We start from the raw sequence: 67,401 nt of genomic DNA on the forward strand, positions 1-67,401 counted from the left end.
TTGACTTCTGTATTTTTTCAAATGAATTCCCCTGTACATTAATACCTTTTACATATGTTCCAATTTTATCATTCTCTGCAAAACAAGCCCCCAATAACTCCAAATATGGCATTAGTTAAAAAAAAAATCCAGTAATTAAATGTATCTCCCCTTATTAATCACTTAGTATGTAAATTCTATTTGACCCTTCCATATTTTGTTTCCGACTTTGTTTTATTTGACTGTTAATGAATAAATTATTCCAATCACCGCAAGTGTAAAGGTCATATCAGTTCATCAGGTAAATTTACATTGTATCAATAATTTGTTACTTGTCTCTTTAACCCGTTCAGGACAAGTCCTGAGTATACTCGGGCAAGTGTCTATGGGAAATGAGTGTTGTAGCAAAATCAGTCCGTCCTCAATGGGTTAAGTACGTAGCAGACTCCACAATAAGAATGTTTGCTGTAATTACATTGTTTCTCAATGAAGCATGGCACTTTGAACATTTTATGGGGTAGTACTCTCCCTCTTTCTCTACCAAAGAAAAAACTAAATGAATAAATGAATAAATAAATAACAGTCAAATATTATTACCCAAGTCATGCACCACTGCACAATTTCAGGATCATACCTGTTCAGACATTATCCCTACCATGCCAAAGCTTGGTTTTAATAGAAATGATACACAATTGTTCACTATTTTAACACCTTAAGAAAAATCTACATTTACAGGAACCCCCCCCCCCCCACCACAAAAAAAAAAAAGAATGAAGAACATTCACACATACAGTTCACATATTTTCCAAATTTTTTGAGATACTGCCCACATATCTTGTGGTACGGACGTACACAAGAAATTAAAAAAAACACACTGCACTCATCATACACACATGCAGAGAATATCAAATCACAAACTCACTAAATACCACTTTGCTTCACATCAACATACTGTACAATATTCAAGATCTTCCATACTCATAAATGATTTTGTACACCACAAAAATAAGCAAAAACAGAAGAATTAACATGTTGTTCGACAATGTCTAGAAAGCTACTACACATGAGGGTTATCCTACTCCAATAACTGGGCAAGAAGAAAACCCTTTTTTTCCCCTCCAAGAAAGGTTATTTAAGCAACGCTGCAAACTGCCAACAGGTACTGGTCCGACAGTCCCTAACCAGTAAAAATCACTGTTCGACTAGTAACTTTTGGACCAGTGAAAAATGAAAAAATGGGTACCTACTACTCTACGCACGTAGTCCGACAGACAAGTTGGACCAGTAGAAAAATGGGTTAGTACAAGATTGATTGCAAGAAGACATTTTGTGTTAATCTACCACATTAAATGGCCAAAGCCTAGCTCCTCTGGTACAGTATGACTAAATCAGAGACAAATATGGACTTTGCCTTCTAAGAGTAAATCATGTGGAACAAAACAATGTGGGCACTAGTAGTAGAAGTAAATATTCATCGCCAGCACAAGGTTGTTTTGGCAGTTCATTGTATTGTGAGTAAGCAAGCATTATAGCTGCTCCTTGCCATGTGTTCAGCACCATGCACCACACCTTCTCTTCTTGTTCAGTCTTGCTGACCAGACTTATCATTTGTCTTATTTTGCTTCTTCTTTTTAGGTTTTCTATTCTCTTCATACTCAATGAATAGCACCCGTGAAGAAAGTACTTGGCACATTTGCATGCCAAACTAAACATCCATCCTACGCTATGTGTTTTGAAGACAACTGGGTACTTACACTATGTTCTATTTTTGAAAAGGTGGGGCTGGGTAGAGGAGGGAGGAAGGACAATTTCATTAGCGGGTAAACTTAGTTCATTTGATCCAGCATGTAAAACGACGTTCGGGACTACGCACATCTGCTACACGAAAATATGAACAATTATTTTCTGCATATTAATTTCATAACCAAGTCTTACCGATATTTCCGCAAAAAGCTCGGGGCCAAACAGGGTTTGCGATGTTAATTCTTAAATTCACAAATACGTGGACAGTAGCCTATATTATTCAGTTCTGTTCCTGCAAACGGGTCGACGAGCATCAAAAGACATGACATAATATGACGTGTAATCTTCAATGTCAGCTCAGCAAGCGTACGTACGTAAAAGTACCAGCATAAAAACAAATAATAGCCTTATGCAAGTCGCTAGCTACAAAAAATATATCCGTCCATGGTCGTCCGTGATGAGGCGGGGGTTTGAGTCACTCATGACTGTCTCGTATAGCAATCGAAAGATGGCGCAATTCATTTCGCACCAAAGAGATTCTAAACTTTCAAACTCCCTCCCTGACAATGCCTAAATACATCTACGATTTACTCCATTGGGATACTTTATACTGCAGACCTGTGCTGGTCATGTGTGTATGGACTCCTAATTGAGAAAATGTGATTGATTCATAATGGGAAATGAAATGCTCTACAACATGACAGTAACATCGACACTATTAGTATATTTCAATTATGCTAACGATGATTCATGAAATCAAAAGTGTGCAGAACAGCACACACTAACAGTGAATAAACAACAACAAATTAACAACAAATATCTCTTCAATAACTTCCACACTAAGTCAGGGATCTTTCCCGTTTTATTTATTGTTTTTATTCTATTTTTATTTTGTTGCTTGTACAATGCTACAATCAGTGTATACCAAAACTATTACTTCGTCAGCTGAGAATGAGAAGGGCGTTAAAAAAGTTAAGCTGTCGATTTATCTGTACTATGTACATGATGTGAAATTATGAAAATCGTCTGGAATGCCCCTTTAAATGAAACTAAAGCCTTAATTGATGTGAATTGAGTAAAAGTAGCAATACAAGTAACACTGATTAGTGAAAGTTTGAGGAAATCCAAGAATTGATTCAAAAGTTATGAATTTTTAGTTTCAGTGCTCTTACTGCTGGATAAGAAGACTTCTGCATTTACATGATCCGATGTCATTATGGACAACAATTATAGAGAAAATTATATAGAAACATATTAATTTCACTTTTCTAGCATAATAAAAGAGCACTTGACTTGTCTCTTTCAGAAATCAGGAGAGATAATATTACCCTCAACATATGCCAGTAACAAGTGCATATGAAATGTATGCTTTTCATGAAAAATTGAATTTTGTGGAATACATGTACTTTGTCCAAATTGATGTCATGAATTCATGACATCAATTTATATTAATCAATAATATCATCTCTCCTGATTTCTGAAAAAGACAAGTCAAGTATTCTTTTATTATGCTAGAAAAGTGAAAATATGTTTCTATATAATTTTTTTCTGTATTGTTGTCCATAATGACATCTTATATCATATAATGAAGTAGTCTTCTTATCCAGCAATAATGGTACTGGAATTTCTAACTTTTGAACGGATCGTCCAATTTTCCTCGAACTTTCACTGATGTGATCTACTACTGTAAAAGTGGATGTTATCGCGCAACTAATTTTTCTCGCTTGACCGGGTATAAGAAGAGTTTCGCATGTTTTTAATTCCGCGGAATCAAGACATCAACTACTTGACCATATGGCACGCAAACATATTCACATGCTTTTATTTTTGCCCTAGCTTCTGGTTGCGCGAAATGCGCAAAAATTTCAACACCACAAAATTTTCCACTTTTACAGTAAATGATGCTTGGGCTTTGGTTTCCCCTTAAGAACTGTTTAAGTATGTCTGTTTTTTAAGGCCTACATGTATTTTGATGAAAATGCTGTTGAGCTGTCATAATGACTTCATTTGTACAAGCAGAGAAATAAAATGAACTGAAAATGAAACATATACTTGCTTATAAACAGGAAGTTTTAATTGCCTCAGGCAAGTGAGCACAAGATTTTATGGCCAGCCTTTCTCTCTCTCTCTCTCTCTGTGCCATATCTAAAACATAGACTCTCATGGTATGTATGTCACAAATCTATCTTTCCATCTTGATGTCTTATACCCCTCTCTCTGTTATCCATGCATGTAGTCTGGTCATCCAGACCACCCGTTTCCTTCCTCGTTCCCTCTATCTTTCCTGTCAATGCGAGATATTCAGAAGCCACTCTATGAAATGTTAAAGAACGTACAATTCTAAGGGAAATCAAAAGTTTATTTGATGAAAATTGGTTTTGAAATGACCGAGATATTAAAAAAATAAGTAAAACAAAGAGATCCTAATAAAAGTTGTGGCCTGTCAATTTTATGAGGATCGCTTTTTAGGATATCTCAGGTGTCTATGGGAAATGCGTGTTGTAGAAAATCAAATCGTCCTCAATGGGTTAATGACCTTACTCAATAAACTTCGAAAACAGCATTTATTATTTTTTGCATTCAAACTCTTCAACTATTTAGCATTTTGTTTCTGTTTTTGGTATGTAATTCACACAAAAACTCATACACACGGGTCAATCTTTCTTTCTCTCAATTTTTCTCTCTCCCTCCTCCTCATCCTCCTCCATTCTCTCTCTCTCTCGTTCTCTTGTATTGTAGTCAAAAGTGCATACCTCTTTTCTGTTGAGCAAAGTAAGAGTAATAGACATCAGTTAATATTTCCAAGTTTATTTACACAAACAGCTCAGTTCAAAAGGGCAGGATAATACAAGAACAATTGAGGTCTTTCTTGTACAAAGCAATGCATAACATCTCTAAGTTACACTAATTTAAGAGCATACACTCAGTAAAAGTATTCTATCAATTTCTTGTAGCTGTACAAGATTCCTCTGTAGAGCTATCTGTTCTTTCTTTTTATGGACAAAGAGGTTCCTAGTTATCATGCACTATTTTTCAGGTTTGCAATGCAGTTGAGTCACACTGCAATGCCACAGACACAAGAGCTGAAGTTTATTACAGAAGTTTGCATCAATCTGCTTACATTTCACACACCTAGAACTTCACAAAAGAACATTAGTTTTCACATGTCTAAATTAATCAACATGATTCCTTCATGGTTCATACAATTTACACCATGTACTTTAGGTTATTCAATAAATTGTATCATGTTCTTAGGTTTAATACTTACTTTAATTATAGTTATGAAAGGCCGCACAGTGGACTCCTAATACAACAAAGTCCTCAGGACCAGCACTTTTCTTCTGTTTTATCAAAATTTCATTATAACCCAACAAATAAACAATATACATTTGTAGATACATAAAGTGGATAACATTGTGGCCTGAATTTTTACTTTGTTGTATCCGGAATTTCGTTATAACAGGAGTGCACTGTATTGCAAATTCTATCCTTTAAGAAGAATTGAGCATAGGATTGTTATCAGTTGCCTGTATCATGTTGGCCTGATATTTGCACACTGCTAAGGGCTCTGTATTCCACATCATAACTAATCTGAGAGAAATTACTTCAAATCAATATCATACAATACAACATTATCATTATTAAGACACATATGGAAAACTTGCGCGCATTTGCTCCGGAGCGAGAGCACCGGTGCTTATAACACGTGAAAAGACGCGTCATATCCCCCTCCTTTGGGACAAAAATAGCTCTGCACAAAAAACATGGCTATGAGTTCAAAACCCTCGCCCTCCAAATGAAACTAGAATGTACCCTCTTTCTACTCAGTGTATTTCCCTAAAAAATAGGTTTGGGGAAATTAGGGCACTTTTCCCCTGAAATTCTGCTTCAAATCACCAAATCTTGAGTTTGTCTATGGCGGATTACCCAAAATAAGCCATAATTTTCAGACATGCCCATATAAATCACAGGCTGTACCACGGAAGCTTAGTGAAATTGTTTACCCTCGCACTTCAAAATGAAGTAGAATGTTTGGGCTCTTCAGTGATGTATAACTTGCTTTGATTGGTCAGAGAGAAATTAGGGCACTTTTCTTGTCAAATCAAAGAATGTTTTATAAAACTGCTTGTGACTTTGCTAAAGCGTGCGAGCTTTTGTGCTGTCCATTGTACACAATTCCCCTAATGCTTACGGACAACGAACGAGTGTGCGTAAACAGACAATTGTGTTTGTGCTGTGAAACGAAGGCGGGAGAGTTCAAGTTACACTTTTGTATTCACAATTTTCGCTGGATATCATGCCTTTTGAATCGTCTTTCGTCCACATTATAACAGATTAGTCTTTATTAATATTCTGACAATCCTGCAGAGTGTATTACCACTTCTTTCAGAGCTAAATATTGCCAAATTCAAGGATCATCATGCGTATTTTGCTCTGCAGAGATGACTTGAGGTTGCAACAAGCCGTGCTTGAACAGACCATGGTTCAGTCCCATTAAATCAACAGGGGTGAATGAACCCATTATGTAGATACTGTACGCGTTGGTGTGTGTGCTCGTGAATGATCAACTTGTGTGGTGAAATGGAAATGCCGTTGTAGGAACTCTAGATTCCCGGTACTAAAAATACTAATATTATTTCATTATTAGCTGTCAGATGGAAAAAGAATGGCTTCCATGTTCATGCATTCTGTCCCTCCAGTAAGCACACGCACGGTTCTCCCGATTCCCGTACAATGGACGAGTCCGCTCCTTCCCATATTATGCTCGAGTGCACTCGGCTGTTGGCTCTCGGCGACTACGTGCACTCTGGTCTGTCAACCCTAAATGCGCGAAATCGTGCGAAAGTTTTCCATATGTATGATAAACTACAGTATCTATCCTGAAGTTGGCAGATCACACATTAATTAAAAAAGGAACAATAGCTATGTAAACTTCACTTGTGATAAATTCAGAACGGGATGTGAGTTTGATTTCTGACTTCAGCACAAAGCAAGCACTCTTGCAACAAGATTAGAATTCTATTCCCTTTTGGGGGGTCCAAATTCTATGAGGTATTAACGGAGGGAAAGTTATGAATCAATCAAACACAAAATTCCATATACAATGTATTGACAAACAGCTATCGACCTAAAACGACAAACCTGTCTCAGCGTCCTTAGAATACTATTCACAAAATAGACATAATGGATACACACTGCTCAATGAACATAGTAGATGCTGAAATGTCTTTACTGATGAAATGACAGCTGCTAACCCTTTGAGGACAGACTGATTTTGCTACAACACTCATTTTCCATAGACACCTGCCCGAGTATACTCAGGACTCATCCTCAGCATATTAAAAGCCTAAAAATTTCCTAGATGCAACTAAAACTCCATGTGATTGACTGTAATGAAGAATTCCAGTACCCCCAGTGCTAATAGTGTTGATGTTTCACTTTAATAACTCACGTAAAATCATCTTGGAGTGTGGCTTATAGCAGTTAAAAAAAAAAAAAACAGACACTGTGGTAACTACAAACATATACTGATATATTGTCATGCACATGTTGTGGCAGAGCGCCACCTTGGTTGAAAGGCTCTTGGTAAACAGGACACCTTAGTTATATAACATTGTTATCTGCATCTCAAGTTTCAAGTATGATTTTGTGGAGTGAATGAAGACAGAACCACTCAGCAATTACAGACACTAAAATGCCTCCTCCACATGTATGCACTATGCCCAGTATTCTTTAAAAACCAAAAACAAAAACATGTTTCTTGGGATCCAGTATCTACATTTTATGAATAATTACTAAATAAAAGCAATGAATGATAAATCTCTGGACTTGGGCCAGAGATAAACCTGGAGAGTCGTCATAACAACCCAAACTTCACCTTGCTTGGAGGGTTGTCATAACAACCCAAACTTCACCTTGCCCCTGGAGGCTGCTGGTATCAAATGTTTCCTAAGTAATTCAAACAAGTCTCTCTTGAGCTCAGGAATGTCCACGAATCTCCTCAGCTTGGCATCCCTCCAGTTCCAGTCTAGAATCACATACTTGGTGTCATCCAGGGTCACTGCTCCCGACTCCAGCAGACAGGAGACTCTGTGTGGTGTCCCCACGGCAAACTGAACTCGGTGACTGGCCAGGAACTTCTCCTGCTCAGCAATCTAAGTTTGGAAAAGTTAGATATCATAAATCTCGCCTCAAGAGAAGTAGTCTACAGTGAGTACACATCTTTCCTCTTTCATTCTATCCTTATAAATGAAGTATATAATGTGAACACAAAATGGGGTTGGCTTTCCAAGGAGTTTGGATAATTCATGCAGCTTAATAAACATACAAAATAGCTCATCTCCCTCACCATATCAAATAAGAGGGACTAAAATAATCCATTGACTTGTGCAGCTAATACTATTTTTTTTTCATACACAATTATGTGCAATGACATTTGAACAATGTTTCAAACCATTTGTCAGTCAAGGAATGATACTCTCATTAGCTACAAGAAGCATGGAACTTAATCAACACTGTACAGCGCACTCCTGTTCTAGATAACAAAGTCCTTGGGATCAGCAATTTTCTGTTGTTATAACAAAAGTATATAAAGATAGATGGTAACTTTGGAACCTGAATTTTAACTTTGTTGTGACAAAAATTTTAATATAACCATGCTCGTTATAACAGGAGTGCACTGTAATTTATGAATCAAATCTCTCTATGTATTGTAAAATCATTCTCATTTTAAATACATCAAATGCTACAAATTATTGTCAAAGAATTTTATTCTCTAGGTAAATTTGATCCTGCCATCTACAAATAATCAACAAACACAGAAAAGCTCAGTCACCTTGATATGTTTGGCAAATAACTTTGCAGTGACACACTTTCCTCGAAAGCTGGCAGCATCTCGCATGAGATCTACTGCCCTCTTTCCACTGGACGTCAGAAGGAGCAGGACACAGCTTTTGTTGGGCTTCTTGGACTCTTGCTCCTTCTTGACCACAGCTGACCAGTCGGGTATAGTTCCGTTCAGATAGTCACTCACTGATTCATTACCCTTGTTTACATCCAGGAAACAGTGTTCTGCAGAAAGGACAAAGACTCAGTCTTATTTTTCTTGTGAGAAACAGGAGTATTGACAATAAAACAAACATATCGGACAATTACACAAAGAACTAGACTAATGACAAAGTGCAGACAGCATTGTGATGTAACAAGGTAAAATTGTAATTTGTTATTTCCGTTTTTTGTAAAAACTTCTACACCACCTAAGTACAGGGTTCCAAGTTAATTATTCAAATATTCTTGTAAAGCTTAAATGTTGGTGCTTTCTGTGATTATGCATGCACTTTAACCATTTGATTATTCTTATGATCAATTCAAATAAATCAAACCCCTGCAAATGCCAAATCAACCTTCTTAATTGACAGACTTAAAGTTAGTTGAATAGCACTTGTATACAGTTATTTTTTTAATATACTGATTTAAAATAATTTCATATGAAGCAAAGCATTAGACAGAACCAGCCTTGCATGCCATATGGAATAGGTTATGACTTGAACACTAGTAAAGAACAAAACAAAGCAAAACAAAAACAAAACAAACGAAAATGCGAGAGAGAGGAAAAGCAACAACAACAAGGAAAAGTAGAAATTACGCGGTGCGTAATATATGTCCCCGCCGGAAGTAGCATTTAGTAGCAAAATGTACAATATAGGTAAAAAGATGAAGGTCAAAGGTCACAGAAGTCAAAGGTCAAAATTCTATGTAGAAGTTTTGAAGCCCTCACCTAGTGCCATCACATAAAGCAAACGGAATCGAAATCGGGTTAGAAACGGCGAAGGAGTAGCATTTTGTAGCCAATGTACAATATACATTGTAGGTAAAAAAATCAAGGTCAAAGGTCAAAGAAGTCAAAGGTCAAAATTCTGTGTAGAAGTTTTGAAGCCCTCACCTAGTGCCATCACTTAAAGCAAACGGAATTGAAATCGGGTTACAAATGGCAAAGGAGTAGCATTTTGTAGCAAAATGTACAATATAGGTCAAAAATCAAGGTCAAAGGTCAAAGAAGTCAAAGGTCAAAATTCTGTGTAGAAGTTTTGAAGCCCTCACCTAGTGCCATCACATAAAGCAAACGGAATCAAAATCGGGTTAGAAATGGCGAAGGAGTAGCATTTTGTAGGCAATGTACAATATAGGTCAAAAATCAAGGTCAAAGGTCAAAGAAGTCAAAGGTCAAAATTCTGTGTAGAAGTTTTGAAGCCCTCACCTAGTGCCATCACTTAAAGCACACGGAATTGAAATCGGGTTACAAATGGCGAAGGAGTAGCATTTTGTAGCAAAATGTACAATATAGGTCAAAAATCAAGGTCAAAGGTCAAAGAAGTCAAAGGTCAAAATTCTGCGTAGAAGTTTTGAAGCCCTCACCTAGTGCCATCATATAAAGCAAACGGAATCAAAATCGGGTTAGAAATGGCGAAGGAGTAGCATTTTGAAGCAAAATGTACAATATAGGTCAAAGGTCAAGGTCAAAGGTCACAATTGAAATTCTGTATAGAAGTTTCAAAGCTCCCATGTAGTGCTATCATATAAAGCAAACAGAATCAAAATCGGGTTAGAAATGGCGAAGGAGTAGCATTTTGAACATTTTGATCACACACGGACACACACACGGACGGACGGACGGACACACGGACGGACACACACACGTACGGAGCCCGTTTCATAGTCCCCTGCTCGAACTCGTTCGGCGGGGACAAAAAGACACGTTAGTCTAGAAGCAGAAAAGGCACTGACTCTGTAATATTGAAGTGAACTCTCTCTTCATCAAAATTAAAATGGTAAAAGTACCTTCTAGTATCAGTTCCTCCATTTCAATGGCTGAGAGTTTATTGTGGAAGTATGTTGCCATAGCAACACAAATATCATCACCAGTTCCTGGTTTGTCATCAGTCGAGGCAAGATGTTCACTTAAAGTTTTCTAACACAATGAAAACAAAAAAGGAGAAAGAGACAACATAACTTATATGATTCAACACTAAGATACTGAAATGAATTTGTACCTACTGTATATGTACATAGCCACACATCATATGCAGTCCAAACATCATGAACAATGAAAAAATGGGAGATTGAAATGGTTCACTCATGTACTAGACCATCACAAACACTGCATATGCGGTGTACATGTATTTTGCATTGTTTTTATCTTCATGGATTTTGAGAGCTGACAATCATATGCAAAAATGTAAGAACTCCTGAAAATATTAGTACAGTGCATGCACTCTCTCTATGACAAATATAGTTGAAACGAAATTTTCGATAGAACAAAGAAATTCAGGTTCCAAAATCATCACCTACATTATCTATTTGTACTTTAGTTGTATGGCTATAAAAAAATTTTTGGTATAATGAAGAAAACCTGCAGGTCCCAAGGAGTTTGCTATAATGGGAGTCACTTTTATTGTCTTCTGTACCACAAATAAGCTGTTAACTGTATATCATCTCCAAGATTTGAAATAATTAGATTTTCTTCTGAAATGGTCAGTACTTATTTCTCAGTCAATTCAATGTGATTCTCAATCACGAATCAAATCACTCAGAAAATTGGCTCACAGGTCTAAATGTGTGAAATATAATACAGTGGACTCCCTTTATAACAAAGTCCTCGGGACCAGCGAATTTCTTTCAATACATCGAAATTTCATTATAACCGAACAAATAAATAATAAAGAACAAAGAGCAGACGATTTTGCGGCCTGAATTTTTACATCGCTGTAACCGGAATTTTGTTATAACCGTGTTTGTTATAACGGAAGTGCACTGTACTCATGCAAATATATCATCTTTGGTAGTGTGAAGTAATGTAACTGCTTCTGACTGTTGTCACTTTCTTTTATGAAGCAGACTCCCCAGGAGGTCTGAGGTTCATGAGTAGATCAGTGATTTCCTTTGTCTTTTGTTATTTTTAAACACTGTTAAAAAAATATAGACATATAAATAGAAAGAGATAAGCAATCAAAATCACAACCTTCTTTTTCTTTTTCCGCTTCTTAGCTTTGCCCACATCCTGCTCCCCTCCTTCTGACTTCCTCTTGTTGCTAGGCAACGCTCCTCCTTTGGTAGCATTTCTTGTTTGCTGGTCTTTGGTTCTTGGCACTAATAATTGAGAGAGAGAAAGAGAGAGAGAATGGAAGAAGTTAATCAAACTCAAAGACATTTCAAGAGGAGAAAATATTTCTTTCCATAGATCTTTGATGGTTGTTTCTTTATAGGGGCCTTGCACTTAATAACACTTTTTGCCTAGTTTTAAATACTTTACAGTGGAAACTATCAAGCAAATCATTATTTGTGTATGCGCGCGTGCATGTGCGTGCTGGGTCAATTCTTACTTTTGTTTGTAGTTTCCATGATGAGAGTAATTTCTACCGAATCTAACATCTCCTAGATTGTTCTGCCTGGCCTGGATTACATACGATCTTTGAGTATCTCTCTAAAGATCTAATGTTTACAAGAAGATGATTTATTTATCTAGTTCAATGTCATGAGTAAATTTACCGTACTTGTCTGGTAAGTTATTCCATAATGATTTCACTGCATTAGAAAAAGAATATCCTATTTCATTTTACAAGTACCGTCCAGTGAGTGTGTCAGTCTTTCAAATTGCTAAGAATTTCCCATTATGCTTCTACGGGTATCATGATGAATACAGCATGGGGATGTGCACGTAGACAGTGTATCCGTGTATCTGCAATTCAGGAGTAGCTACCTACAGTGCAGTGCAGTGCACTGCCACTGCTAACTATACACAGCACAGCCCAGTCGCTGTATAAATACAGCGTCTGGTCGGGCTATCAATAGATAGATCCCCATTAAATACAACAATAGAATAGAATAGAATAGCTATGCCACTGCTAGTTGATAGCGTGGCCGTGGACAACTCTCAAGCCCCAATACCAACAGCTAATGCAAGGTAAGGGACTACAACAGCTACTTCCGTCGTCAGGACGCCAAAATCAAAGGTTATGTATCTATTCATCAAAAGTAGAAAACATACCTGCTGCATCTTCCTGGGCTTCCTCTGGCTCCCTTTCATTTGGATCCAACCACCACTCATCGCCAAGGTCATCTGCCATGATTTTCAGAGATATTATTCCCGTAATGTGTGATCACACGGAATTACGAGCAACGCCAGCACATGTGTATTGCGTAATCATGCCGCGTGGTAGTACGATGGTGGCGGCGCGTGGCTAGTATGGAAGCGTGGAGAGGTCCCCCTGCGAGGGAAGGGAGGTGCAGAGGGCGATCTTTCACCTCCCTGCAGGTGAAGGGAAATCGAGAGCCATGTTCGAGATTAAAGCACCTACACTCTTCTACTTCTCTCTGTCCTTCCTTCTTTCTTTCCTTTCCTTTTTTGACATTTCTCTTTCTCTACTACTTACCATTTTTTTATCATTTCCCTTTAGGGACTGTATTATTTTGGTTGAGACCTAATTTCAGGTTTCTAACATTTTTTGGTGAGATAATGAGAAACCTCTAATGAAATATGAAGGAGCATGTATTTTTGAGGAATTCAACACTTATTTGATAGAAATTGATTTTGAAATGGCTGAGATATCCAAAACAGAGGGATTCTAGTAAAGTGTGGGACCCACCTTTTATTACGATCGCTTTGTTTTACTTTGTTTTTGGATGTTTCAGTCATTCCAAACCCGATTTTCATCAAATAAACTTTGAATTCCTCTTAACATGGTATGCTCTGTACTATTTCAATTTTTTTCTTGGTATCTCGCCAAAAATTTAAAGCCCAATTTTCATCTCCACCAATACTGTGCCATCCCTTTAATTTTTTGTCTCTTTCTTCATCTACCTTTCCATAGTCACTCTACATCTTATTCGGGGATTCTCTCTTTATCTATTTCTATTACAGGGTATATTCAACTTTTGTTCCTTACCTTTCTTTTTGTTGCTGTCATGTTGTTGTAATGGACAGTGTAATTCTTTCTTTCCATTATGTTCACACTGTGTTGTCAAATTGCAAAGGGTGATATACGCAGTACATCTCATTTGGTAGATATCCATCACACTTTATAATTAGCTTGATCATCAGTCATAAACATTCACATAAACACTGTCTACATCCTCAAACTGACAAAGTCAATGTTCAAGGGAGGCCTAAATCAAACAAGAGTTTTGCCATCAGCTTGAGGAAAGAGATTTGAACCACATCACATGCAGTGAAAAATTAGACTGGGTATATTAAGAGCGTTCAATCACAAGGATTGATTTCTTACTACAAACACGAAAAATCTTCTAAGGTGGTTGGAACTTGCAAGTTTCCTTTTATAAGAACATCACTTTCCATGTAACATTTGAAAGAATTGAGTGAGCTAATCGAGTATTTTGCATATTGTGGAAACAGACTAAAAAAAAAAAAAAACTCACCACACAATTCATGCTTCATTTGGACTTTATTCATGTTTGTTACATCTTTGCATGTACATATGTATAATTCGTAAGATGAAAAATACAGCATCCTCCTCCACTGGAAATGTATGACATACATGTACAACTTTGGACAACACAAGCGACAACAGAATGGAAACTCAAAATCACAAAAGCTTTACACTGACTTCTCAGTGAACTTTGTTGATAAGGGATCCGTTTCATGAAGTCATCACATAAAAGTCTTTACATAAATCTCAGAATGGTCAAAGTCACTCTTATGTAGCTGTATGAAACTTTCAAATCCATTTCATGAAGTCTCTCATAAGTGTGTCTTATGAATCAAGAGTCTCTCATAAGACTTTCATGGAACGGACCCCTGGATGAAATTCTGCGGAAGGAAGAAAAAAGGAGCATGATATTCATCAGAAGTGAGGGAAATTAATTTTTGCTTCAATGCAGGAAATAGCATTTCCATGTATGTACATAACACCTCATTACATAAGTTTGCATTTGAGAACTTTTGAGTAAAAATCAGGGAGATGATATAAAACACATAACTTGCACCACCTCACCGACATGTGATTTCCTCGAGCCAGTTTGGGAAATTGTAAGCTTTGACTTAAAGTAATTGACAGGTCCTCTTGAAAATTACTGTCTACAGACAGAGAACATCATAATATGCAATCAAGTTAAGACAAAGAAAATAAAATGAAAAACAATCGTACAAAGTCATGAAGTTCAACATGCCTAATCTTTAGAGTCCAAAATTTATAGGAAAATTTATAGGAAAATGTACCAAAAAATTTAAAATCATAACATCATTACTGTTTTCAATATAGACTCAAAATACACTCTGGCTACAGTCTGTGAAGAATGTTTACACACTCAAATCCTCATAACAGGTTAGATTGAAATATAGCATTACATTACACACCAGAATTTAAATAGCATGTCTTGAAAGTTTCCATTAAAACAGGAAGCTCGTAAAATATCATGCGGGAAAAAAAAGGTTGCCACATTCTTCAGAAGCATACCATCAGCACATATACATTGTGTAAATCCAGCTTGATATAAAGGGCCTTCTTTTTCGATACATGTGCCTGTAAATGTAGGTAAGGATTATCTCTGTCTACATACGACCTTTAATAGCTGACCTACACATTTCAGGAACACGAGCCAGTACATAGAGACTGAGGTATACACAAAAGGCCAGACCATGTACTTTATGAATAGTTTCTCTATGTATTTGTGCAGTTTTATGCATAGGAAATCTTTCATGCCACCAATCAACTCTAAATCTTACTCAATTTTCCTAATTCTGTCAAATGATGTCATGTCACATGACCTTCCAAAAAATTCTATCTGTGTGGCAAGCACACACGGTAAATGCAATTGTAGCGACTTTTATACAGCAGAAAAGTTCTTTTTTAATTTTTTAAAAGAAACTGAATCTGTTTGATGAATGATCTAATGCAGGAATAATTAAGGAGAAATTGAATTCTCTGCAACTACTCAGTTTATTCATTCAGCCCAAACCAGGGTCTGCACAATGAAATCTCGCTTCCAGCAAAGAGGCACAAATTAACCTAAGTTTGTTGATTGACAGGTGTATGAAGTGTACAGCACACTTTGAACTGGTATGACTGGTTAGAACAAGAATGATAGATTATACCATCCTCATTTCTTTGTGCTACTCATTGCAATTTAACATTCACATGATTTCCTTCACAAACAGCGGAAAAAAAAAAACTTTCATGTCTAGAAATGTAGTATGAAGCGAATTATGAATGCACATATATCACTGTATTACTATTGCAATCATTACAATTATCATTATCCTTTTATTCATTCTATTCTATTATCATCATATTTTCATTTCATTATTGTTGTCATCATAGTTTATTCCAAACCAACTTTCCTATCAGTATTATTCATTTGTGCATGATACTATGAGGACAAGTTCACATGAGTTTAAACACAAGTATTTCAACATAATCATCCAGTAGTCTCATATCTAAACAGCAGCTGTCGAAGCAATATCATTCATTGTCAACAAACTGCTGCCACAAAAAGAAAGCAGCATTTCCATTGTAAGAGAAAATTTGTAACCTCAATGCCAAACACATTGTTTTTTCTACAATTTGTATTGCTTTTTATACTAAGTTCAAATATAAGCAATATAATTCCTTTGACTGTGATTTTTATCTCCAAATCTCATTAACACATTTTCAAAACCGAATGGCTTGGCAGCTTTCTATATTCTTCATTGTTTTGTAATATGTTTACCTGCTTAGCCTATGTACAAAGTTTTGCAATAATCTTACTGAATTACACATATAAAAACTTAAACTTCAATGACTTTAAAAAACATTTGTGCCACAGACTTGCTAATTTGTAACTGAGCAGTTTAAACATCAAACATCGTTTCAGATTCTCCAATGAACATATTTGTGCCATGATGATTGCCGTTTTGAATACTGTAATATGTTTCTGTTAAATGCATGCACCAGGTTAAACTGACTTCTTGTCTCAACACTTGTCAGCTTGTCAAGAAACCCTAAAATCTGGAAGAATGTTGCGGTGTGCACAATATAAACAGCTTTAAAATAAGACTCCTACTGACTCGCAGCCTGTAACTCAACACAGAAGTATCCTCATAAAATGTCACTCGAGTAGACATTGCCAAAAAAATAATAATAAAAATAATCTGATGCGTGTCCTGAGAATATATTGGAAAAACAGCCAGGCACACAATTCAAACTGACTTGCTGATACATGTAAGAGAGCAATGATTGGTTGAACTAAGACTGAGCAATTAAAGGTTCACCTCAACTGATTCAATGCACAGATCAGTTTTGCATTTCCCATCAGGCTGTCTGTCCCGACTGTATGAGGCACACGTAAGTTTCTGTAGAGTTAGAATTGCAGCTAATTACTATTGTCCATTTTACGAAAAATAAATCAAAAAGAGCATATGATTTATCATTATGCCTTAATATAGACTCCAATTATTCACATGATTTGTCTTCAATCAGTGTTGTAAGTCATAAAAGTACAGCCAACCATGCCCCAAGTCGAACTCTCACAACTTGAAAAATTGGCTAAATCACAGAAATATTCATTCTAGGATGTAGTGTAGTGTAAGTCTAAATTCAATCAAGTCAAAGATTTTCTTTTGTGGTCCCTTTGAATTTGACTTGGACAAAGTTGACTGTATTGCACCATTTTGATCAGCCACATTTCTCTGGTGCATACACTCTTCTTCAGGGGTGTCAAGGACTATTACACAGTCATCCTTCTGACCATTTCATATCAATAGCAGCAAACTAAATACATTACCCAGAAATGAAATTGTACTCATATCGTTTTATCTGACAGGAAGTCTGAAGTAAGACGTAAATGCAAAATATTATAAACTTCCTCTGAAATTGTGGTTTCACTTCCTAAAATATTGTCACAAACAAGCTACCTTTAATCCAGGCAAATCTAAATTTCGATCTGTCTACTGGGTAATGGAACAGAACATGATTACATTATCGTATTGACAGACATGTCATGAAGGAAACTCACTTTTTTTCTTCATGTTACACAAAAAATACTTCATCCACATCTCACCATACTTAAGAACTTACATGATATCCCCACTTTTACCTTGTCTGCAAAAATTAATCCCACTTCTAATCTTGCACACTGTATAATCTCAAACAGAAAGAATGGATGTCACTGACTGTGATAAACCAAGAAGTTATATTGACAGGTAGGATAACAAAAAAATCCCACAAACTATCAGCATTGTTACAATTTTTTAAGTATAGCACATGCTTCATGAAGTGACCAAAGAAACATTAAAAGTTCATTTCTTCTGACTGTGCCACTATCTCAGTGGCTTGGAGATTCTAATTTACCCTGTTGAATGAAGATTGATTTGCATGTGCCAGCCTCTATATAGGACTTACTGTCAGACTGGAAGTGATCCACATGTGCAGTATTCCCAAATCTGTTTCATATTCATCAAAGAATGCTTACCACCTTTCACATACCATGCAATAGCACAAATCAAAACTTTAGCTCATGTTGGCACATTAAACAATACACACAAACATTTCTTTTTCTTTGTATTTTTTCATTGCTTGCTTACTTTAAGCTTGGAATTGTTTTCCTTCACAAAATATAGTCTTTAAACCTGGCGCAATGATGGTCATACAACTTATTTCAACGCCCTGATCTGTTGTGTTCTGTGTTAAAATAACATCTAGAACTTGAAATGACTAATGTTTATCTGGCTTTCTGAAAGGTCAACAGCGCTTGTGTTTCCTCTCTTCTGAGACGTCTCCAAAATTTATGTACACCAAATCTCAACTTAAGACAAAACCCTCACATCTCAATAAAATACAAATTTAAGCTTATTTACCATTGCACTTTGCAAAGAAAGTGACATTGTCCCTAGAAACATTTCTTTTGTTTATCAATCAAAGTGACCAACTTCGGGATATCTTAGCCCCTGGAAGATTACGGTATACGCCATGTACTCAGTGAATGTACTTTTTTGCTAATTGCAACTTCCTTACAATTTTGCAGTGGTTAAATTCACAAACAAGGATTACATTAATAACTGGAGAAATTAATGTGTGTTTTTGTGAAATTCGAGAATAGCACCCAACTTGCAAAATTCACGAAAAATATGTTATATACAGTAACAGGCATGAGTCAGAATTTCAAAAATGATGCCACGTGCCAATCATATCTTTTTCTTTCACAAAAAGTGCAGCCTGCTGGTGGCATAACATCACACTTTATAAGTGTGGTGTCAAGGGCTTAGCTGTACAGCAGAAGTTAGATACTTCACATATTTTACTGAGTTCCAGCTTTTAGAATACACTGTCATCTGAGTTACCATTCTATTGAGACCTTTCAACCTTTAGCCAGGAAGAGGATTTCTACTCCACACACGTCATGCATTCAGTCATCTTCATAGAAACTGATTTATTTGGAATTCCAATGACTAAAGCATTGGTAATATGTTTAACTTCTTCCACATCCATTTACAAATGGATATCAAGGCAAGTTACTGCAGCACTGCTTTTAGGCCAGATTTTTCCTAGCAACGAGGATGGTCACACGCACAAAATTATCAAGTACCACTGCAGTTGCTTCGTCCAATTCCATGCAGTTTAAGCACAGCATTCACCAATGACATCTAGTATTGCCTTTTACAGTGGAAATCTACGTACATAAAAGAGAACTATGTACAGTAGTGACAGAGGCTGTACTGGTATTCAAATATACGTCTTGTTCAATAAATCACAAATCTCAAAAATGTCAGATCTTGGTAAAATAAAGAAAAATGTGATTTGCTCCCAGGTAGACAATTCAATAACCTTAGATATAGGTCAGAAAATAATCTGTCTATAAACAAAAATCTGGCTTGGCTCCAGGAAGACAAGACCCAGGTACAGAACTTTCAGCTGTACAACAACAGGTTGGTATGGCACAGAGGTACTTCTGCAACAGAAATTTCAATATCACAGTTCCACAGTTTGTGACTTTTTTTTTCTAATGTTGAGAAGAATGACATCCAAAAGAAAGCATCCAGGCTGAGCAAGAATGTACAATGGATGCCTGACGCTAAAAACTATTCACACTTTTAACAGAACAAATCTAAATTTTGTTAAAAATAGGTATTTGCAAGGCAAACCATAATTAGTCATTGTATTGAGTTCATATTTTAAGGAGAGGAGAAAAACCAACATGACTTTAATAGATGAGGCTCATTGAACACTTGCTATAATTATAAATGCCAGCCAGAGTGTGATTCCACAAAGCTGTCTGATATTATAGATACCAGTGCATATATAGTGTATTTATGTGGGTTGGATGGTCTCAAGAATGCATCAAAACGTTGATTAGAATGAGTAGCTATATTTTACTGCGAAGCACGTCACAGTGTCTCATAAAAGTGAATGAGATGCATGACAGATTTATTATTTGACCACTCCAAACATGATTTACACTATCATCATTCTGAATACCCTGCCATAACAAGCCAGTGGAGCTGGAGTGGTAATATCATAAGCCTAGACATTGTGAACATGCAGGTATTCACCAAACTTGGGTAGCATTTCATATTTTGATGAGAACAGCCCCAGCTCAGTTAAGGCTATTCTAATTACATAGGAGTAGATATACTGTACAGATTCATAAGGAAAACATCAAAACTGATCAATACACACATACAGACACATAAACAGACAGACATACATACAGACAGACAGCAGCACCCACACAGGTGTCGATTTGAAGGACACAGTACCATCAGTGGGTTTCCACAGTTTCCTGAATAACGCTGACAATGTGAAAAAAAGAGTTCTGATGCTCAGAGAGCAGGGGCACTCGGAGCAGCCTTGTCGTCACGCTGCTGCCTAGGTGCTGGGGAGGATATGAAGGCTCATTAGGAGTACTATGCATAGCGGCTGGCTTCCATCCATTGAGGGCGGGTACAGTGTAATGACTGGCTCCATAGTTCAGAATTTCAACATCACATGTGCCGAATGTCATCAAAGCCTGTCTTGGTTGTAGGAGTAGGGGGAGGGCGTGGAGTTGTTTGAAGGAGCAGATGAGGGGTAATTTCTGCCACCAGGAGGGTCGAGGCTTGTGGTACAATGTAGGAGGAACGTCACATTCAGAGTGTTGAGTGGGCTGGTTTACAGTTCTTATGGGAGAGCAAGTTAATAGTACTCTCTACAAGCCAGTCTACCCAGCCTCAGCTCTCTTCTAAAAATGTGATTTCTGGGTTGTATTCCTCCTGCAAAATAAACAGAAAAACGGGGAAAATGAGTGAATAACCTGAAAAATATCATGGAGAACACACTTTAAGAAGATAGTTCTGAATGTTTCTTTATCTTTTTAATATTTTTTTTCTTTGTGGAAGATTGTTTAGTATCATGCGCAATATTCAGTAAATCAAAAGTTTATTTGACATCATAATTTCTCTTTACATTTGCTTTTTCTCCTGATTTCCTTTCTCTCTTTTGTTTTTGTTTTTGTTTTGTTTTTTGGTGGTAGGAAGATATTACAGTCTTTATGCAATTAGAAATGCATTTCCTATGTTGTCACAATTGCTGAATATGGAACTACTGAAAAGAGCGATTCAAAAGAGTACAGTATACTCCTCTTATAACAAACACAGCTATAAAGAAACTCTTGTCACAATGAAGTAGAAATTCAGTTCCTAAAATTGCTGTCTGCATATTCTATATACTTTATTGTTTGGATATAATGAAATTTCGATGTAACGAAAGAAAACAGCTAGCCCTGAGGACTTCATTATTCTAATAATGAGAGTCATCTATAGTTCATAATTCTCGGTATCGCCAATGACGTAAAAAGTACCCGGATGTTGATTTAAGCGTCATTTATTGTGCATTATGGGATAGTCCGGTAGCAAAGTCACTTCCGTTCGTACGCACGTGATACGTGACTAATGCTATTTACACACACAACCGACTGCATTCTATGTGTACTTCCTGTTTTCTCGACTTGAATTTCAGCTTTAATATGATTTGAAATTTCTCCATTCTTAAGAAATTGCTGTTAATACGACTATTGGTTGTTGCTGCGAAGCTGCCATGTGTTGTTCGCACGACAAAAAATGAAAAAATTCTACAGAAATAGGACCCTTGGCATGCGAGACGTGACGTGGCCGCGTGGGTGAAGTTTGCGGGTGACTCCACAGCGCAGTACGTGCGCGCAACTTACTAGTACAGTTGAACCTCTCGTATCCGGACAAGTAGGGACCGGGGCTCATCCGGATAAGGGATTTGGCCGGATACGGGAGACTCAATGCTTTATACGCACGATATACATACACATGTACTGATGTAGCCCATTGTAGTACCACATGTAGTAATGTGTATACTGCAACCTTTTCATTGTTGCACTCAGAACAGACCCCAAAATAGAGGTTCATGTTTGCAAGAATGAAATCATTTTCTTTTATAAATTCTTGGGATGATTTACCTAAATAATTATTAAGAAATGTATCAAGTATATGTAATTCATTGTGTTTGTGTAGGAGATCTCAAGGAGATGGGAATCCCCCTTTCCTCCCGTAATTATTTTTAAAAAAATCACGGCGAGATTGCGTCCGTATAATAGAGAGATCCGGATAAAGGGAGGCCGGATAAGAGAGGTTCAATTGTAGTAGTATTACGTACTTGCTTGGAAGAAATTGCATCGGAGACAGGATAAGTTCGAGATCACGGTTCGTTCCCGATTGTGTTCGCGACACTTCGACAGAGAACAAATGAAAAAAATATGGGCATTCCATTTCGGTATCCAGGTGGGTGAATATTTTCCAGCATATTTTCAGCGTATGCAGTCCATCTGATCAGTGATGTGCATATCGATTGCATGATCAAGCAGTACGATGTACCGGTATGTGTTAGCTATATGCGTGCGGTGGTGCATGCTAATGCAAGGCCAGCCGGCCTGGCCTAGGGCAATGCATGCGCTGGGCTACAGTGTAGGAGTATGACAGGCTTGGCCACTCGCTGGCTCGGGCGGTACAGCCGCCTATATACTGTACTAGTATCCATGGTCGGCACGGCGCTATATGTAAGGTACATGTACGCGCACGCTAGCGTTGTGCAAAATATGCCCCGTGCCGGAAGTGCCCTTGCCCACGAAGTGCACTTAATCTTGACGAAAAAGCCACATCTGGGTACTTTTTACGTCATTGGCGATAGCGAGAATTGAACACTCCACAGACTCAGCCACATTTGACACCATTCAACACAAAAAGATCATAAGGATTTAGTCAATAAGCATTGGTACCCTTCTTCATGAAGTCTGTGCACTCAGACAGGATTCCCTACTGTAAAAGTGGAAACTTTCCCACGAGCAAACTTTTGTGCTCACTCAGTGAAAACAATTTTGCATGTTTTTAATTCTGTGGAATCACAATGTATACTAAAATAGTATTATGCACAACAATTGGTATGACTTTATTTCCATGGTAGTTTCATAAAATGCACAGAAATTTCCACACAATAAAAATTTCTACTCTTGCAGTATTCCATTTCTTGAAGCAACTTTTCAGTGCGCTGTTCTCTGTCCATTCTGTAGAATAATCTTCCCTCAAAAATAACAAGCTGCTCTAATCCTTGGTATGGAGAGGATTAAAGGAGTGGCTACTCACATTTGATGCCATGTAGAGGTGGTGTTCCCACACACTTCCTAGACTCTCAGGGTTCTGTAGATATTGGTCTTCCTTCAGCTCATAGATTTCATACGCACACTTCATCTGCAGCACAAAATAATTTGAACATCAAGAAAATTATTGCCCCTTTTTTACCAAACTTTGAGACATTCATTTATAGGGACTACAAGTGATATGATTGGATTACTGGAATACTAACTTATTGATTACACTGTAAGTTACAGTCTCAATTCTCTCCCACAATATCCCTATTTTGCATTTTAAACACAAAATCTTATCAAGCATAAAATCTATTTCAAACCTGCTCCAAAGCACCCAACTGAAAATCACAACTTCTGGTGACACTGTTGACCTTACATATCACATGAACTTTATCAACTACAGCTTAATCATCTTCATAAATTCAAGTGACTGCATAAATGCTATAAAATAACTGCTAAAAAGAAAATAAAAATTCTCAGTCACCCCTTACTTCGATGTTACCTTTCAGAGAACACGACATCATTCATGCCTTCTAGAGGTACATAAAGTGTAAAGAAAGTTGTACACACCATATACCAAACAAACAAAAATAGAAAACATTATCATGAAAGCCAGACTAGATACAAGCCTTTAAGACTACAAGATGCCTAAACAAAACCATACTAGTGGCATAACTGTACATTGACACCTGAATAGTAGCCGGTCTTTGATCCACTAGGGTAAAAACTTCTAATAAACAGCTGTAACATAACGCGAATGTACTGGTCTTAGTATCTGTCACAACAAGCGGTCACTCTGGTCACTCTGATGACCGATGACCTAACTGATCTTGAACACTCCATCCTGATCATAACACTGTCTCTGTGACTCACACCCTACTCACCTGCTTGGCGCACTTCTTGGGGGGCATCCTGCCAACGTTTGTGGCTAGACCAGGGCAGAGGACACTGGATATAGGTAGCAGACCAGTCTTACTTGTGTTGGCATTGTGCTTTTGTACTGGAAATAAAACAAAGAGAATTCACAAATTTATGTTTAATTCAATGTACTTAACTCTATATATTGTACATACAACTGTCTTTAATACATGTATGAAAATATAAACACAGGTTATGGCAATATCTGCTACAAACTAATGTGCTCAATGTTAATGATTAATCACATGAAGTCATGCAGTATTCTGAAGGTCAAATATGTGTAAATATATAATTATATCAAATACTACTTTTCCCAAATTGTATTACTACACATGTCTAGTGTAGGAGATAGAAATACTGTCTTGAGACAAAAAAAAGAAGCCTTTTCAGCCCTTGGAATACATGTACTGTAATACTGTTAACGAGGATGGCATCCCTGCAAAGTACACAAAGGCATTAAGCATCGTAGGTTCATAGCAAGCAAACTGCGATGCTTAAAGGTGGCCTCACACTATGTGGTTTTTTTCTTGCGACTGCTTGCGGTTTTTTTCTTGCGACTGCTTGCGGTTTCGAGAAGTCGCACGCGGTTCTCGACCGCATGCGACTTCTCGCGACTTGGAGGCGTCCGCAAGCCTTGCGACCTCTTTGCGGCTGCTGTCAAATTTTGAACATGTTCAAAACCTTGCGATCATCTGCAGTTGCCTCTGCGAACCCTTGCGACCGGCTGAAATTCCCCAAGCCTTGCGGTCGTTGCGCTCACACTATGCGACTCGATGATTGCAATCTGGCAACCGCAACAGATCGCAAGCACTGCGATCGAAAAAAAACGCATAGTGTGAGGCCACCTTATCCCTTCGCATGCAGATTGGCACAGGAACGCCAACGTCCTGTTCACTGTCCAAAGTCCCTGGCACAAAAAGGGTTAACTCACCTGCTATGATGACAGCTCTGAAGGCAAGGTAAGCATTGACACTATCTGAGACATCCATGGGTACCCTCATGGTAGGGGCTGATATCAGGTACTTGATGGGTGTACCCTGGTTGTACTCCTCCCACGATGTCTTGCCAGCGTTGCCCCAGAACTGTTGGCAAGTCGGTGTGATGATTGCATCTCCCTGTAGGAAACAAACCACAATCATCTCATTGAGCAAAGGGGTTTAAAGATAATAAAAAGTTTTGGTACCTCAAAAGTGTCCTTGAATTTCCTTGTCTTAGTTTGTGTTTCAGGTTAAAGTACCTTTCATATAACTAACACTGTGAGACTTACTCGCCCCAAAGTGCTCTCATGTCTTAGTAATCATGCAATTAACTGCGATCAGCAGCCCCATACGCATAGCGACCAGCAGTCCCATACGCATAGCGTAATCGGGCTTCGCATTGTAGCATTCAGGATCATGACAGATTTAGTATCGCAGGGTAAATGTCAACTTAAAATCCCATAAATTCTTCAATTTAGAGACTTACCAATTAAGTTGACGTATTGAAAACAGGCTTCGGGCAACGTTTGGTTCTGCCTATAGTCCCTTTCTGTTCGAATTGATGTCTGAATGTGACTCGGTCGACAGGACCTGTAGGAGAGCTACATACACAGTACACTGAATACTAGTATACAGCCAGTGCATGCGAACACATCACATAGTGCACACAAATTTCAAATCCATGAACGGATGAGATGTTTGTGTGCGCATGCGCTGGCAATGGTATCCAGTGTATAGCTCTCCCAAGGTCCTCTCGACCGAGTCACATTCAGTCATCAATTCGAACAGAAAGGGACTATTGGCAGAACCAAACGTTGTTCGAAGCCTGTTTTCAATACTTCAACTTAATTGGTAAGTCTTCAAATCGAAGAAATTTTTGGATTTTAAGTTGACATTTACCCGCGATACTAATTCTGTCATGATCCTGAATGCTACAATGCGAAGCCCCATTACGCTATGCGTATGGGGCTGCTGGTCGCAGTTAGCTATGCGTACAATGGGCTGCACGCTGCTGGTCGCAGTCAGAGGTTTCGTACAATATTTATCGACGCTGTACAGCGTCGGCTCTGGTACGAAACCATTATTGCATGATTACTAAGACATGAGAGCACTTTGGGGCGAGTAATTCTCACAGACAACGTACTTTAACCTGAAACACAAACCAAGACAAGGAAATTCAGGGAAGCTTTTGAGGTACCAAAACTTTTTATTATCTTTAAATTACAGGGCTTATGTGACATTTCCATGACATGCATTCTTTGGACTGTAGTATGTAAAATATAGTATTCATTTTGTTGGTTCCTTTTTTCCTCATTAAGTCAAGATGTATGCCATTTGGACAGTAGTCTGCACAGGCAGATTAATCGGCAAAGCAATGTTTACATGCAAGAAGCCATGTGTGTATGAGAAATGTTGCAACAATTCACTCTATTGTGTATCGATCAAGGATAATTGAAAAGCCAGATATAAAACAAAGAACAAGAAAAGAAAGCTCTGTGTACTGGTAATAAAGTCTTCTGGTAGGGTTGTGAGTGAAGAGTGAAAATGTCAAACAGAGGGCCTCACATCAATTACTTCCTTTCCCATCCCTCCAGTACAAACTTAAGTTTAAATAATAACAATGATAATAAGTACAAACTTACCACTAAAAGCTCTCCATCCTTCTCGGTCATTATAATCTCCTGTAATCTACTCATACTGGTTGCATTGGAAGAATAAAAGAAAGAAAGTCAAAAGTGGAAACAAGAATATCAAGGTGTTGCCTGACCGTAAACTAAAATCAGTTAGGTGTGTGGTAGTTAACTATGCCATATTCTTTTTTGTAAAGAGTCTTGTTTAAATGAAATGTCATTATTAGAAAGTGTTGAGCAAGATATAATCTTGTTCTAAAATTGAGTTTGGATGAAAACTCTTAAACCATGCGCATGGCATATTTTAAAGTTTGAAAATTAACACTACTTTCCCACAGTGTGCAAACATTTTTGGAAAATATAAATGCACAGAAACCACTCATCTGTGGAAATATAAACAGGTAGAGTTTACTGATATTGGTCCAGTGCAGAGACAAAAACAAATTGTGAGGGTTTCCATTTTACAGTATGGGTAAAACCTTGGTGTCTGTATGCTTGACTGCATATTTTCCTGAACAATATTATTTCCAAAAGGTCATGAGGCTCCGACCTCTATTTGTGGCCTTTTCACACTTGCTGTCAAACTTTTTACACACATGGAAGTCAGTTCAAGAATACTCAGACAGCTTCAGTTTAATAATTTTCCCAATGAGCAACTGCACAATATACAAAAAAGGCATTGATATTTAATGAAAAGCACATAATGATGCATAAAATGCAAAATGAGATCTGAACCAATCACAGTTTTACACTCACAGTTGCCAGCCAAAATGTCTTGAGTAGGCCAAGTCGATACCACCATCCATGTATCCAAAACTGTTGGCTGGAGAGACCTTGGGAGAAGAATATAACAAGATGGATAGACAATGACAGCTTCTATTTGAGCAATAGTAGTGTGGGGCTCAGTGTACACTGATGATATACAAATAGTGAATGGTCACAAGTGCAATGATACCAGATTTGGCACGAGGTATCAAAAAGATGAGGCACTCTACTCAATGAAGCAAAGCCAAATTGAATAGTGTGCATCATTTTTCACTGAGTGCAATACATTGTATCTTGTTCCATGGCGAGAGTCAAGACCATACACTATTGTGCTAGTACATGTATGTACAACACAGCGGATGTTAAAGGTGTGGTCCACACTGATTCAGGAATGTAGTACAGAAATGGCAATCATTTTCTGAAAGACAAATGCTTGTTCAGTGTCTTGTGGCACAGTTGTACATGAATGCGATTAGTTGTCAGTAGAATGAGTGACTCAGTGCATGCTAGCAATGGATGGATTGCGCGCGGCAATGGTATTGAACATCAGAGGCGTGCAATGGTGCAAAAACCACGAGTTGATTATGAGCCGTAGAGAGTAAATGAATTACAGTGGGTGATGTCAGTGTGCAATATACGAAATTGCTTCACAAAAATTGTAGGCCAACTGTGACCACATGCAATGTTTCTTTCAAGTGCATGTCATGCGATGAGCAATAAACAGATCAGATAGCTAGCTAGAACACATCCCCCTCCCTGAACATACATATGTATCAACTACTGTACATTGTATGAAGATCTAATGAGCTAATGGAAGAACAGAGTAGGCTTTATCATATGCTGAACGCATGTGCACATATCACTTGTAACGGTACTACTATCCAAATTGCACAGCACTCACACTAATTAAATAAGCACATTCATCCTTTGTTTGTGTGTATTGCCCCTGCACAATAACACACACAGCAGACATATTACCAGCAATAATACTGTAGGTGCCTACTCTACATCATCCAACTGTGTATACTGGACGCAATTTTGTTTTGTTTTGTTTTGTTTGTTTTGTTTTTGTTTTTTGTTTTTTTTGAGGGGGGAGGGTCTTTTCATTGAATGCACAAAAATACACAAAAACAGAAAATCACAATTAGATTGCAAGGTGGCCAAGGTTATGAATGAGCAAATATTGGTTCTTTCTGCCAAGTGACTTAGATAAATTTGTCCAAGCATAGCGAAGTACCGGTAAATAACTCATCATCTGTTGGTTTATTTATCTTCTCAAATTCTGATATCAATTTTCAATAGTGATGTTGCACGACTTAGATTCATTTTTGTATTTTTTAAGAATAAATTCTATGACTTCAAATAATTGTGCCATAATGGAAGCACATACAATGTAGTAACTTGCATTTCTCTGCCAAACATCACATTAACGCAAACTTTACATTGTATGATCGTTACAACAACAAAAAAATAGTGGAATACAATTGTAATATGAGAAGTGAAGCTTTCTTTTATTTTCTAGACTTCTACAGGCATAGTAATTATCCATTCTACAGGCACTCTAATACAGCCTTGGTTTGAAGGACCCTTATGTATTACATAAAGCACAACAACACTCATGGTCATTTCTATTAATTTCTTCACAGCATAATGTTCATTGCTACTGCACTGTCAATTTACAATGCATTACTGCTCGGATATGAAACACGCACATTTTCATCATCCACTATTTGCATTCATATTGGAAATTCTATTTCATTGTGATTCTTACACTAGGTCTGTGATATGAGTCACTTCATTAAATCTTTTGATGCCACATATTTTGTCATCTTGCAAAGCTATTTCATTGACTTTCTTGGCCTCACATATATAGTAAATCCACAAGTACTTGTAGCATGGGTTGTTTTTATTCAAGTAGGTCTGAAAACATGCTAATTTTGGGTATCAGGTGACAGAGTTATCATTTTTCTATCTTACATGTTGTCTGGTAGCATGACCATAGTGATGATTATCTTTTTTTTTTTTTGTCCATCACTGGTTTTCTTGATGTTGACACATGAGGTGCATACATGTCATTTTTCAGTGGTTTCAGTTGCTGCCGTGGAGATTCAATCCCGCTTCTGTTCCATGAATAATAAAGGGTGACAACATGCACATGCATAGACCCATAACTTAAAGAACAACAACAGCAACAACAACAACGAAATTCTAAGTGGCACTCCCACATACAGACTGATACAGGTGTATCTATAAAATCATTATTTTGGTGGATTAGGATCTAGTTTCGATTAATGATCAGTATAAAATACTATAGTTTCGAATCTATCATTTCAGAGTTTGACTATAAAAATTAGGCCTACAACTTTGTGTTTATTTTGTGATGCAGGGTCACCTTTCACAATTCCCCTTGGAACTGGCCATGATGTGACACTATAACAAGCCACTGAAGTATAACACTGCAGCAGCGGTGCAAAAAGGCCACTGTGACTTTAAAGGGATTCCCCAATCCCTATTTAATGAGGATTAAAAGGTTTGCTTTATCCAAAGACAGTGACAGTTAGCCTTTCTGCAGGACATTTGACTCTTCAAATATCATAGTACATCACAAATGATAAAAACAGAAAATAACAGAAAACTCAAAAAGTTCTGATACTGCATCCAAATGGGCATGGTTTATAAGATTACAAACAATATGTGTGAGGTAATGTTCAATTATTCCTTATTGGCCAAACTTTCAGTGTGCAACCGGTGTTTGTCGATTATGATATGAACAGCATCATATACTTGAACCCTGTAAGGGCTATCGAATGTGATCAATAACATATGAGGAGAAGACATAAATAACATTGCAGGATTGACATGCCTGATAGTTCTTAGAACACAGAGCCCATAAAGACTTCTTCATGGACAAAACAATAATTTATTCTAAAAGGTATCAATGTGACATGGTACTTACTATTGCATCAGCAGCTGGGGCATTCTTGAAAATATCACCCTCTGAGACCTACAAACAAAAGAAAAAGATATGTAATTAATGTTTAGAATATACTCAGTACTGTGCTTAAAGTCACATCCGTGGTATGATTGTATACATATCATAATTTTGAATAGTAAACTCCCACATGATGTATCTCTTCATTTGAAAAATTGTTTCCTTGCTCAAGTTTTAGAGCCCAACACCCACTTGAAGCTATTCCTATTACATGGCTATTAAAGCATCTTTCATCTCATCAATGAAACAAAATACATACACCATTGATATACCGATACATGTACAACTTTGTACTTGCAAAACCCTCAGAAAGAGACAACAGTTTTCCCTTTGTTTCTCTTACCTTACCACTAAGCAGAGGGCAGAATAATTTCATACCAAAATCTATTAAAGCAAACATGGTTTCCCTGCATATGTGTACACAATCAAAAATGTAGTACAAGATTAAATTCATGTAAGATTGTTCTGTCCTATCCAAACAAATGATGTTTTTATCCAAACATCACAATGCCTAGTCAACATCACTGAAGACACATTAGATCATAATTTCCCCCTTTACCCACCCTTCCATTCCCATTCAGGACTCATTTATGAGTATCTATTGCAACATGTACTTCAGTGGATGTGAATACATTGAAAAAAAAATCATGTGGCCTATACTGCGGCATGAATGTATTTTCTTAATTGCCCTGTGAAACTGAGAAAGGCATAGTAATGGAGGTTTCGTCAATCTTGTAAACAAGGTCAGTGCAATTGAGACATCAATAATGGTCTCAAAGAGTTTTCGTAAGGGCACAGAACTTTTAATGAATGTATCAAGTGCAAATTAATGCAAACAGTACTAGGGATTGTCTTCACTTCTATGAAGAGGATAGTAAAAAAAAGATAAAATGTTCATTTGGTTAAAAATGCTTTGACAAAACAGATGATGAAATTTGCAAACTAGTACTTAAATTACATTGTATAATAGTAGTACAGAAGTACAAATCATGATGAAAATGATAATGAAAGTAACACTAATTAATTTGATAATATAGCTTAAATGATATATTTTTACACATGATATAAAAATATCTTTATCATTGCCACCTCATCACATTTATCAAAATCACAAAATAATTGTAAGATCAATGCAAAACATTTTAATACAAATCAACCATTCAATACATTTGTTCAGCGCATCTTCTACGTAGGTTACACATGCAAACATCCTCTAACCTTTAACACATTACACTGTAACACTAGTAATCCTGAGCATCAATACCCTTGAAGGCATACGTGCAGAGTTACAGAAACAAGTAGTTGGAGTCAAGGATCTCACCTACCTGGCTGTACTAGGGTTTATCCGTCTAAACCTTATCAAAATTTTTCATGACTACATTTCCTTTCATTTTTTCCCTCTAAGAATGATGACAACAAAACCACATCCTGCATGACAGCCCACTAACACATGATCTTGTGGTATCTTATACCACCTTAATGATATCAAATAAATAGCAAAACAAACATGAGAGGAGTGATATCAATGGATCACAAGGTCTATGCATGGAGACTATGGAAGGAGAGGGGAGGGGAGAAAGGGAGGGGCTATGTCACTGTTTGTACCCTCCTGAGGCATCTAGGCAGTTTGATTTACCGGTAGCTACATGTACCCCTGTGTCAGGATCTAGCTGCTACGTCTGGCTGCCCACAGAATGCAACTCTGTCTATTGGTGAGGCATTATGGTTGACTCATTGTCACACACAAGCCCACTGGTCTACACTGACTCATATGTAGACACACATTTGAAAGTAATACAAAACACAGACACATTGAAGGATCTGTTCCATGTACTTTAGATCTTAACATAACTCCTTCCCTTAATATCATACAACCAGAAGACATACAGCCTATGATATTACACTTTATATTAGCAAATCACAATCTATTCACATATTTATTGTGCACTAAATCTGGGCATTGAAATTGTTAGTTGATTTTTCAATTGTTTGGCAACATTGGTTGTTTCTCTCTGCATGACAAACTCAACACTGTTAGCAGTTCAGGATATTTCTGCTTTAAAGTGCTTCACAGGACCTCTGAATCATTTCAACTTTGCTTTGCCAAATGCTAATCAACAAATACATATGAAAAAATGTGAGGATTTAGGTACATGTCCAATGCACACATGTATGCATATTTTCTTCTGCAGAATTGAATCAGTCAACATTTGAACAGTGCACAGAGTGAGTGGGGTGAGCATTTTACTGGAAAAATTCTGAACATTATAATTTGCAAGAAACACACACTCATGCAGCTAAATATCAATGGATGGAAACTGAACATTTCATGGAATATTGCATCATAACATCTTATTCTGACAGAAACTACCGTCCATCATTCCTAAATAGGAGGTGAAAGACCTTACCTCTACATGGTCACATCCTTTGAAAACTTCTTTCCAAGCTTGTACCAAGTCTTTGTTAATGTCCCGCAGTTTGAACATCACACCAGCAGGAGCAGCTAATATGGGAAGAGAAATTCAGGCGATTTGAATTCATATGAAAAACGAAACAATTCCTCAAAGAAACTACTTTACCACAGTTTCGTATTGGACTACACCTCTATCATACGGAGTTGATATCACATGAAGTGCGTATAGAGAACACTCAATAACAGATACAACGTCCGAACGTGTAGTTATAAAAACAGAGAGTACATTTTGTATAATGTTTACATGAATAACGCTTAACTATAATAGTATCATGCATGTTGGATATTTAAAACAGTATTACAGCCCACTGCAATTCTAATGTAGCCTGTGACCTTTAAATACAGACTCTGCAGAAAGTCATGACTGTTTGACATTAAAAAAAAAAAATGTGACAAATTGATTGATCAATCATTTTCTTTGTCACACATACTCAATCTGCATCATGAACACCAAGTGAAAAAAGGAGGAACTAGCCAGGGATTTGAACATGTGTCACCTCCTGCTTACCAGGCAGCTGCACTACCACTGAGCAAAAGCCAGTTCATCGCAGTGACGTAATGATGTTTGAAAAAAAGTAATACCAACATAATTTTAAACCTCTTCTCTAATTCATTTTTTCTTGGTCTTATTCATAACAAATTAGCCTAGATTACTAAAGGTGAGCTATAAGAGTGGAGGGAATATGTTCTGCAGAGAGTGCATCACAGGATCTGTGCGGGGGGGGGGGGGGGGGGGGGGGGGGGGGATAAATACTGTGATTTCATGATTCACTGTAGTATTGAAGCCTAGCCCAGCTGTTGATGTCACTGACTGATTGTTGTCTAGTGTAGTAGATGTAAATGTTCCTGCATACATTTATATTGTACCTTGTTTACAACTCCAAGACACACAAAAAGGTCGAACTAAGACATTCACAATAGAAAGTAAAACTTGATATCATCATCTCCAAAATGCATCAGACATTTATACTTGTGTAGATCCCTATGATTCTCCCCTACCATAGAGTAATATTGCAATTGTCAAATGAACTCTTGTTTTTCTTCTTTCTTTTTTTTTTCTTTACTTCCCACTTATAGAGACAAACTAATGTAGAGTATATTGAACTGTCAATTGAACTATATGCTGATTTGCAAGTGATTTCAGATTAGGTTGTGGCATTTTTGTCTGCATACCCATGGAATGTCATCATCATCTTTTTTTTAAAGAAAACAAAACCAAAACACACAAACAAACAAACAATATACCAACCAACCAGGCAGGTGTATAGGTGCATACATTGTGATTATTTAAAGGCTGACCACTACATCAGTTTACCCCCTGCTCTTTGCGATGAATGGCTGGAGCAGAATCCTTTCCAGGTGTGGGTTGTAAGTCTCACACATGGGACCGCCATTCCCTTCAATCTGAGTGACACAGTGCTTTACCATACAGATTGGATGGCAATATGAACAGTGGACTCCCGTTTAATGAAATCCTGAGGACTGGCAATTCCATTATACCTGAACAAATAAAAAATAAACAGCTGATAATGTTGGGGCCTGGATTTTTACTTAGTTGTAACCCGAATGTCGTTGTAGCCATGTTTGTTATAGCGGGAGTGCACTGTATCACATATTGCATTGAAAAGCAAGACTCACTGTGCTTTGAACCTGAGCCATGTGATAGCAAAGCAGATTATTATGTTACTGACAGAGTCTACTCACCTTTGACCTCAATTTTAGGACTGTTTGTCTGGTCCACCTGTGGCTTCTTGATGAGAATATCTTTCCTCTTGATGCCAGTCTTGATGTCAGAGGAGTCGAGCGAGAGAATGCCATCCATGCTGAAATGGCCTCAGTATCCACTCTTATCTGGGAAGATGCTTTGTTTATCTCAGTCAAACTATTCTCTTTATCCCAGCAGGGTGCTCAGAGAAGCTTTTCTCTTTGGCACAATGTAGAGCTTGACACCCAAATATTGCTGTGGGTTACATGCACCTCAACTTCATCTGAAAGAAATTTTTACAAGATAGAATAGACATTAGCATCTACATCTTTAAAATTATGGTTATTCCAATTCTATTTTACATGCATAATAAATTCTACAGTCTGACTAGTATGAGTAAACAACTCTATTTGCAGCAGGGGCATTTTCATTCCAGACCTCAATAAAATCAGCTAGACTAATGAACATCACGTTTGCTTTAATAATTCCAATTTAGAACACAAGCAGGAGTCACTCGCAAGTATAGGATGTTGTAGATTGTTTGTTATGGGTATTCGTGGTAAACCTTTAGCCCAATGAAAGGTGTTGAACACGGGCGCGAACAGACCGTATGAATCGCATCCTCGTTTAGCCGTACTACGTACTAGTGTACTAACATTAGGACTCTGCTGGATTGATACTAAAATTAATGTCATAGTGAGCAAACACAAACAAGTGCTGAGTGGTTGTAGAACACGCTACTACTACTACTACTACTGACTGAGTAGATCCTGTGCATCAACCTAACGTTAGTACATGTACAAAATGTACGTACCTCACACGTTTAGAACCTTATCGTAGCTGACGTAGGGTTCTAAATGGTCACAAAATTCATACAGATATAAGTGAATAAAATATTAGCAGAGGTCAGTAACTCACCTAATGATAAAGATGATAAGTCATTTCAAATCATCTGTTAAAGCGAGGTCATGATTGCTCGACGAAGACACTTCCCACGAAGTATGAAAGCGTTTCAGTTCTCCACACACTATCCCTATGTACAATATGTACGTCCGTGTAATCCGTACCGGTACATTGCATGTACGTATAAACTCTATCGCAGTGTGCAGATACAATACGTGGTGCGTGGGTATCAGATTTGCGGACAGTCTAGTCCTGTACGTGCGCAGCTTTATATATGGCAAGCCATAAGTCCAATAATGCCAAAAACAATATTTATCGATGAAAACAATATTTTTTCGACTGACGCACAGTGTTTTTCGATTGATAAACCAGTGTTTAACTGCGATTTATAAACTCTGTTCATCACTCATGACATAATGTTTTACTGGAAATCAATGCTTATGACTGAAAGACAGTGTTTTCGCCAGATAAACACTAGATACACAGTTTATTTTGGATAAAAAAATTTTTCGCTAAATGCCCACTATTCTGAACGATTATGTAAAGATTATTTATTGAAAAACACATCGAAAACAGTGTTTATCAATGAACAGAAATATTCATTCGCTGGTATTAAAGTGGCGTTCTGTTTAACTCGAGCTACGCTAGATCGCACCATCATCGACATGCATGCATGGGCGTAAATCCCGGGGGGATGGGGGGGATATATTCCCCCCCCCCCCTGAAATGGAGGGGGGATGGCCTGTACAATCATTCCCCCCCCCCCCCCTGAAATTTGAGGGGAAAAATGGAGGAAGCAGAAATGTGATTGTATCAATTTTGGCATATTGCATGACGTTCGTACGCCCGCCTCAAGACAGGTAACAGAGCTGAACAGTCTTGTAGGATAATGTATACATAATTTTCTCAAGCGCTCGCTCGCAATTAAAGACAGTAATATCGACATAAGGTATGGCCCAGACGTTGACAACGTCAAATAGTATATGCCTACATGTAAACATGTAAATCCAAAATTTTACCAAAAGTGTGCACCAGATCGCTTAATTTCAGGTCTGAAAATGCAAAATCTTCCTCGTCTGAGAGGGGAATCCCCCTCCCACACCCTCCCCCACTCGGTTGCTCCGCTCCCTCGCACAGATATTCCAACTCCAACTCCCTCCCCCACCTACCATCATTAAAACAGAACGATGCCCCTGGGATGATTGCTTTATTGACTTAAATATACAATACAATATAAAAATACAATACCTACAGGAAGATGATACCGGTACTTTATTACATACAAAGAAATGGAGATCTATATTATTATTTCATTGAATATATCTGGGCATTATTCAGGGCTATGCTATGTATCAAAGGAGGGGGGTCAAAATCACCTGTCAGTCAAGAAGAAAGAAAATCAAAAGATAAGAGAAACAACAACAAAAATTTTTCGTTCTTTCAAGGTCTGATTTCCGCCAAAAGTCGGCTGACAAGCAAAGGAAAAAAAAACCCAAACAAACAAAAACAAAAACAAAAAGTCTTCATATTTTTGCTGCCACTTCCCTCATACTTTATATTTCATGCAAAAGAGTGGTACATTCGATCCCTGTTAAGTGTGTGTATGGGGGGGGGGGCGCAAAGCTCCCCCCCCCCCATCCGCTGGTAAAAAAAAAAAGAATAAAAAACTTACCAAAATGGTAATTCAAGGGTTAGTAAACTGCTTTTGAAATCGACATGAAAGGGGATCAAGAAATAAGATATTTTTCTAAGATTTCTTTTAACCATGATTAAAGAGGTTTATAGCGTGAAACATTGTTCAAAATATTGCGATTCAGCGTGATATCCTGGTTGGCATTCTGAATATAAGCGCAGTGTACTCAGAACATCCGAACGGCAAAAAGAGTCGCTGCAATGTTGCGCAATGTGATGTAGAATGTACACCTTTGTACCTTACGCTTCGTTATATCAAAGCTAGATCATTAATGATTTGCAGTGTTGCTTTACATACTATAGTCTATATCAAAATGCCTTACATTGCCAATAATAAGACTTGACCTGGGCTATTTCCTAACTTTTTCATGTATATAAAACACACACACACACACACAAACACAAACAATAGTATTAGAGGATGTTCTAAAGTGCAGATTTTGGATATCCTTCCCCCATTTGGTCACTTCGACGCCCCCTCGCTGGTCATACCTCCCCAAATCATGAACATAAACCGACACCCTTGACTACCAGTGGCGGATCCGCCCCCTCCCCCTCCCCTCTTAATTTCCAAAGCGAAAATGTGGGAACATAGCTACAAAAGGCAGTTTTTGGACTGCAAAATGTCAAAATTTTCAAGCTCACTCGCATTTAATCGCTATGCCATTCTCCTGATGTTGGTACCAGTAATTGCCAGCAGTTGCGCACGGTGCGCCCCCCCCCCTTAATTTCCAAAGTGAAAAAAATACAGCTACACAAACGGCAGTTTTTGGAATGTAAAATGTCAAAATTTTCAAGCTCACTCGCTGCGCTCGCTCGCATATAATCGTTATGTCATTCTCCTAATGTTGCTGCCAGTAATTGCCAGCAGTTGCACCCGATGCGCCCCCCCCCCCTTAATTTTCAAAGCAAAAACATATAGCTACAACCGTCGGTTTTGGGACTGTAAAATGTCAAAATTTTCATGCTCGCTCGCTTCGCTCGCTCGCATTAATCGTGATGCCATTCTCCTGATGTTGCTGCCAGTAATTGCAAGCAGTTGCGCCCGGTGCGCCCCTTAATTTCAAAAGCGAAAAAAATATATCTACAAAAGGCAGTTTTTGGACTGTAAAATGTCAAAATTTTGAAGCTCGCTCGCATTCAATCGTTATGCCATTCTCCTGATGTTGCTGCCAGTAATTGTCAGCAACCGTTGCGCCCGGTGCGTCCCCCCTCCCTTCATTTCCAAAGCGAAAAAATATAGCTACAAACGGCAGTTTTGGGACTGTAAAATGTCAAAATTTTCAAGCTCGCTCGCATTTAATTGTTATGCAATTCTCCTGATGTTGCTGCCAGTAATTTGTCGTTTCACACCGTCATTCCATAATCTACAAGGGAAAAATGACTGCGCAGTGGAATGTCACATTCCGTATATGTATTGCAGTCCCCATTTTTTTTTTCAGTGATCTTTTTATTAATTCCATTTCCTTTGAGAATATAACAATTCAAAAAAAAATTACACACATTCTACATAACATCTGTCATAAATCATGTAGATATTCCTACAGTTATGAGACATAATCCATAATCCATAAAACAAGAATAATCATTCAATTCATTTTAAGGCAGATATCAAACAAAAGAGAGGAAATAGAATGAATTATCCGATCATTCCTTTTTAACTACAAAACAAACAAGCAGAATTCATATACACATTTGTGAGCAATTTAGCCAAACACTAAAAAAACAGGAAATGAAATTTCTATTACATCAAAAGAACGATGACAACAACAACAACATAAACCACCCTCATTCCCACCTTTCCACCATACCCAACCCTCAACTACTCATAACTTTAAACTTTAAAACCCCCCCCAAAAAAAAAATTACATTACAGTTTCCAGACTGACAGCACACGCACATACGCGCACACACACACACATACACACGCACGCACGCACAAGCATGCATACACACCCTCAAAATTACTTTTCCACGAGGTGCCCCCCCCCCCCCCCCCCATGTCTTGACCAACCCGCCACGGTACGACACTGGCTGCACCCGTCCGGTTATGGGCTTGTAATCGTGGTGATGGTGACTATCGCCGATCATCCCCCCCCCCCCCCCCCCACACTCCTCAGCACGGATTTACGCCGTTGCATGCATGGCATCGATGAGACATGGCATGTACCGGCCACTTAGCTACTAGTATTAGCCGTTCTTCTTCTTCTTCTTCTTCTTCTTCTTCTTCTTCTTCTTCTGGTTAAGTCTGCCTCCTTCAATAAGCTGAAGATTCCGTTGATTGGGGGGGGGGGGGGGAGCGTTTGTTTGTTTGTTTAACGTGAAGTTGATTTTGACTGAATTGATTTATTTTGATATTGATTTGGTATTTCTTCACGAATTTTCATAATGATTAATATGAACGTGACTATTACATACATCAACAATCACGAGAAAGTTTTTTCCTTGAAGAGAGAAACCTACAAAATTAGAGCTAAAAACCTTATTTTGGCTTTAGCAAAATGAAAAATGTGTTTAAGAGAGGAAAAGAAAGCTGTGTGATTGCTCACAACTGAAGTTGCATATTATATTTTTTTTTTAATAACCTTATAGGGCATAGAGAGCACAAAAATTAACGCGCGCACCAAGTACGGGGCTGAATGCATTGTAATTTCATGTACGCATTCAGTTAGTGATACATTGAAGTGTTTGTTCGCAAAAACCGATAAGTCCATTTTTGAAGATTTTGAAGTACGGTCTCTGTCATAAAGTACAAAATAATGCCTTTAAAATGATATATTGGTCACTACATATGAAGATACATTTTTGAAGTTATCCCAAAAGAAGCCAAAATTTTCTTATTTTTCTCTTTATTTTTCTTGACCTTTCATCGCAAATATCTCCATTTGGCAAATAATGGACTTATCGGTTTTTGCAAACAAACTCTTCAAGTTTCTCCTATTATATCCACTCGCACACAATAAAGTCATGCACAAGGCAGCGCCTATAGGGTACGTATGTACTACATGTACAGTGCGCGTAAAAAAAGAGGTATATCCAACTTTGGAGGTCTATCATTTTAGAATTGTCAGCTTTGGAGAGCGCAATGATACCTAATTATGTTGACAAATGCCATGCATGATTGAGCACATGAACTTTAAAGACAACATAATGACAAATTGCACTTTTTCCAAATTTGTGTGTTATTGTTAAGGAACAATGCATGTCTCACTGCATGGATGAGATCTGTCAATGAAAGTTAGTAGCAACGAAGCAGATGTACATGATAACTGTTCGTAAATGAGCACGCTTTGATACACTTTTTTTTTTTTTTTTTTTTTTTTGGACAGTCAAAAAATATCGTGTAGGAAGCCAGACCGATGCTGATCAAGGCAGATCGCCCCCGATCGCCCTTGCGGGGCAAGCCCGACCAGGCCAAAATAATTCGGTAGGCTGGGCTTGATCGATCGGCAGTGGGGACCCACCATTTTATATGCTGCCGGTCAGGCTAGGCGCTCTCTCAATAGCATGCTCTATGAAATATAAGTTAGTATTGATCACACCCATGATAGAGTTATGATTGCGCCAGTCACATATGGTGCCTTACGACCATATGCAAATAACTGTGTTTATCGATAAACATTGTTTATTAGGTGATAAGCAGATTTTATCTCTATAAACAGTGTTTAATCGGTGATTAGCGTTGATTCTAACTATAAACTCTGTTTTATAGTAAAAAAAAAAAACAGTGTTTATCAGTCGAAAAAGGTTGTTTTGAAATTGTTGAACAAATGGCGCGCCTTAACTGCGGCCTCGCGTAAAAATACTACTTCAGTAGTACTGTAGATGTAGCAAGCGGCTAGCGCCAGGCGAAGTCGGTCGGTCAGCAGCACGCGCGATAAGAGTGTTCAATATATTGGGACGTCGTCATAAAGGTCACGGACGTGTATATTCAGTGCATTACTCCATAATTTATACCACCAACAAAAATTGTGAATAAATCCTCGTGCGCCGTTCCATGATTCAGAATAAGCTACAAAAGTTATGAAAAAATAAAAGTTGTTTTTCAACTTTGTTTCATCCCCGCTCTGTTTTTTCGTACTCTACCTCCTGGTAATGAACATGCATGAAAAGCTGTGAAACATGAATGAAACTAGATATATCGCTACGGCTACTGATATGCCTCCGCCATAATGCATGGTTCTCCTAATAGGTCTATAGTACAATGTCTTGACAATGTGTGATGACAGTTTCACACAATTGGCAAAATATTAAAATGACAGGTTTGACACAAATGTGCTGAATGTTCACTTTCCTAGAACTAAGTTCAATTGGATGAATGATTAAAATGTCAGAGTGCAGGTATTTGGGGAACTGATGATTTTTACTTGACTTTTGACCCGTTTATGAGTTTATGCATTGAGTAATTTTAAGGTATTGAGAAAAAGTATAATTTCAGTATCAAATGGGAAAATAGCATTATCTAAACCTGGCCTTTGACCTTTGACCTCACAGTTCCAAAGAGAATCACTGTTAGGTTGAACATGCATAAATATGTAAGTTTCATGATGATACCTTGAGTTACTTTCGAGATATGGAGGAAAAAGTGCAATTTAGCACTTTCACTTGACCTTTTACCTTTTGACCTTTGACCTTTTGGCAAGAAACTTCCCAAAAAATATATATTGGGTAATACATGCCATACTTCAAGTAAAAAAAAAAAAAACCTTCAGGCATATTGCATTTTAAGGAAAGTAGAGATATTTTGAGGAGTTGACCTTGACCTTTGACCCCCCTGACCTTTGACCCATGACCCCCAACTTCCCTAGATAATCACTGCCCATCGGTACAAGCATTATACTAAGTTCCATGAAGATACCTTGAACCATTTGCGAGATATGGAGGAAAACATGAAATTTCATTTTTTTCCACAAAATAACCTGTGACCTTTGACCTTTGACCCTGTGACCCTAAAATCCACACAAAGTATTATCCCCCAAGGATATACCCTCATACCAAGTTTGATGTAAAACCACCACACGGTTCTTGAGATATCGACAAAAACAAAACGGGACGGACGGACGGACGGACGGACGGACGGACGGACGACCCGAAAACATAATGCCTCCGGCCACTTCGTTGCGGAGGCATAAAAAAACGAGTGCCTATTCACGCTGTCTATTTGCCTATATTAGGGGATATCATTTTTTTTAATGAAAAATACGCCTTCAACTGACGCTTAGAATGTGTACCGTGGCTTTATACCGCCTACTTAATTGGACAGAGAGAAAGTGCTGGACTATTTTTCCCCTTTAATCATTTTTTTTTAAAATGATGTGGGGGTTGCTGAACCACTAGAAATCTGAATTTACCCCCCCCCCCCGAAAAAGCCACTAGCACATTGCCACTACACTATAGGTACCTACGCCCTTATCTCAATTTCAACCAAATTTGGTGACTTTTTCTAGAATTTGTTGTGAGCATTTCTACATTAGATTTAGCTTTATCCGATATTGTTGGTTGCCATGGCGACCGTAAACAGACAACCATGTTAGTCAGATTTGATGTTATTCTGTTCCAATTTCAGTTAACAATGCCATCATGGCGGATGAAGGGGTTTTCTGGGCTGTAATTTGCTGAAGGACCAAAATATCAAGTAATTTTGGTTGTGAATGGCCCTCAAATGGTCGTTTTATTAGTTCGTTTTCCGTATAACATATAGGCATCAAACAGGTTTTGGTATAACAGAAATACAAAAAACAGAAGGCCTATTTTTCTAAGAATGTCCTTATGATTTATATCACTAACCTTATCATATTTAGCATATTTGTTGTATTTGTATATTGTTTATCATTTTATTTTTGCGATAAAACTCTTCATAATATATTGAACAAAATTCGGTGGAGCCAATTCGGTTTACGCTTGAGTTTTTGTAAAGTGTTGTGCGGCATGAATAGGCCTATGTATTATTTTCTTAAAGTGATTGAAATCAGTAACAAATAATAACTTACATGCATTGTTTGTGATAATGCAGACACAAGGTTACACACTTAATACTCCATCATGCAGACTGTAAAAAACTATATATGAATTTACTGTGAAAACATTGCATATTGCTTTGCACAATAAAGTTGATGAAGAATGAAATATTCTTCTTAACTAAAAGTAATATTGCGCCCCCTGTTGGTCGAAATGAAAAGTTAGAGGACACTGCACTCTCCATGACATTCCGACGGCAATTAAATAGCAAAAAAGAATAACAATTGAAAAAAAAATGCTCTGATCAAAGAGCTATTACAACTTTGTGCTCTGATCAAGTTTGTGAACACAAAGTTTAAAAAAAAAAGGTTATATATTAGAACCAAAGAAAGCTTGCGGTCCAGATAACATACCTGTCATGTTCTTGAAAGTAACTGCGAATCATGAATTGTTGAATGTATTTTCATAAACATGTCTTTTGGATAAGAAGTAGTCCCTTTGAAATGGAAAAAAGTCTCGATCAGACAAGAAGCGTGCATGATACAAATAATAACAATATTATAGACCAATATCGGTAATTCTTTCAGTGAGAGCAAAAATTGTTGGAAAACTTATGTTTGATTAATAAATTTACGATAACCTCTGGACCAAAACGGTCTCATAAGTTGTCAACAATTCTGTTTCAGACCGAAACATTCACCATGACATAAATATTGCATGTCACAGAAGACTGCATGGCTGGATTCCCTAGCCAAAGGTGGTCTACTTGTATATATAGAGCGGACAGGTAACTCTCGAAAGCATTTTGACACAGTCGATGGTTCCGCAGCTATTTGATAGCAATATGTAATATAGAATTATGATACAAATATATAAATATAGAATTATAATACAAATATAAAACATAATTTTACAGTTTTGTAATGTCCTGTTTTCTATAGTCTCGCTCCACATTCATTTACATACACCCACTAAATCAAAATTTCAAGGTTTAGTACATGTTGATAGATTTTGTCTAATGTTGTATTCACGTGAATAAACGGTATTCTTAATTATAACATTTCTGATCAATTACCACTTTTTGCTATTTTTTATAAAATATCAATTTCCAAATAAATGTTTTGATAATGATAATTCAGCTAAAATGCATAGGAGGGAAACTTCAGAAATCATAATCTTTTCTTATTTTTATTCAAGATCGTTTGGAAGAGAGCGGTTGCAAGATGATATCAAGAAAATTCCACAAAAATTCACTTTTCTAAGCAAAGAGCACTTGACTAATCTCTTTCATAAAGCAGGGGGAATGCTATACCCTTAACATATACAAAGTTGATGGAATGTGTAATTTTCATGAAAAATGAATTTTTGTGGAATTCCTTTATATTTTTCATATTTTTGTCCACACAAACTTCATAGCCTCTAGTAGTCTCCTCATCCAGCAGTTCCAACACCAAAACTTTAAAAATTCATAACTTTTGCATCATTTTGTCCGATTTTCCTCAAACCTTCACTGATATGTTCTACTAATGTTGTTGCTTTCACTCAATCCACATTTCTCTTTGGGTTTGGGTTCCCTTTAAGTTTACAATCATTTTGACAGAGCTGGCAGTATTGTCAAAAAGCATGTTATATATATTTATATATATTATAATATTATATAGGAGATGAATAATGAAGGATTTTGGAATGGTGTGAAAAAAGAATAGTATGACATAACAAAATGTGGGTATTGAAAGATATTCTAACGGGTTGGCAGCTGAGCAGATGTAATCTTGTTTATTATTTTTGTCAAGTTGCATTCACTTTTAAGAAGTGTAGACTTTGCGTTGTTTCACTGCAATTTTTATTTTACGCTTAAAAAAACAATTACAATTATCGGACATTTTTTATCTTTATTCATATATGGTATAACAACTGTTACTGTTATGAAAGAAATGGCAAAGCAAAGTTTTGGAATAAAGACGACGACTTGTTAGCTGCGTCTAAGCTGCAATGACGTAAACTCACGTGATCGGATACAAAAGAAAGTAAAACAGCGTGGATAATGTTAATACCCAATGGATCATACAGAATGTAAAACGTACAAAACGAGAACCGAACAATTATTGATACACGGAGCTGCCGCACTCAAGGGCCAAGTCTGTCGCAGTCTTTGATGTTTTAGAGTACCATGCACTTGTAACATTTTATTGCGTGTCAATTCTTGATCTCTTCTGATCGTCATTTTGTGCTTGAAGTGATTATCAAGATGATGCGAATGTTTACTTCAAGTGGAGGCTTCTTCTTGATCTTGTCGGTCTTGGGCATGACAACGATGGGGGAACAAGGTTTACTCCCAGCCGAAATTTCCGAACCACAGGAAATGACCGCTCAAGTGCTGGGATACGTTGAAGAGGTTTGTGTCCGATGATAATACCAACGATTGAAGTAAACGCTGCGCTATTATATTCGCACCGCCTCACAGTGGATCAACCAGGGCAAAACCCAATAGCGTCAAAATGTATAGCTTGGGGCAATTTGCTGGTGTGTTTTTTTTTCTCTTATTTTTATGCCCTTATTTTAGACAATAATTTGATAAATGTTTTGCAAAATCATTGTGATACCTGTGATATCTAACTTAAAGGTCTATGTTTCTTGCCTCAAACAACAGAATTTGACGTACCGAGGCTGCGATTTTCAGTGTATATTGATTGTGACCAAGTGAATTAATGAGCCATTTTCACAGTATTTATAGTTTTTTAAGTTATAGATCTATATGCTCCCACATAATTTCATGGATACAACTATAAGATATGAAAGACGTGATATACGCGTGCAGCTGAAAAAAAAAGGCGCCGACGAGTTTCCGTATCCATGATATAATCATATAGAAGTAGAGATTATCTTGAATTTCACAAAACCACATTGCACCAAAATCTGAAGGAAATACTGTCTTTAATCATTCACACAACTCTACGAAGGTCTTGATATCGTATCAGGGCAATTACCCCCGATGGCAATTACCCCCCCCCCCCGCTAAATACTGGTTAGTGGTAAGGTTAGAGTAAAGATTATAGGGTTAGGGTTAGGTTTATAGGGTTAGGAGTTTGGGTTAGGGTTAGGATTAGGTTCAGGATTAGGATTAGGGCCAGGGGAGGGGTCCGGGGTAATTGCCCAGGTGTATTTTCCTAGACACCTTGATACGTAGATGATGTCGACTTTCATGTCGTCGCTCAAAACAATTTATACTCTTCTCATTTTTTCCTCGAGCTTCTGATACTGCCTGCATCATCTAAAACTGGAGTGAGTTTGTAATGGAGGCCTCTTTGTTGACTGTATGGTATAGCTGATTAACCCTCTGTTTGCCGCATCACAATATACCTGCCAAAAGATTTGTGTGTGACATTATTGTGCACTTTTGACTCATTAACACAGAAAAGGTTAATAACAAATGCGGTCTCTCTCTCCCTCATTACAGACTGTCCTTATACATTATCTATGCCGGGGAACTATTTTAGTTCCTCACTTTTGATAGAGAGGAAACGGATTGTATTAGAATTTTCCCTTTTTACTCATGAGAGATCGCGAAACTTGGCATATTATATTATATTATATTATATTATATTATATTATATTATATTATATTATATTATATTATATTATATTATATTATATCATATTATATTAAAAAGACCCTCACTATTTTCATGATATATATATCAATTTTAAGGATTTACACATTTTTAGAGTACATGCTAACTCAACATTTTAAGCGTCACTCCTGACCAAAATTTTGATAAAATTTGAAATGAAAACTATTGCATTCAAAGTGTCGAACTGTGATACCATTTCATCAGAATTAGGGGCCTGTGCAACTTTTGTATGTTGAATTTAACATTTACAAAAAGGTTGGAGGAGTGAATGCTTATTTACCATGTACCTTTTTCGAGTAAAACGACCTTTGGCCTCCTGATCGGCTATACAGTATGTTCCCCCCCCCCCCCCCAAGAAAAAAAAAATACAATCGGATTTTTGCATCGATAACGTCCAATATGATTAAACTGTCTTGATGCTATTTCAGGGTCTGAAAATACAACATCTTACCTTTACTGTGCAGAAAACCCCATTCAATTTGGTTAAGTGGTCACAGAGAAATGTGGAATGTTGTAAAGCATGTCATGAGTCTGATTCTTCCAAGTTTAGCACTTGGATGCTCTTGGAACTGCATATTTATGTGTAAACACAATAGATAGAACTTTGAGGGAAGGGTTTCCTGACATGCTCTACAAAAATCCTCATTTCTCTTTTACTACAGAAGTAAATCGAATGGGGTTTTCTGCAAGACGTGGGTAATAAACTATACTTTCTTACCTTGAAATTGTATTTGGATTGATTCACTATTTTTAAAGGGAACACAAACCCAAAGAGCAACGTGGATTGAGTGAAAGCATGCAGCAACATTATTAAAACCTATTAGTGAAAGTTTGAGGAAAATCGGACAATCGATGCAAAAGTTATGAATTTTTAAAGTTTTGGTGTTGGAACGGCTGGATGAGGAGACTACTAGAGGTTATGACGTGTGAGTGGACAACAAGTTAAAGAAAATATAAAGGAATTCCACAAAAATTCATTTTTCATGAAAATTACAAATTCCACCAACTTGATATTGACATATATGTTAAGGGCAGAAATTATACCCCCTGCTCTCTGAAAGCGGTTAGTCATTTTAACAAATAGAGATCATATCACCGTACCTAAAGATACTATTTCCAACGTTTGGTGGTAATCTGTCTTGAGATTTACCGAGAAGATGCTGAAAATGTGGACAATCCCCCTCCTCTGCGTCACCCCCCCCCCCCCCCCCCTCCCCAATCAGGGCACCCCTGGATCCGCTATGATCAAAAATGAAATTTCAGTCATCAATGTCTTCAAAGCACCAACTTAGTTCTATCTTTTTCCGGTTCGGCAGAAGAAGAGAACAAAAAATCCATATAGTTCAGGGACTCTGAGGCTTTAACCCCCTCCCCCCCCCCTCCGGTGGTGGTGGTGGTGGTGGTTGAGGGGGGGGGGGGGGGACTCATTTTAAAAACGACCATATCACTATTAAGATGCTATCTGCCAAATCTGGTAAAAATCCGTTATGGGGTTTACAAGAAAATGTTGGAAATAAAAAACAAAAACAAAAAAGAAGTGGTCGCTATATGTTGTTAGCTAAGACATATGGTAAAGGTAGTAATGATCCATCCGCAGGTTTGATTGAGAGTTTCTCTTTCATCTATACATACTATACGTGAAATGAACGGTTTGCACATATCCCGGCGGCTTTTGCACATTTTCCGGCAAAATTGAACATTTGCACTTTTCCCGGCGTCACGTTTGCACATTTCCCGTTGATGAAATTTAGAGGTTTGCACATTTTCCCGGCGTTTGCACATTTCCCGGTGTTTGCACATTTCCCGGCTCCACAGACCTCCATTTTATGTCCTATCCGAGGGACAGAGTGTTTTGCCTCTTGCTATAGAGGGGACGGTATGATTATATACACACAACATTGCTCAGTCCAGACTCGGGTTCGAACCCGGGCCCTTAGGATCGTAAGGTGACGCGCTACCGACTGAGCCAACTCACCGCCTATATACATCTTCCGTGGTATATTCAGCCTGAGAAAGTCTCTAAAGACAATTCCTTTCCTTGCTGCAAGGGCAAAAATTCTGGATACTCTTCAACTTCAACTTTTTAACTCTTCCTTCATTTATTGTCAATGTCGATTAAAATCCTACTATCTTCCCTTTCAAGAACCGGTGATCGTGGTGATGGGGGTAATATAGCTACATTATTATACTTGAGAAAGAGCGAATCACACTGACACGAGGACAAAATAATACTCAATATATATTTATATAACATATATATATATATATATATATATATATATATATGTAGAGAGAGAGAGAGAGAGAGAGAGAGAGAGAGATGGATAGATAGATAGATATTGTCTTTCTTCTTCATGTATTTAGTGTATTAAGTATTTATCTTTTTATTATATTTTCTTTATCCAAGATTCGAGGTGGCGTTGAAGACGCATACGGACAACCTTTCGATAGGTTCTTTTCTATCGAGTTTATATATCAGCAAGTCAATGGAGTCAACTACGCTGTGAAGGTAATAAATATTTTTGTGTGTTATCTTAACATGCCATGAAGGTACTTCTTTTTAATACCAAAAGTAATTTCTGCACAAGAAAAATTCCACGTTGTTACATTTATCTTATACTTCTCTATCCAAGAATATTCTATCCTATAATGGTAACATTTTGAACATGTAGACCTGCACAGTGTTGTAAAATAAATCGGCGAAGCAAAACATGCATACGAAGATGTCGGAACAACGTTAAAAAAGTAACAAATAATAGACATGATTGTGTCCATTGTTATACTAGTAGTTGGTATGTACTGGTATTCACTGCTAAACTGAGTGGGCTCAATGTTATAGGAACATGAGTACCCCTATTGTGAAATAGAATTTACTTACTTTAATCACATGTCCCCCGGTGTTAATTTGAACACTGTGGCAAAAAAACAAAACAAAAACAAGAATGAATGACAGTTTGAGATTGCTCTATGGCAAATTTTTGATTGACTGCGGTGCAATTCATTATGGCTGCCCTTTTGCCTGTGGCAAAACTATCATGGTCTTTAAGAATTCATAATTTTTTGCACGCATTAAGACCTCGTTTACACTACCGGGCCGATGGCAGGGCGTGGAAATTTTGTTTACTCACTTACTTCTTGCATTGATCGATCGAATTGTCATCATCTAGTAGGAGATACTTATACCGTATCCCCCTCCCCTAGGGAATAGAAATTGTAAAATGTCGTAGTTGCAGATATGATTTGATGAGTCATATTAAAAGGCTGTATGGGGGAAAACAACGTGACATCTAATTTCCTATATGAAATGACAGAAATAAAATTTTAAGTCAAGTGTTGACGACATCTCCAACAAAATAATGAAACGTTTAAATACTTATCATAATAACACGAAATCACAAAAATTTGGGTGCACGAGACTGACACCCACGAGTCATACAGCCCATGAGTTCGATACTAAGCAAACAAGACCCGCAAGACCGACACATTAAACCCCGTGTTGTATCTGTCGAACTCAACTCGTGGACTGTTTTTACCTATAGTGTCGGTCTCATGGGCTTTATTTGCTTATATGTATAGTGTCGAACTCGTGGGCTGTAGGACTCGTGGGCTGTAGGACTCGTGGGCTGTATGACTCATGGGTGTCGACCTTGTGGGATGACTCCCCTTTATGGATTCTCATCTAAATTAGATGTCAGTACGCCGTATATATATATATATATATATATAGGCCTATATTTTGTTTTTAATCTATAGCATAATAATTCAGTTGGGTGACGTCATCACTGAAAAATAACGAATGAAGTGAGTTTTGCAAAATTTGACCCGTTTCCACGGTATCTCTTTTGCAGGCATTCTTGCGTGTGTGAGTGTGTGTGTGTGTGTGTGTGTGTGTGTGTGTGTGTAATTTCATTTTGACTTGTTTGACGTGACTTTGTTTATTGAAGAAAAACTCATTATTCTTTGCAGTTCATTTTCTTCCTTTTCAATGTTTTAACTGACTTTGCACTTTTCATGATAAGTGTGCCCTCAAAATATGCATATAGACTGGGATCGATGCAGAGTTATGTCTAATATTTTGGTTGAAATTGAAACCTTGGATTCGATTCTGGAAGATTTTTGTAATACGGGCTGTCAATGGCCAGAAGTTTATCGCCTTCAAAAATTAGATATCAGGTTCAAATGATCACACGGATACTGACTTATCTATAGTTATTTTTGAAATCTGTTGTTTGATGCACAACTAAAATTTTACATGACCAATCACTACCAGTCGCAGATACAGATACTGATTTATCTGTAGTTATCTTTTAAATCTGTTTTTTATGTACTACTAAAAAACTCCAAACAAACATGACCAATCACCCCAATCACATAATTGTCAGTCTTGGTATATTTCAATTTAATTTTACTTTCCTTTTTTTAATGTCAAATCTCATTCAGATTGACATCGGGGAAGGTGAATTTATCCATGTCCGTTTCCATGTGCCAACTTCAGCGAGTGGCGCGGATGCTGTTTTTATGGCTCTGGCTACCGGCAAGGATGAAAAGGATCCACTGGAGCTCTTCTGAGCAGCCGTGACTGGCATGGATGATGACCGCTTTATATCCGGAATGTTATTATTGGAAAAAAAAATCATAATTTTTCTTTTGTAATCGCTTTGTGGTATGTGATGAACTGTCTCATTCCCTCAGTAGATACAACTATACACAATTCATGCAGAAGGAAAAAAAATGGAGCATGACAATTAGAAGAAAGGAACTGATCTCGATATCCACACTTGTAACAGTGGGACTTTGTTGTGAACAGATCCAACAATGCCCTTTTAAGATGCCGACATTGCAAGTCTTAACTTTTCTTCTTTCTTACTTTTTGTACCATGATTGTACTTGTTGCGGTCTTTAGGTCTCTGTTATGATTAGATTTCCTTGTAACATATTGTAGCCACCGGTAAGGTACAGTCATTCATCTTACACTTCCACTACGGCAAAAATATCGGTGTTAGATTTGACACCATGGGTGTCAATAGAAGATGACACCCACAGGTGTAGAAAGTATGTTATGATGGTGTTGAAAAGTGTTCACTGCACTTCGTGGTGTTACTTTGGCACTGTAGCTGGTGGTATTTTTGACACTTCGGTGGTGTTAATTCAACAGTGACACCGCATGGTGTTGATTTGATATTGCTGGTGTTAATGTCAATGGTATAACACCGCCCAGCTTCAATAGGAGACCACACCAACTGGTGTTACTGTGGTGTAATGTGTTTACCCTTTTTTTTTCGAAAATCAAGTACTTTATTTTTGATCATCTTGTTGAAGTTCAAAATCAACAAGAAGAACAATTAATATAAGAAACCATTCAAAAAACAATTTTATATCTTGAATTGACACCCGGAGGTGTTAATCTAACGCCACAAATGAGCACTGGAAATTTAACACCAGCTCAGTGTTTCATATTTAACACCGGACCTTTTGCAGTGCATGCACACCTGAATTAAGCTTCAATTCGTTTGTTCTGTAACTGTTGAACTATAATGTACAACAATTAAAATTGATTACAAGAAAAGTGTTTGTCCGCATTAGTCAACATTTTAAACAATCTACAGCATCTTAGATAATGTGTCAATTTCGGGGGGGGGGGGCATTTCTGCATCACTTCATAATTACAAATGTATATCATTTCTCAAGGGCATATTTAACATTTGAAGTGAGAATGAGTCGTATAGAGTCTCAGTCGACTTAATAATAACAAACAGTAATTGAAGAGCTTTGAAAACAAAAGCAAACAAATCAAAATACAAATAAAAATACATATAAAAAAGTATATAGGATACTACGCAGAGAAAATTGAATGAAAATGATACGCAAACACACGCACATTATCATGATGCATCGGACCACTGAACCTCCGCCAAACGGCCAGCGTTAGTAAATGTTATGTTGCAGGTATTGTATACTTCATTTTTATGATTATGATATGACAGATTAATTACATTATAAGGATGAGCTATGTAATATGATGTAGAAACGGTTATTATAAATAGGGGCTACTCAAAGGTAGGGAAAAGAAAATGACACGACGAGGGTGTAATGCTGCCGCGCCATTGTGTTCCCCTGTTTCTGATACTACCTAGTAGTATACAGTGTAGATCATCCCCTTCCAAATCTCATGTAAACTATACTCGACAGAAATTATGATCACCCCTTCCCCCATTCTCTTTGGGCACATACATTATTATTCACTTTTAGAATTAATAACGAATATTCCTTCATTTTTGACTAACGAATCTCCTTTTTGGAATAACGAGCCTTATTTCGTTTTCGGATCGATACACATAATCTTGAGAATACTATGGACGCTTCAGAATAAGGAAATTTATTTCATTTTCAGATCAACGAACACTCTGCACTAAGGGACCCTACTTCATTCTCGTTTGGCCGATTACCCCTTGCGAATTTCATTACTCAGAAATCTATTTTTCTGAACTTTTTACACGCATAAAACCTTGAAAATCAAGGTGAAAAAATAGAGTAATCAAGTCTTTTGTGGGTCATCCTACATACATCTTTTCTAGCAGGCACAGGATATTCTTCACGAGATAAACTTCAAGCTCTCACATCATGCACTTACGGATAAAGATGGGTCGGACTGACTAATTTCTACACTAAATGCCTGTATACTCACTTTTTCACTCAGGACATCGCGAGCTGGGGTCGGTAGATCCAGGTGTCGCGTCGGTTCATTTCTACGGGATGAAGGCATCTTGTCCAGTTTCAATAATCGCGATCCCTTCGTTGTCCCCTACGCCTCATTTCGAAAGATTCTATATTCTTTTGCGAGATTTCTGGGTCGGAGACGGATACTTCGTCTTGCAAAACCTAACTGTTTCAGTTGCTCTCGAGTCGGAATCCGTAGAGCTCTATACGCAGCATCACACCGAGGAAAAGAGACTATGTGCCCTCAAGTAAACAAACGGAACGACGCAACGGCTGATACCGCAGTGCGATCACAGAACTCCACGCACACACGACGTGCATACAGGTCTGCAAATGTGCCATGAACCCCCATGATTACGCAATATTCCCTCGCCGCGCCGTCTGTCTCCCAAATTCACGGAGGTGAAAAGGTCAACCTCCCAGACCAAGCCGTGCGGTACACATCGCTCGCGTGTGCGGAAGATAACGGTTGAAAAAGCCCCAAGCCCAATGTAGTCAAATTCAAACGGTAGAGGGAGGTAAGGTCGTATCACGGGGGAAAGTGTGGGTCCCACACTTTTATCGGACGACGTATTTTTGCATTTCTCAGCCATTTCTAGACCAATTTTTGTCAAACAAACTTTGAATTCCCCATAAATTTCAATGCTCTTTCATATTTCATAAGTAGTTTCTCATTATCTTGCCAAAAAATTTCATCCCGACGTGCCATCATCAACCAAAACAGGACCTTCCCTTTAAGGTGCATTGTGGGAGGCATTCTTGTAGTTCTTTCACAAATTTTATGTGACTCCTTGTACAATAAACTTCAGAATATTTTGAATATGTGTGTGTACGTCACTGCATGCTTTTATTATATATGGGTAGAACTGAATGTTTCTTTGTGGTCTTAAGAACTGTGTACACATGCATGTCAATGAGTTATTGATTGATATAACATAATATATTATGATATTATTACTAGTATATATACATGGTTATTTTAGATATGCGTGTGTGCGAATGTCTGTATTATATGAGAGAGAAATAGAGAAATGAAGTTGAAAAGAGTGAATGCAAAATCTACTTTAGCTAAACAAGAATAATGTGCGTAAAAGCGCTTAACCCCTATCTCTTAGCATGCAGCAAAAAAAAGAAAGAAAAAAGTTTTGATTGCAATGGCACTTATAATGCGCAAAACCAGATAAGCATTGATAGCAGATGATTTCTGTGAAAATCGTGCTTAAAATTTGATATATATTTATATTTCAAGTCATGTGTATACAATTTGCATATCCAGATATATATATATATATATATATATATATATATATATATATATATATATATATATATATTGTGTGTGTGTGTGTGTGTGTGTGTGTGTTAGAATGAATTCCGGCGTATTTAGATATGCAAACCTTTTTTTCCGAAATTCCACTCCTGTAAGTGCCCCAATTATGAAATTAAAAAAAAGAAAACATGTTTTGCCAAAATTCTACGCGATTTTGGGCTTTCAGTATAAAACATGCATAGTATGTCGTGGGATATGGCAACAGAATGTATAATCAGATGTAGAAGTGGATTTGTGTATGTGAGTATACTTTTATTTGTACTTGCCTGTATGTACATTGCATGTTTATGTGTGTGTCTGTCTGTTTGTGTTTTAGTGCATGTATGTTTGTGGCGAGGCAGAGAGATGATAAGGGGCCATGTTCTTTGTCGTGCATGTCAGATGTAGATAATAGTCATATAAATAATGTTTGTGTTGGACAGTATAACTGATGCCATTTTTATGTCCCTTGCAGCGCATGTGGAAAGTGGATGTGTGTGTGTGTGTGTGTGTGTGTGTGTGTGTGTGTGTGTGTGTACTTTTGTGTATACATGTGTACTTGCGTGTATGTACATTGTATGTTTATGTGTCTGTCTGTCTGGTGTTTGATCGTGTGTGTGGTGAGGCATGAGGATAAGGGACCACGTGGTTTGTCTTGCATGTCAAATGTACACAAACAGTCATGTAGATAATGTTTGCATGTGTTGAACTGTATGTAAGCCACTGAAGGTCTTCCTCTGCATGTGAAAAGGTCTATAACCAAGCTTTGCATTATAAAGATTTGCATGCATGCGTGTTTGGCTGTGTGTGATGTAAAGGTGAAATGCTACAAACAAACAAGGCCATATTGTTTCAAATGAATGCAGTAATATTTCCAAGGGCCTCCGTATACTGCAATCCGGACAAATGTTTTGTTGTTGTTGTTATTGTTGTTGTTTTGTTTTGTTTTGTTTTTGTTTCTTTTTTTCAAAACCTGCCACTTATATTGCAATGTAGCAAATGTGTTGACAGTGGCGGATCCAGAGGGGGCGCACCGGGCGGGCGTCCCCTCTTTATTTCCTTGTTAAAACAAAAGAACTAAAAGTTAAAAAAAAAAATGGGTGAGGGGGAAGTTGCCCCTTTTAATATTGTAAGGTTGCATCCCCATTACGGAATTCCTGGATCCGACCCTGGTTGATTTATATCTATAGTCTAGGATGGAATATGATGGCATATTGTTGCATTTATACTGGAATTGTGTCAATGGGGAATGAATACTCTAATTACTTATTCATTAAATTGAACATTATTGTTTATATCGATTATGATAAAACAATGTGCAAAAACACACACGCATACAAACATCAGACTGTACAAAAAGAAGTATACACTGCATGCACTATGCAAACAAAACTGCAACACATATTCACACATATCCTTCCAAGACATAAGCCTAAGTGTATATTATATATAAAAATAAACTTGTATACGCACATGTACCAGGTGATAGTTGTTGGAGTAGAGTTATTGCACTTGCACACTTTAATCTCTTCCCATGCCGCTTTGATGAATCTCAACTCTATCAAAGTCAATACATAGCGTATTATTATAGGCCTATACTTATACTATGGGAATCCAGAAAGATTAATGCACTTTTCACCAAAAGCAGATACAGAATGAAGTAGTCTGCAAGTGAAATTCAATAAAGTATGAACTATATGGGATTTCAATTATGTGCTCTCACTATGTTTCCATTGCTAAGTTAAAAACCAAGGAAATGTTATCTGTTCCATGGAAAAAAATAAAGCCAAAGATACTTGTTATTATGTCATGTACATGACATCCCCTACAAAAGAGCAATATATATATATATATATATATATATATATATATAGTATTCACATCACATGCAGCCCATTTAAGCTCAAATACATGTAAGAAGAGTTAGTCATCATAATATATATCCTATTTTCTGACATTTTACACAGAAAAAAGTAAAAGAAACAATGACGTATATATATATATATATATATATATATATATATCAATTTATTGAGGATGATTTCTCTCTTCATTGGGCTCAATACCACAAATTGGATGTCTATTAATAATAGGTAACTAAATCACAACATGTTGCACGTTACTGATAAGCTGACAGTAAAACCTTTAGGCAGTGTAACAGTGAAAGTGAAGAGTACACTATAATTTTACAACTTTATTGAGAACAAGTCAATTGTGAATACCTGCAGTTGCATGAAAATTTGATGTAAACAAAATGTCAACAAAAGAATTTAAGGATTTATGGTAACACTGGGAAAAATGCTAATTTATCTGAAGATACATTTTATATTGTTAACGGTATATGTACAGTACTGATGTGTCATGGGTATTTTATGGTCTTCCACCGCCAGCGGTGTCTTGAGGGCATAATAATCACACCTGCCTTCTTGACAACTACATCCAACATTCGGCTGACATTGTTCAATAATGGAATTTTGAAGCTAAACTAATAGCTGTACTCAAGGAGGTTGAAATAATGTGCAGCATTTATGCTGCCCACATGCACAGAAACAGGTTTTAACCATGATCCAAGTTTCCAAACCAAAGAGCAATGCCATGGTATCTGCTCTAAGAATAAAATACAGTAGGGAACACAAAGTTGACAAGTATGTCAAGAAGTTGATGATTATACACTCTACATCTTCATCATGAGGCCTCAGTCTGTTGGGCTGGGAGCAGGTGATAGCTTTTTCCACCATTATAACAACGTTACAAGGCAAAAAGTTCTTACTACGGGATGGCCCGGGGCACACCCCCTCCATCATAAACACCCCCCCCCCCCCTCAAGATCAGATCCTGGCTACGCCACTGTCTTTAAAGCAGACGATTTTGTATACTGAGTATTACATGGATATCTCATACAACACGTGCTCCTTTGTGTAATTCAGATTCGTCACCAAACAGGTTAGTCCCAAAACACTAACCTGTTTCAATTTCGGTTTTTTGGCTATATATATATACAAATTCTTCTAAAATCTGCGGTTGGAAAAAGAAACAATATTCATCCATGCTACAGAATACAGTGTACTTCATGCTTGATTGGCCATATATGCTGAGCGAATGCGGATATTCAACTTTAGACATGTGGAAACATATCCAGGGTCTGGTTTCCCTTACATGTTGTACTCTCTAATGACACATTTAGATAAACCTATTGCATTCTATCAGTGAGGAAGTTTTTCAACCACTCTAGAGCTGTGCAACGAATGTTATAATGGTCTACTTATAAAGCAATATATGATATATCACGGTATAAGTCGTACAAAAGCTTTTGAGAAGTCGATCTGATGGGAAGCGTCGTCTTAGAGCGTGTGCAAAAGAAAAGATTGTGCTATGTTGTTTTCCGAATCCAAACTGAAAATTTGAAAGGATATTGCAGTTGAAAAGAGATGTAAGAGTTCCTTTGTGGAAAGCTTTTCCATTTTTTTTCCTATACTGAAGTTGTATAATTGCTAACAATTCATGTTCTTTTGCACCGTTTTTTTAATATGGGACCGATCGACTCTAGCGATTTTCATCTTTTCAGAAACTTTTCCAGTAGATAAGGATTATTGGAAATATAAGTAAGGGGGGGTAATCTTTCATTATGGGGGGGGGGGGTTAAGAAAAACTGAAATTTTGCCATCACCTTTTTTTTTGGTTGTTGTTGTTGTTGCTGTTGTTATTTAGTATGCCAACAATTTCTCTGATTTCTTCTTCGACAATGGGAACAAAAAATAAAGTCAGTACATTCCTATCCCTTAGAAACGAATGAAAAGGTGTCCCAGAACAGGGTATTTTGTTGGCAAGAACTGGCCCGAGGTTAACAAGAAATATTCATTTGTATTCTCATCATTCTCTACCATAACCTTGAGGTATATTTTTCACGCATTCCTCGGTTCCTGAATTGTACATTCCCTCTCTATTATCAAAATGCATTGTATTTCGTGCTTGATTGGCCATGAATATTGTGTACTGTAATAGTGTAGACATTCAACTTTTGTTTAGACATGGAGACATATCCAGGGTTTGGTTTCTCTCACATAATATACCCTCTAACGAGACAGACTAATATCGATATGCATCTATTTCATTGTATTCATATCATTCTTTACCATAACCCTGAGGATATTTTTTCACGCATTACTCCCTTCCTTAATTGTACATTCCCTTTCTATTATTAAAGTGCATTTTATTCCGTGCTTGATTGGCCAATTGTGTACTTATAGATGTGGTCTACAGTCAACTTTTATTTAGGTATGGAGACATATCCAGGGACTTTATATCTCTCACATGGTGTACTCTCCAGCAACAACACATACTATCGATATGTGTACCTTTCTTTGTATTCAGTCATTCACTATACCATCACCACGAGGATATTTTTTCACGCATTCATCCGTTCATTTCCTCTCTATTCAAATGTATTTGCACATGATTATGAGCGGTATATGGAGCTTGACACCAAAGTCTTGAAGTTATACCGCACCCGCATGATTTTCTCTTCGCATTATACAGTATTTTGGCAATCGCTAGCAATAATGCTACACGAAACTCATACAACGCTCCACATCACACTTTTTTCTTGTGTGCTGTCTGGCGCCTGATGAGGACAATCCATATCCATTACCAGAACTAAATACACTGTAATTTCCGTTTATCTTGGCGTTCATCATCATCAAACGCGGTGATAATTGGAAATAAAGTTCAGGAAAATAGATAGATGGTAGTTTTAGCAACTAGCTAATAAACAAACCAAGAAAAAAGTTAACTTTTCCGATTTTGTATGGTCCGAATGGATGTAACATAAGTGAGTCGTATAAGGGAAAGAGATATAAATTCTCTTTTGGATATTATAATTGCAACTGCCTGTCAAGTTCGATCTGTTCCCCAGATATATTTGAAGCGGCTGCAAAGTTTACGTGGCAACTCATATTATTTTTAGAGTAAATCGGCGTCACAACTCCACTCCTCTGAATTCCTCCAGTAATGTTGGTTGCCGATAAAGCGGAAAAAATTATTTTCAAAGTATTACATTTTCTTTTCTTCTTTTTTTAATTTAATAAAAAAGGGGATGTTGTTCCATTCTTTGGATCCAGTCATACTGAATGAACAATCCTTAACATTTCTGCGGGTCTTTGGAATGGCAAGCAGAAATTGGTGTTGGGATGAGCGGAGATCGGGGTGAGCTGGTTTATGAGAAATAAAGCTTTGATAACTAGCATAATATAATCGCTATGGAAGGCTTTAAAGCAGCTAAGTCATCTACAGATCAGAAGGGAGAACGGAAAAAGGAAGAGAAAGAAAGGGGGCCGAGAAATGGTCAACTTGCCAATTAGGACTACAGGGTTAAAGCCAACAGTGTCGACAAGACCACAACCTCGAGGCCAATACAACTACTATAGGCAAGTGTACTGATGGCCGAGTCCATGCACATTCAGGCCGTCCGAGGCTAACAAAGCGCCTGCGGGATTGGCTCGAAGTTTTAATACTGGCTCGTCGCTAGATGGCGCCATTCTTCATTTCGACAAGCTTTCCACACGATCCATCGAGGGCGCGTTGCAACTTTGTCGGGAGGTACGACTATAATAGACGTTGTCGGATTTCGGACTGTGTGATAAAGATCGTAGTGGATGCCCAGAAGAAGAATAGAAAAAAAAAAGAGTAAAAAAAAAATGTTTCAGACGAGTATCCGCTATGCAGAAAGCTCGCGTAGAAACGGGATAGGACCCAGCAGATCATTTGCTTTATGAATATGAATAATAAAAAGAATTAATATTGCATAAGTATAAATAAAAAGTTCGAAGAAAGTATTAAGACTATTACCATTGTCGTCTTTGTTTCCTCCTCAAAATTAATATTTCTATATTGGCCTTTGATGATGGATGAAGACTTAATTGTGATACATTAGGTTACTAGTATGCTGTGGTTTACGTTGAAATTAACAAAATCTCGTATGGTGTCAAAATTGAGTCGACTTTATAAGCCGAAAGTTTTTTCATTATGCATATTTACCGACAATTTATCTACATTATATGGACAATCAGGCAAGTGATTCGATGGTCTACGAAAAACTCCAATCACATGCTACGGAAATGCCCCAAACTTAACACCAGTGGTAATTGGCAGCTAAAAATTTCAATTAAGCAGGTTCAATCGATTCTGTAAGATCTCTACACTGAATGCCAGTGCTCCCTATTTACATCTGCGTTTTTGTCGCTGGCAAAATTGTAGAATATTGTATGAAAAGGAAAGTTTACCGAGATGTTTTCACCATAACAGCAAAGGTCCAATTTGTAGTTTCCGTTCCAGGGTTTCCGCCCTGATCACTCAATCATCCATAGATAAATGCTTTTCCGAAAGTTCGCTAAAAAAAAATGAATCCAAGAAGGAAAGATTCGTTGTTCCGATATGGTTTGATAATCTGAAATGATAGGTTCGTAATACCGAATGTGAGATGAATTTCAAGTTGTGACAAAATACGATGTTGTTGTGTTGAAAAAAAAAATGGTAGGATATGAAATGTGAATGAAACCTATTCCCAATCGCAGACCCCCACACAGAATCTATACCTAGTCGTCACATTTAAAAACGAGGTTTCACGGTCAGGTGATGTGACAATGCTATTTCAAATTGAGATTGAATGAAAGCGTTTTATGGTTATGCTGTTCTTCGCTTTATGTAATGTAATAATGCGTTTCATGATTTGAAATGGGAAAAAGGCACTATAAAGTCACCTCAATGTTCATGGTCTTCTATACCGGGTGATAAGCCATGATAGGCCTATATACACATAATGATTATAATAAAAAAAATGATATAAACGCATCATGCGTGTTCGCAGCTGTATCTGAATTTATCGTCACTCATTATAGCGAGTAACACATCAGTCATTAAAATGACAAGCACTTAAAAAGTACTGTAATTTTACTACACACTACTAACTTTACTACTCATGATAATTCAATTCAGTTCAATTCAAAATGATTTTATTTCCATATAAAGTAATACAAAGTATAATAATACATAACGCATACATGAGTACATAATATTTTAAGGAACTTTGAATCACGTATGTAAGTTTCAACAAAACATGAATACAATATCATAATGATATCAACTTTGGTTTGGATAAAATATACAAGTACGCAATACAATCTTAATTTGTAACTCTACAATAATTATAATGACGGTATATTGTTTGTGTTGAGTGAATGCAGCAATAGATATAGTAGAACATATCAGAGAAAATATAAAGAAAATTTCACATAGATTGTTTCTTATAATGATGAAAAGTACCATATTCCCTACACTAAGCTTGTTGGAATTACTAACACAAGAGTTATTGTTCGTCTTGCTTTCTGAAAGCTCTTTTATTTTGCCATAGAAATATGAAAAAAAAAACCCACAATAGGCCTATGCACGAGACATCACAGACTGTGGTAGTCTTATTATCCAGCGATGGCTCGCATGCACAGAAACTTTATAAAAAAAAGTCAAAAAAAAAATCTGTATAATCGAACGATTTGTTCGATTTTCCTCTAAATTCCACACATGTGTTCTGCAAATACTGTTGCAATCAACTTATGTCCCGCTTTCCTTACTAATAACTATATACCTATACATATAGCAAAAACATTTTTTGTAATATTTTACAGAACAAAACTTAATATCTAGATCAAAGATAACTACATGCACAACAAAGTAATAGATAGATACAATAAGGTTAAATGAACTTAATACTAAAAGCAATAGTAGGGCCTATTCACATAATAGGACCTTATCATAATGAAAAAATGATGTTAAAGCAGTAGGTTCAAAACTTTCTTGAATTTTAACAGAATTTTTCTCAACATAGCTAGGAGTATAGAATTATTGGTAAAAGTTAAACGCTAAGCATGCTAAGTGTTTGAAAATGGAATAAAGCATTCATTGTTGATATCTATCTGCAAAGCAGCTGATGTCACGATGAAAACGCGGGTTCTGTAATACGTGCGTGATACGTCTGAGCGTTTCCTCTTGTGCAACGGATGTGTTTATTATAATCTTGTGATAAGTCTGTGATGTATTATGATAGATGAGCCAATAACAGGCTCTAAAAAGTAAATCAGAATGCAGAAATATTAATAGAAAACATTTAGTGAATCCGTTCAAAAGTTATGCATTTTTGTATTGCCATTGCTGGAATAGAAGACTGCTACCCCCCCCCCCCCACTATACAGTTTGTGATGTTTATATAGAAAGACTGATTTTCCATTAAGAACATGATTATAAAGAAACATAGTGCAACATATTTTTTTACTTCTCTCGCATGATGGAAGAGTTCTTGACTTGCCTCTTTCAGAAGGCAGGGGGAATAATACGTGTATATTACCCTTAATATAATTATGTCAGTGACAAATCGAAGGAATGCGTATTTAAAAAATAATGGTGAAATTCTATACAGGCATTATTTCCTATAACATGTACCGTTTATAAACTGTAGTAGTCTTCTCATCCAGCAGTGACTGAGCAGAAACTTCAAAAATTCATAAATTTTGAACGGCTCGGATTGTCCACTTTAGTTTCCTTAACCATTTGCAGCTGAAACAAAAGCCCATAGCATTAGTGCTTTAAAACAGTTCTAAAATGTGAGTTAGGGATAGAAACAACCACTGTAAAAATTTGATTTCTTGAAATCGATGTTAAGTATTCACCTTGTTAAATGTACAGAAGTGAACAATAGTTATAATAAATATGTTTCCAGATTAAACTGTCTGCAGTTATGGTTTATTGAGAAAAATTGAGATATCTCCTTATGTTTTAGGCTTTATCGCGAAACTTTTATATGATAGGATGTTGTGTGGTACAACAGACCCACACAAATATTATGCATTAAATATCTTATCTTTTTTTTTAATCACTGTTCCCAAAGGTAGACAGGACCTTTAAACTTTCACTGCAATGTGTTGTTCTACTTCGCTGCATTCACTCAATTTACATAGGTAGGCCTACTAGTATATAATCATTATGGAGGCGATCTTGTCCTTTAAGAAGTACATGTATCTTGTTTTTCATAAAACACGTCTGCTTTAGGCAGCCTAATTCACTGTCATTTGATCTTAGTTTACAGCAAAGATAGTAGCGTCTTTACAGCATCGTGGGTATATACGGTGGGTTTCTTTTTTTTTTTAATACATTGACAAGTAGGCACAAATTCTTTCTTATTTATGTCACAAGAGTACACTATACAGTATAAATAGACAGAACATCAGCAACTGCAATAATGGGGGGGGGGGGGGGGGGGGGGGGGGGGGGGGGCTAAATTCATCGAATACTAAGTACAGTGTATTGTACATCTTTTCAAAATAATAGACAACGACTGCGTTTGCGCCTAAGCTACTATGACATGATGTCAGGTGATCAGGCCATACAAAATTAACCCAAAACAACCGAAAGCGAAACCGATCGAATATACGTGCATGTATGTAAAGTGTATGCGCATATGTACGCTACAGAACGGAGCTGAGTTGTATGGGCCAAGTCCGTCGGCAATGTATCGCAGTCTTTGATTTTCAGATACCAAATATTTGAATAACAATAATTACGGATCCCTATCCTTGATCTACCCATCTCTTTTTATTGTCGTTCCGTGCAAGCGAGTGGCAAGCAAGATAATGCGAGTGTGTACTGCAAGTGCGGGTGGCTTCTTCTTTCTACTACTGACGGTCTTGGTAACAGTCGCAATGGCGGAGCAGAAGAAACAGCTCATGGGAGGAATGCAGAAAGTCCAGCCTGTGAACGCAGAAGTTGAGGGATTCGTTAAACAGGTCTGTGTAGTCAGAATGGCCTACATGAGTCTGTAAAGTGTTGGCCTAAATGAGTTACTAGTAATAAATGTTAAAGGAGACGGCACGGTCTATTTCTGTTCCATTACAAATTATCTTCCACAAGTCGCTGGACGAAGGCTTTCTTCCCAGAGACTGGAAACTAGGCAACATAACTCCTATACATAAAAAGGGAAGTAAAAAGTGTGTTGAGAATTATCGGCCAATAAGTTTAACTTCTGTTGTTGGAAAGGTGATGGAGAGTTTAGTCCGAGATGCGGTCATGCAGCATCTTTTGAAATATAACTTGCTTTCAGACTGTCAACATGGATTCACTCCAAAACGGTCCTATGACTCGGCTCCTTTGTGCAATGGAGGAAATAACTCAGAAACTTGGTACTGGGTATCCTATTGATATAGTATATTTAGACTTTTGTAAAGCCTTTGACTCTGTTCCTCATGAGAGGCTTTTGAAAAAATTGATATCTTATGGCATTGATAAAAAAATGTACTCGTGAATCAAAGCATTCACAACTGGAAGGGAACAAAGAGTCGTAATAAATGGTGAAAGTTCAGACTGGAGTCAACTAGTCAGCAGTGGAATTCCGCAAGGAAGTGTACTCAGACCGGTCCTTTTTGTTATTTTTATAAATGATTTGCCAAATGTAATGAATAACTCAGTTTTTATGTTTGCCGATGACACCAAAATCATCGGTGATGTCAGTACAGCCCCAAAACAGGAATCGCTTCAAACTGACCTAAATCATGCTGATGAATGGCAACTTGATTTCAACGTTAGTAAATGTAAGATTCTTCATATTGGAAAAAATAACCCAAGGGAAAACTACACCCTACAGAATGAATGGTGTAGAGTTGGAAGCAACCAAGCAGGAAAAGGACCTTGGCGTAATATAATAGATGAGAATTAAACTTCCATCAACATGTCTCAGCAGCCGTCCAGAAGGCAAATCAAACACTCGGGATTATACACAGGACCTTCTCACAAATGACGATGGAAATACTTCCCATTTTGTTCGTATCATTGGTTCGACCTCATTTGGAGTATGGCAACATTTTATGGCATTTGAGATATAAAATGGACTCTGACAAAGTTGAAAGAGTGCAGAGAAGAGCCACTCGTATGATTCCTGAACTCAAATGTTTGTCGTATGAACAACGCCTAGAAACACTCAACCTGCACTCATTATACTACCGGAGGCAGAGACGAAGAGGCGATATGATTACTGTTTATAAGGTGCTCAATGGAAAGTTGGGGATTTTTGGTGACATGTTCTTCAAACCAGCCATTCACTCATCAACAAGAGGTCATACAAGCAGAAGCTCTTCACCAAACATTCAAGATTAGAACTGCGAAGTACATTTTTCAGCCAAAGAATAGTTGCCGACTGGAACAGATTGCCTGCTAGTGTTGTTGAAGCTTCCTCAATTAATAATTTCAAAGATTTTTTGTAATATTAGATAGACATTGGAGGGGGGAAAAATTCAAAACCTCTGCTCCTCAACTCACATAAAGCAACAAAGTTGAAGATAATTCTATTTTGTTGAGACCGGAATACTACAGGACCAGTCCTCTACTTCCGTATCAGATGTGATGTGATGTGATTCCACATGCACGACGTTATCGATGGGCTAGTCACAAAAGTGTCTACGGCCACGGGTAAACTTGGCCACTTTTGTATTATGATGAGGGCACTACTGTGTACAAGTACTAAATACCCTGTTTGTGGCAGGCCTTGTACAGCCCACAGGGTGCCTATTTCAGGTATTTGCGGCAAGGCCAAGGGCCATTTCATTCACTGAAAAGGCCGACCAGGTGTCACTTCCACAACACTTGTGTCTACGCGTCTGCGAGTAACTCCTGCTTGTGTTCTATAAAAGTGGGACTAAGCACATGTACACATGATGTTCATTAGGCCTAACGTTAGCGGTTTACTTTTATTGATGAACGAAAGTGCCCCTGCCAATGCACTGCCAGAAGTAGGCACCCTGCCACATATTAGGTATTTTATCTTTACTCAGACACATCTAGTCATCTAGAACCTAGTAGGTTTCTAGTACTAGTAGTAAATACAAGTGGTCGAGTTTACCCATAACTATGTTACTGTATTCACCAAATAATTTGCAAGGTTTGTATTTTCTTGAATTTCTTGAGTCAGACCTGTGCTAGTCATAGATTTAAAGGCGCACATAAATATAATTGACTGGGATCCTGCCACAAATATAAGTATGCACTGAGATGTTTCTCTGTTCGGTAGGCCTACTGTACAGTAGTTGGTATGGTAGGGGTACCACCTATTGGCAGGGTACCTTCCCATCGGCACCCTGCGTATTGTGGCTGTTTGCGTATAGAACGAAAAGGTATGCGCGGGATTAAGTGTCATTGGCTATAAAAACAATAAAAATGAAGAAACGAAAATCAAACTAAAAAACAAACTAACAAACCAAACTAAACACGTTTCAATTACACGTCCGCTCAGTAACAAGGCATGGCTGTGAAATTCACGTGTATTACCTATGGAGAGAGAGGGG

The 67,401-nt window shown here is 37.4% G+C and overlaps 3 protein-coding genes across 3 annotated transcripts in view; 1 reads left to right on the plus strand and 2 right to left on the minus strand.

Moving 5' to 3' along the window:
• Positions 1-7,569: 7,569 nt before the first annotated feature.
• LOC139740174 (protein CMSS1-like) lies at positions 7,570-12,845 on the minus strand. The gene is made up of 5 exons (XM_071650762.1): positions 12,767-12,845; positions 11,741-11,868; positions 10,561-10,690; positions 8,558-8,793; positions 7,570-7,877 (listed from the first exon to the last, which is right to left on the minus strand). Exons 1-5 carry the CDS (start codon positions 12,843-12,845, stop codon positions 7,617-7,619), a joined length of 834 nt encoding a protein of 277 aa, XP_071506863.1. The 3' UTR covers positions 7,570-7,616.
• An 8,072-nt stretch (positions 12,846-20,917) lies between these two features.
• Positions 20,918-35,833, minus strand: LOC139740196 (uncharacterized). The gene is made up of 10 exons (XM_071650781.1): positions 35,735-35,833; positions 34,816-35,099; positions 33,047-33,141; positions 30,603-30,650; positions 27,638-27,714; positions 26,894-26,948; positions 25,205-25,388; positions 24,240-24,355; positions 23,354-23,458; positions 20,918-20,959 (listed from the first exon to the last, which is right to left on the minus strand). The coding sequence occupies exons 2-10, from the start codon at positions 34,931-34,933 to the stop codon at positions 20,918-20,920; spliced, it is 840 nt and encodes a 279-aa protein (XP_071506882.1). The 5' UTR covers positions 34,934-35,099; positions 35,735-35,833.
• A 28,804-nt stretch (positions 35,834-64,637) lies between these two features.
• The window catches only part of LOC139740197 (cystatin-A-like), a 7,171-nt gene continuing 4,407 nt past the window's right edge, over positions 64,638-67,401 (plus strand). Inside the window, exon 1 of the mRNA XM_071650782.1 lies at positions 64,638-64,854. Within this exon, the coding sequence (XP_071506883.1) occupies positions 64,702-64,854 (153 nt within the window). The 5' untranslated portion in view covers positions 64,638-64,701. The remainder of the gene's footprint in view (positions 64,855-67,401) is intronic.

This window comes from Diadema antillarum, unplaced genomic scaffold (assembly GCF_040938485.1).
Source record: "Diadema antillarum isolate AM-2024a unplaced genomic scaffold, OU_Dant_1.0 seq00000839_RagTag, whole genome shotgun sequence".
NCBI lineage: Eukaryota > Metazoa > Echinodermata > Echinoidea > Diadematoida > Diadematidae > Diadema > Diadema antillarum.

Coding starts and splice junctions, on each gene's coding strand:
- LOC139740174 (XM_071650762.1), bottom strand. CDS start 12,845: ATGGCAGATGACCTTGGCGATGAGTGGTGGTTGGATCCAAATGAAAGG. Junction 10,691..11,740: donor AGCGGAAAAAGAAAAAGAAG/GTTGTGATTTTG, acceptor TCATTGTGTTAG/AAAACTTTAAGTGAACATCT. Junction 7,878..8,557: donor TATTTGCCAAACATATCAAG/GTGACTGAGCTT, acceptor TTCCAAACTTAG/ATTGCTGAGCAGGAGAAGTT.
- LOC139740196 (XM_071650781.1), bottom strand. CDS start 34,933: ATGGATGGCATTCTCTCGCTCGACTCCTCTGACATCAAGACTGGCATC. Junction 27,715..30,602: donor CCCCAGCTGCTGATGCAATA/GTAAGTACCATG, acceptor TCTTCTCCCAAG/GTCTCTCCAGCCAACAGTTT. Junction 23,459..24,239: donor CCAAGAAGTGCGCCAAGCAG/GTGAGTAGGGTG, acceptor TTTGTGCTGCAG/ATGAAGTGTGCGTATGAAAT.